The 72,089-nt window shown below is 38.2% G+C and overlaps 1 protein-coding gene and 1 long non-coding RNA gene across 2 annotated transcripts; one reads left to right on the top strand and one right to left on the bottom strand.

Moving 5' to 3' along the window:
* Positions 1–21,823: 21,823 nt before the first annotated feature.
* On the bottom strand, positions 21,824–49,910 carry C11H13orf42 (chromosome 11 C13orf42 homolog). The gene is given in 4 exon segments (XM_028526847.2): positions 21,824–21,998; positions 22,879–23,119; positions 25,127–25,274; positions 49,351–49,910. Coding segments are annotated over 4 exon segments (981 nt in total). The 5' UTR covers positions 49,768–49,910.
* LOC118497359 lies at positions 32,520–41,206 on the top strand. The gene is made up of 3 exons (XR_004899884.1): positions 32,520–32,530; positions 38,083–38,090; positions 41,053–41,206. It is a non-coding gene; the product is annotated as an uncharacterized LOC118497359 (long non-coding RNA).
* Positions 49,911–72,089: the final 22,179 nt, after the last annotated feature.

Here is a 72,089-nt window from a genome sequence, read left to right as displayed (position 1 = left end):
CCTTTTTTATAAAGGGGTCAAGTGTTTTATTATTTTTAGTATGTTTTTTATTGTTGTTCAAGTACAGTTGTCCCCATTTTCACCCCATCACACTCCCCACCCCCCATCCCTGCCTTTCACCATTGAACCTACCCCCTTTGGCTTTGTCCATGTTTCCTTTCCACAAGTTCCTTGACTATTCTTCCACTATTTTACCATATTACCCCTTTCTCTGCTCTTGTCATATATCAAAATCAAAACTTACACATCTTGAGCCTGAAATTTGTGAGACAATGTTTCTTACTTTATTGAAAATACCTTTTTAAAACTGAACTCCCTTGGTGTTTTCAGATATAAGCCAAGTACCCATAAGTACCTAGGCTAACAGTGCCTGTGTTGTGGAAAGTAGGGTGTCCTGCATGGAATGTACTGCCCTTAACTATGCAGAGACATTTAGGGGCTTTCTTTTCCTGTTGAATATATTTTTTTCAAAATATATTTAAATTGTCCAAAAATAGGTTGACTCCATTTTCCCAGCACCATTCCCCTATGTCCCATCACTCCCCACCTCCCACCCTGGATCCTACCCCCTATGGCTTTGTCCATGTGTCCTTTATATAAGTTTCAAGATGACCATTCTCTGTTTTCCCCCATTATCCCTCTCCCCCGACTCTGGTTACTGTCATTTTGTTATTTCTTTAAATAATTTTTTCAAAATATATTTTATTGATTATGCTGTTACAGTTGTAGCATTTTTCTCCACTTTATTCCCATCTGCCCTGCAATCCCCTCTTTTCACCATCCCCCCCTTAGTTTATGTTCATCAGTCATACATTTAAGTTATTTGGCTTCTACATTTCCTATACTATTCTTAACCTCCTCTTGTCTATTTTAACCTACCATTTATGCCTCTTATTCCCTGTAGCTTTTCCCCATTTTCTCCCCACTCCCTGTGCACTGATAACCTTCCATGTGATCTCAATTTTGATGATTCTGTTCCTGTTCTAGTTGTTTAGTTTGTTTGTGTTTTGGGTTTTTTTTTTTTAAGTTTAGTAGTTGATAGTTGTGAGTTTGTTGTCATTTTATTGTTCATAGTTTTGATCTTCTGTTTCTTAGATAAATCCCTTTAATATTTTATATAATAAGGACTTGGTAATGATGAACTCTTTAACTTGACCTTATCTGGGAAGCACTTTATCTGCCCTTCCATTCTAAATTGTAGCTTTGATGGATAGAATAATCTTGGATGTAGATCCTTGTCTTTCATGACTTTAAATTCTTCTTTCCAGCCTGTTCTTGCCTACAAGATTTCTTTTGAGAAATAAGCTGATGTCTTATGGGAACTCCTTCGTAGGCAATTGTCTCCTTTTTTCTTGCTGCTTTTAAGATTCTCTCCTTACCTTTAATGTTAGGTAATATAATTTCAATGTGCCTTGGTTTGTGCTTCCTTGGGTCCAACTTCTTTGGGACTCTCTGAGCTTTCTGGACTCCCTGGAAGCCTATTTCTGTTGCTAGATTGGGGAAGTTCTTTATTATATTTAAAATGTTTTCAATTTCTTGCTTTTACTCTTCTCCTTATGGCACCCCTATGATTTTGATATTGGAATGCTTAAAGTTGTCCTGGAGATACCTAAGCCTCTCCTCATTTTTTTTTTTTTTTAATTCTTTCTTCATTCTGTTCTGGTTGACTCTTTATTTCTTCCTTCTGGTCCAAACCTATGATTTGAGCCCCAGTTTTCTTTCCATCACTGTTGGTTCCCTGTATACTTCCCTTTATCTCACTTTTCATGGCCTTCACTTTTTCCTCTATTTTGTGACTATACTCAACCATTTCTGTGAGCATCCTGATTATCAGTGTTTTAAACTCTGCATCTGATAGGATGGCTATCTCTTCATTGCTTAGTTGTATTTTTTTTTCTGGAGTTTTGATCTGTTCTTTCATTTGGGCCATATTTTTTTTTTTTTGTTTTGACAAGCCTGTTATATAGTATGGGGTGGAGTCTTAGGCATTTGCCAGGGTGAGATAACCCAGGTTGCTTTGTTGTGGTGCTGTATGTGGGAGAGGGGTCAGAGAGGGAACCTCCCTCTGCTCTTGGCTGGCTTTCAGTCACTTCCTCCACTGTCTACAAGCAAATTGGGCCTTTCTGGTGCTGATTCCCAAGTGGGTGTTTTTGTGTACATTCTAGGATTCTGTGGTTCTTGTGAAAGAACAGTTCCTTGGTACTGGGAGATTCTCCTGCCACCTCAACACCCACAGATTGTTTCAGTCAGAGGTTTTGAGGCTTTATTTTCCTGCACTGAAACCCTGAGTTGCTCTGTCTGTCTCACTCCCAAGTTGTTCCTCCCAGTTTATCTACTCATAAATGTGGGACCACTAGTGCCACCAACCACTGTCATGCCTTATGGGCCAGCTGCCACCTCACCTGCCCCAGTCCTTCTGCTTCAGCCTTGCCAGGAGTGTTTTCCATCCTAGTTTTCCCACTCTGCCCTTCCTACCAGTCTGGATGAATGTTTCTTCTTTAACTGCTTGGTTGTTGGACTGCCATACAGTTCACTTCTCTGGCAGTTTGGTTATTTTTGGTTTTTATATTTGTTATTGTTTTTCTGGCTGCGCAAGGAGACAGAGTATATCCACCTATGCCTCCATCTTGGATGGAAGTTGTTCTTTATTTCAATGTCTCTGGTTATGTTTTGCTTGCTTCTTTGTTTGTTGATTAGGTTCCACTTACAGGTGAGATCATATGGCATTTGGTTTCACTGCCTGGCTTATTTCATTCACTTAGCATATGCTCTCCAGTTTCATCCATGTGGTCGTGAAGGGTAAGAGCTCCTTCTTTCTTTCTGCTGCATAGTATTCTGTTGTGAAAATGTACCATGCTTTTTTGATCCATTCATTTACTAATGGTCACTTAAGTTGCTACCAACACTTTGCTATGTCAATTGTACTGATATAAACATTGAGGCACATAGGTTCTTTTTAATTGGTGTTACAGAATTCTTAGGGTATAATCCCAGAAGTGTTATTGCCAGGTAAAAAGGCAATACCATTTTTACTTTTCTGAGGAAATTTCATACTGTTTTCCACAGTCACTGTACCAGTCTGCATTCCCACCAACAGTGTACTAAGGTTCCCTTTTCTCCACTACTTTGCCAGTACTTAGGCTTTGTTTATTTGGTTATGATGGCACCTTTGAATGGTGTGAAGTGGTTTCTCATTTTCTTTTTAATTTACATCTCTTTGATGCAAATTAGTGATGCTGAGTATCATTTCATATATCTCTGGGCCCTTGTATGTCCTCCTTGGAGAAGTGTCTGTTTATGTCCTTTGCCTATTTTATAATTCAGTTGTTTGTCTGATGAGAGTGGAGTTATGTAAGTTCTTTATATATTGTGGAGATCAAACTCTTGACTGAGATATCATTTGAAAATATGTTTTCCCATACAGTTGGTTCCCTTTCCATTTTGCTGATGTTTTCTTTAGACAGGCATTAGCTTTTATTTTAATGAAGTCTCATTTGTTTATTCTTTTCTTTATGTCACTTGCTCTAGGGGACATACAGGTGAAAATATTGCTGTGTGGGATATCTAAGGTTTCCCTCCCTATGTTCTCCTCTAAGGACTTTTATGTTGTCATGACTTATATTTAAATCTTTTATCAACCTTGATTTTATTTTTTTGTATGTTGTAAGTGGGTGATCAAGTTTCATTTTTTTTGTATGTAGCTGTCCAGATCTCCCAAGACCTTTTTTTAAAAAAGGCTATTTTTACTCTCTCTTATGCTTTTGCACTCTGTTGAATTTTAATGGACCATAGAAAATTGAGTTTATTTCTGGGCTCTCCATTCTGTTCCATTGGTCCATGTGTCTGTTCTCATAACAGGACAAGACTTTTGTTTACAGTGGCCTTGCAATATAGTTTGATATCAGGTATGGTGGTCCTTCCAACTTTATTCACCTTTCTCAAAATTGCTGCAGCTATTCAAGGTCATTTATGGTTCCATATAAATTTTTGAATTGTTTTTTTCTATATCTTGAAATATGCCATTGATGTTTAACAGGGATTGCATCAAGTGTATAAGTTGCTTTGAGTAGTACGGGCATTTTGGTGATGTTAATTCTTCCAATGTATGAACATGGTATATACGTCGATTTATTTGTGTCTTACTTAATTTCTTTCTTCAGTGTTGTTTAGTTTTATGAGTACAGGTCTTTTACCTCCTTGATTAGGTTAATTCTCAGGTACTTTATTTTTCTTGTTGCTACAGAAAATGGAATTTTCCCCCTGATTTCTGTTTCTGATATTTCATTGTTGGTGTACAAAAATGCCTTCAATTTCTGAATATTGACTACATCCCCCTCTTTTGCCAAATTTACTTATTAGGTCAAGTAGTTTCTGGGTGGAGTCTACAGGTTTTTTATGTACACTATCATGTCATTTGCAAACTGACAGTTTTACTTCCTCCTTTCCAGTTTGGTTGCATTTTATTTTATTTATTTATTTATTTATTTATTTTATTTTAAATTTTATTTTTGCGTATCTGATTACTGTGGCTAGGACTGCCAATCCTATTTTGAATTGAAGTGATAAAAGCAGATATCCTTGTCTTGTTCCTGATCTTACTGGGAAAGCTTTCAGTTTTTGCTGATTGAGTATGATGTTGGCTGTGGGTTTCTTTTATATGACCCTAGGTATGTTGAGTATAGTCCCTCTACTCCCATTTTGCTGAGAGTTTTTTTTTTTTATCATAAATGGGTGCTGTACCTTATCAAATGCTTTTTCCACATCTATTGATAGGATCATGTGATTTTTGCCTTCCTTTTTCTTATGTTTTGTATTACACTTATTGATTTGTGAATATTGAACCATCCTTGCATCTGTCAGATGAATCCCACTTGATCATAATGTATGATATTTTTAAGGTGTCGCAGGATGTGGTTTGTCAATATTTTCTTGAGGATTTTAGCATCTATGTTCATCAGCTATATTGGCCTGTAGTTTTCTTTCTTTGTTGTATCTTTATCTGGTTTTTGAATTAGTATGATGGTGGCATCACAAAAAGAGTTTGGGAGTCTTGCATCTTCTTGGATTTTTTGAAATAGTTGGAGAAGGATAGGGGCTACCTCTTCCTTAAATGTGTAAAATTCTCTGAATCCACACAGTCCAGGGCTTTGTGTGCTGCGAGTTTTTTGATTAGTGCTTTGATATCAGCAGGTGTTATTGGTCTGCTCAGGTTTTCTTCTTTGCCTTCATTCAGTTTTGGAAGATTATATTCTTCTAGAAATTTGTCCATTTCACCTAGATTTTCAAATTTTTTTGCATATATTCATTTGTTGTAATTTTTAACAGTCATTGATATATCTGTGGTATCAGTTGTAATCTCTCTTCTTTCATTTCAGATTGTGTTTATTTGGGTCCTGTCTCTTTTTTTCTTGATGAGCCTACTGAAAGACTTACCAATTTTATTTATCTTTTCAAAGAACCAGTTCATGAAATTATTGATCCTTAGAATTGTCCTTTTACTCTCTATGTTTTTTTTTTTTTTTTTAATTCTGCTCTGATATTATTTCCTTCCTTCAACTTGCTCTGGTCTTTTTTTGTGGTTGTTCCTCCAGTTCTTATAGATGTGGGGTTATGTTGTTCATTCAAAATGTTTCCATCATTTTTAGGTAGGCCTATATCACTATGAAACTTCCTCTCAGGGCTGCCTTTGCTGTGTCCCATAAGTTTTAATTGTTTGTGTTTCCATTTTCATTTGTATTCAAAAAGTTTTGATTTCTTCATTGATCTCATTCTTAACCCATTTGTTGTTTAATAACGTGCTATTTAATCTCCACAAATTTGAGTGTTTTTGTTTTTCCTTGAGATGGGTTTCTGTTTTCAGTCCCTTGTGGTGAGAGAAAATGCTTGATATGATTTCAATTGTCTTGAATTTGTTGAGGCTTTTTTTTTTTTCTATCATGTGGTCTATCTTTGAAAATATTCCATGTGCATTTGAAAAGAATGTGTATTTTGCTTCTTTGGGATGAAAGGTTCTACATGTATTAGTTATGTCTATTTGATCTAGAGGTTGTTCATACTGTGATATCCTTGTTGATATTTTGTTTGGAAGATTTATCCATTTTTTGATAGTGCAGTGTTGAAATCTCCTAGTATAAGTGTGTTTCTATCTACATCTTTTGTGAAGTTCTCCAAGATTTTCCCTATTATTTGTGTCTCCTATATTGAGTGCATATATATTTACAAAATTTATGTCTTCTTGATAAATCCTTCCCTTAAGTATTATGAAATGTCATTCTGTGTCTCCTTTCAAGGCTTTTTTTTTTGAAGTCTATTTTGTCTGATGTATTGCTATAACAGATTTTTTTTCCTGCACATTTGCTTGAAATATTTTTTCTAATCCTTCACTTTCAGTCATTGTAGATTTTTTCTGAGGTGGGTCTCTTGTATGCAACATATGTGCAGGTCATGTTTTCATTTCCATTTAGCTTCCCTGGAGCATTTGGTTCGAGCAATTTACCCATTAACATTTAATGTGATTATTGATAGGTATTATTTATTTTCCCCCTTTGTACCTGTGTTCCTCTCTCACTCTTTTCCTTCCTCTTCTTAGAGCTATTTCTTTAGAATATTTTGAAATGCTGGTTTGGTGGAGATGTATTCTTTCAGCCTTTTGTCTGGGAAACTCTTATTTGTCCATTCCATTTTAATTGAGACCCTTGCTGGGTAGAATAGTCTTGGTTGCAGGCCTTTGGTTTTCATTACTTGGAAAAATTTTTGCCATTCACTTCTGGCTTATATTGCTTCTGTTCAGAAATAAGTTGCTAGTCTTATCTGAGTTCACTTGTATGTTACTTATTTCTCCTTTACTGCTTCTAAGATTCTGTCTTTGTCTTTAAAATGTGTCATTTTAATTATGCTGCATCTTGGAGTAGGTCTCTTTGGGTCCAGTTTCATGGGGATTCTGTGCTTCCTGAACTTGCATGGTTTTTCGCCTCTCCAGGTTTGAGTAGTTTTCTATCATAAGTTTTTCAAATCATGTTACTATCCCTAGCTCCTTTTCTTCTCCTTCTAGTATTTCTATGATTCAAATGTTGTGTTTGTGTTGTCTTGTAGTTCCATTAAACTATCTTCATTTTTTTTTTAGTCTTTTTTCATGCAGCTTCTCTAACTGGGCGTTTCTTTCTTCCTTGTCTTCAAGCTCATTAATTTGGTCCTCTGCTTCATCTAGCCTGCTTGTAGTTCTTTCTAGTATATTTTTATATTTCAGATATTATATTCTTTATTTCTCCTGGGTTCTTTTTTTATATTTTATATTTTGTTTTTCATACTGTTGTAGTTCCCCCTCAGTTCCTTGTAGTTGTCTGTGAGTTCCTTGAGAATCCTTATCACCACTCTTTTGAATTTTGTATCTGATAGTTTGCTTGCCTCCATTTTACTTAGCTCTTTTACTGGAGAGTCTTGCATTATTTTCAATTTTGGGTCCTTTCGTTGTTTCCCTACTTTAGGTGACTCTTTTTGTTTGTTTCTTTGATTCCTGATGCTCTGCTTGCCAGATGTCTTCTTAGGGTGAACTTATGTGGAAGAGATCTGTGGTACTCATTGTTATGGTCTCTCTGATCTCTTTGTCTGGGTGCCCTTCCCAGACATTGCCCTTCCTTCCATTTGTGTGGGCTCTCTTGATATCCTTGGGCTTTACCTCTTGTTAGTAGCTCCTTTGTTGGTAGGTTTTACTCCCCAGAGAGTTTACTGGTTTGCCAGTAAATCCTGCCTTGTCTTGTATGTGATCAAGTCCAGAGTGAAGGCATAATAGAGTAAGACAGAAGGAGAGTATTCTATGGGATTTAAAGTAGGTAGTCCTTTAATCAAGTAGAGAGCAGATAGGAGGTTCTTTGAAGAAGTACAGCAATAATGATATTTCACCCAATTAGCCACCTTTTAAAATAGGTTAAAAAAGATAAGATTCTTATTAGAAGGGGCAAAAATGTGAGCTGACTTTGGAAAACAGAGAGCTCATGCAAAGTTAGATGATGAGATATTGTGAGAGTAAGGGATAGAAACTTGGCATAGTGTGTGAGAGAATAAAGTTAACCACAAGTGTAGTAAAGCTCAGAAAGATTGTGAAATGGATTTAGACCTGAAGAGTGCTGTGTGAGATTTGGAATAACAATAATATGATACAAAATATGTAATCTGCATAAAAAGAATAAAAAGTGTTAGTTTTTATTGGAATATGAGTGAACTGAAAGAAGAAATATTGAAATGCAGTATGAAATTGAAAATAAAGATAACCAATCAGCCCAGCTGGCATAGCTCAGTGGATTGAGTGCAGGCCTGTGAACTAAAGGGTCACCACCAGTTCTATTTCAAGTCGGGGCACATGCCTGGGTTACAGGCCAGGTCCCCAGAAAGGGTATTCGAGAAGCAACCATACACTGATGTTTCTATCCCTCTGTACCCCTCTATCTAAAAATAAATGAATTAAAAAAAGAAAACCAATCAGACAATGAAATCAAACAACCAACCAACCAATCAACAACCAACCAACCAAACAAACAACTCAATGGAAAGAACAGAAATAAAAAAAATAAAATGAAAATGAAAAATAAATAAATAAAATAACAAAAAAAAATACAAGTTCTGGTGGCTAGCAAAGTGGAATTTGTGTCACCTGTTGGTGTTAGCTTTAGACTTCTTTCTGAATTTGTCTTTGGTCTTCTCACAGCTCCAGGTCTTATTGTGTTACACTTGAAAAAAAAATGAACCTCCTGCTGACTTTAAATCTGGCAAGTGGGTATTGCTGGTTTTCCTGGATGCTGCAGACAGAGAGGGTCTGGGTTCCATTTTTTTCCTTTCCTGTGGTTTTGTGAGGATGGGAGCTTGGTGTGGGCTATAATTTTCACAGCTGTCCAGTTTCTAGCTCATACCCTCAGAGCATTGTGTAGCCCACACTGTCCACTGTGCATGTGCTCAAGCTGGTGCCTATGGCTCACCTCATTGTGCAACCCTTTGATTAATCTGTGAGGTGCACTGACTGGTAGCAAATTGTACCCCTCCTTCTCTATCTTTGTTGACCTGGACCTGAGCATATTCAAAGTCCCTTCAGGGAAGTTTAGTTCTCCTATTGAATTAGGTCTCTCTGGGTGCCACTACCTCTCTGAGGCCCTGCTACCTACTTTGATCAACCCTGAGGTGTTCTGAGTGGGAACTAATTGCACCCCCTTCCCTTTTCACTGTCCCAGCTGCTACACTTGTGTAGTTTTTGCACAGTGGCTGAAAGACATTTTTGAGCAAATTCCGCTTGTTTGTGGCAGGCCGTTCCTAACAAGCACCCATCTTTTCACTCAGACCAACTCTCTGACCAAGTCAGAGACTATTGGGCCACTGACATTCATAACCAAACTCTTCTCCCATCTCCAAGTGTCGCCTGGTCCCCCAATTTCTCTGATACTGTCCTAGTCAGTGACCACAGTTCCAACTGGGTTACACTGCTACCTATGTGTAGCATCTTTATCCCCCCAGAGACTTTAAGTGTCCAGGTCTCTCATGGTGGAGTCTATAAACTCACTGCCCTTGGAGGAGAGGGAGTTGCCAAGTCACAATCACTGACCCAGCTCTCCTTCAAAGCTGAGTAGCAGTCACAGTCTCTGACACAGGGCCTTGGGACCCTCTCATCAGCTTGCAAAATCTCCTTACCATCTGTTTTTAACTGCCCCCTGCAACCTTTGACTTCCAAACTTCATATCAGTTGGAATTCTGTTGGCTGTTCACTCTGTTCCTAGGCAGATTAGCTAGATGTCCCAGTTGGGTGCACAATCAAGTGGTTTCAGTTTCCAACTACCTTGCTGTCCATCTTCCTACCATGACTTCCTTTTTTAAAAAATAAGAGAATGTCAAGATGATCTCTTTTTAACTGAGAGAGCTTCAGGATGATGGCAGTTTCAGTGAATGTTGCACCCACATCATCCTTGACAGAGCTGGAATTGTAACTAAAATACAGAATAATCAACCTGAATAACCAAATGAAGAGTAGTTGAGTAGAATTTTATAACCAAAGATTTTTGGAGGAAGCCACCTTGAGACTAGGAGGGAGGGCAAATACACAAAAATGCAGTGGCTGAGATTTTAGAGGGATATCTAAGTTGCAGCCTCTACTCCAGGTTCCCCAGCCCAGAACACCAGAGCTAGGAGGAGGAACCAACATTATACGTGTCTCTGAAAATCAGTGGGAATTCTGTCTCCAGGGAGAAACAAAGTTCTGCTAGCAACACAGGAGTCCTCTTAAAAGGCAAGTGCAACAAAATCTGATTCTCAACTACTCACTATGGGCTTCAGTAGAGAAAGGCCAGAACAGACTGGAGTCATGTGAAAAGAGACTGGATTTTTGACTCTGGAGAGAGAGCTGAGGGCAAAGCCATTTGGGCCCCTGTGTTGAGTCACCCTCCTATACCACAGACATAATTTTCTTCAGAAGAGCATTCCCCTTCTTATGGCATCAGTCTAGGGAAATATAATAACCCCACCCTCTGGACTCCTTATTGCCACACCCTATGAAGCTCATGCTCTGCTTAGGTGTTAGCTACTTGTGCTGTGGTATAGATGTCCAGGAAGACATGGGTTGTCAGTAACTGAGTGGTATGGCTTTGGAGTTGGGACAATATCCCCAACTGTCTTGAGAACCTGGCTGGTACCTCAGCATCATGGTAGATCCTCTAGCCTCACCCAGGATTCCAGGTGGCCCTACCCTCTTAACTCCTGGTGGCCTCACACTGGCAAGCACTGGGTATAAGCTGGGACAGACTGAGTAGTATGGCTCTAGGGGCAGGGGCTACTCTTCCCACTTTCCTCCAAACCTAACTGACATGCCCCTCTCATGGGGATCCACTGGCTCCACTTTCCAATTTCTAATGGCCCCTCCTTGTTGAGCTATGATTCATGGCACAATCTTGGACAGACTGAATTGTGTCACTCAAGGATGAGGGTCATTTTTTCTTTGCATGCCTAAGCAGTGCAGAGTTTCCTCTTCACACAGTCAAATCTTCTTCTGCTTGGGCCTGATTAACTCTGCCAGCCTCACTCCGCTGACTCCATGAGAGCCCATTCCACCACAAAACTCTGTAGTAACCAGGTGGGAGGCAGATAGACTTTGTATATATTCTGAGACATTTGCTGAGTGGCCTCAGACCCAGCACTGGTGCTGAATTTGAACCTGTATCAATCTGGTGAACATCTGGTTTTCTGGTAACTCACAGAAAACCTATCTCATGCAACTGAGTACTGCTAGAGGCTCTTTCAGTTACTGAGACTATCAGGCAGCTTGCAGGTGGAGGCAAGCAGAGACAAATCTCAGGGTGACTTAGGACTTTTGTTGATCTTCCCCCAAGCTTAATATTGGTAAAAAAAAAAAAATGGGCCTTGATGTGTATCTTGGTCTTTCCTAGAAACACCCAAAGCCAGCAGAAGCAGTCACAAAGTGTGGATCTCATTGTAGCTCCAAACAGGTTGCCCAGGGCCAGTCACAGACAGCATCTGATATTGGCTTACACCAGAGACCATCCCAAGATGCCTTAAAACCAACACATCTAGTGGCCAGCTTCAGACAATGTCAGAGCAGGATCCAATTAGCTTCATGAAGGTCACACCCAAAGGGAGATCTTGACAGGCACCAGACCCTGTTGAGACAAATTCCACTTTATATGGTCAGCACCTGCACACTCGTACACTCACTGTAGGTGGGGTTGTTCTCCCTAGACAACCAGTGTGTGGATTGGCCTCACACACAAATGGGCCAATAACAATCAAGACTCAATTACAACAAAAGGCCCACATAACCCACACAAGGGGCATTCCTGTAGCACCCAGCTCAGATGATCAAGGAAACTGCACCACTGGGTCCCACAAGAAACCTACTACATAAGGCCACAGTACCAGAACTGGAAGTCATAGAAGACCTACTTAATACCTACAAAACAAATACAAAGAGGCAGCCAAAAGAGGAAGACAAAGAAACAGCCCCCCCCCCCCCCCCGCAAAGAACATAAAAAACTCAAGAAAAATAACTAAGTATAATGCAGGTCAACATTTTACCACATATAGAATTAAAAAAAACAGTTATAAGAATACTTAAGGAACTCAGTAAGAACTTCAACAGAGTTAGCAAACATTAAAAAATGACATAGAAAATACAGAAAAGAAACAGTTGAAAATGAAGAATACAGTATCCGAAATGAAGAACAAAGTTGAAGGAATAAACAGTAGGTTGAATGAAGCAGAGCACTGAATCAGTGATTGGAAGAAAAAGTTGCAGAAAATGCCCAAATCAGAGCAGGGGAAAAAAAGGAATTTAAAAAATAGGGATGATTTAACGGTCCTATGAGACAAAATGAAATGTAACACCATCTGCATCATAGGGGTACCAGAAAGAGAAGAGAGAGTGAGTAGAGGATCAAGAACCTATTAAAGAAATAATGGCTAAAAACTTTCTTAACCTGGTGAAACAAAAAGATACCCAAGTTAAAGACGTTCAGAGAGTACCAAAGAAGATGGACCCAAAGAGGCCCATCTGTTTATGGATGAGACATAGAATAATAAAGTCATAGTAGGGGATTCTAACATCCAATTGACATCAATGTATAGATCTTCCAGACAGAAAATCAATAAGGAAACAGCAGCCTTAAAGAGACCTGTATCAACACATCATAATTAAAATGGACAAAGTTAAAGACAAAGAAAAAAATCTCAAAATCTTTAGGAAAATGGCAGTTACTCACAAGGGAACTCCCATAAAACTGTCATGGATTTCTCAACAGAGATATTTCAGGCTATAAGGAATTGGCATGAAATATCCCATGTGATGAAAAGCGAGGACCTACAACCAAGACTACTTTACCCAACAAGGCTATCATTTAAAATGTAAGTAGAGATAATGTGTTTCCCAGACAAGAAAAAAAAATAAGGAAGATTTTTACCACCAAACCAGTATTACAAGAAATTTTAAAGAGTCTTTTTTAAGAAGAAGAAGAAAAAAAGAGGAACATAGTAATAGAGAAAAAATGGCAACAAATATGTACACCTCAATATTCACTTTAAATGTACAATGCTTGGATGCTTCAATCAAAAGACATAGGGTAGCTGAATGAATAAGAAAACAAGATCTAAATATATGCTGCCAACAAGAGACCTGCCTGACAATAAAAAATACATACAGACTAAAAGTAAAGGAATGGAAAAAGATATTTTAGGTAGAGGGAGATTTTAAAAAACCTGAGATGGCAATACTTATATTTCAAAGTAGACTTTTAAACAAAGGTCATGGTAAGAGACAAAGAAGGACACTATATAATGATGAAGGGAGCAATAATTTATGCACTCAACATGGAAACACCTAAATACATAAAGCCATTATTTGTGGACAAAAAGGATGAGATCTAGACTAATATATTCATAGTAGGGGATTTTAACATCCAGTTGACATCAATGTATACATCTCCCAGACAGAAAATCAATAAGGAAGCAGCAGCCTTAAAAGACACACCAAAAAACTATGGTACATTTACACAATGGAATTCTATGCAGCAGAAGGAAAGAAGGAGCTCCTACCTTTTGCAACAGCTTGGATGGAGCTGGAAAACATTATGCTAAGCAAAACAAGCCAGGTGGTGAAAGACAAATACCATATGATCTCGCCTTTAACAGGAACCTAAACAACAAAACAAAGAAATAAGCAAAATATAACCAAAGACACTAAAATAGAGGACAGGCTAACAGTAACCACAGGGGAGAGTAGAGGGAATTTCAGGGGACATTGGGAAGGGTTCATGGGAACAAACTTAAAGGACACATGATCAAAAACTAGGGGGAGAGTGGTAATGGGAGGGAAGTGGGGAGGGGTGGGAGGGGGGCTGGATTGGGAGTAAAAAGCAGAAAACTGTATTTGAACAATGATTAAAATGAAATTAAAAAAAAAGACACACCAGATCAAATGGATTTAATTGATATATCCAGAGTATTTCACCCCAAATTTGCAGAATACACATTCTTTTCTTTTTTTTTTTAAGATTTTATTCTCTTTTTTTAAATTTTATTTATTTATTTTTAGAGAGGGAAGGGAGGGAGATAGAGAGAGAGAGAGAGAGAAAAACATCAATGTGCGGTTGCTGCGGGTTATGGCCTGCAACCCAGGCATGTACCCTGGCTGGAAATTGAACCTGGGACACTTTGGTTTCCAGCCCGCGCTTAATCCACTGAACTACGCCAGCCAGGGCTAGAATATGCATTATTTTCAAGCACACATGGAACATTTGTTTAAATAGACCACATGTTAGGACACAAAACTAGTCTCAATTTTAAGGAAATAATCATATCAAGCATCTTCACTGACTATAATGGTATGTGACTACAAATCATTCACTCACACACACACACACACACACACACCCTGAAAAACAATAAGAGACATTGAAGCTAAAAAATATAACACTAAACAATGAATGGGCTAAAAAATATAATACTAAACAATGAGATTGAGGAAAAAATCAAAAGAAATAATCAAAAGATACCTTGAAACAAATGAAATGAGAACACAAAAATCCCAAACCTATGGGGCACAATAAGAGAGAAGCTCAGCATTACATGCCTACTTCAAGAAACAAGAAAAATCTCAAATAAACAATATAACTTTACACATAAAGGAACTAGAACTAGAAAAAGCAAGCAAAGCTCATAGTGAGTAGAAGAAAAGAAATGATAATGACTGGAGCAGAATTAAATGAAATAGAAATCTAATAAAAATATAAATGATCAATGAAGCCAGGGGCTGGGTCTATTAAAAGATAAACAAGATTCACAAACCTTTAACTAGACTCATCAAGGAAAAAAGATAGAGAGATCAGATAAATAAAACCAGAATTAAAAAGAAGTAACAACTGACACCAAGAAATAAATGGAATCATAAGAAAATGTTACAAACAACTATATGCCAACAAATTGGACAAACTAAACAAAATGTATACATTTCTAGAACCATACAATACTTCAAAACAGAACCACAAAGAATCAGAAAATATGAATAGATTGATTGCATCTATCAATCTATTACATCTGCTGAAGTTACAGCAGTAATCAAAAACCATCAAAATACAAAAGTGTGGAACTGGATAGCTCATGGGTAAATTTTACCAAATATTCAAAAAAGCAATAACACCTATCTTTCTCAAACTATTCCCAAAAATTCAGGATGAAAGGAGTCCAAATCTCATTTAATGAGGTCAGCCTTATCCTAATTCTAAAACCAGATAAGAACAAAGAAAAATTACAAAGAAAAATATAGGGTAATATTACTGGTGAACATAGTTGCTAAAATCCTCAACAAATTATTAAGAAACCAGATGCAGCAATACATTAAAAAAATCATGCACTATAATCAAGTGAGCTTTATTCTGGGGATGCAAGGTTGGTACAATATCCACAAATCAATTATGTGATGTGATACATCACATAAACAAAATTAAGTATATAAGTCACATGATTATATCAATAGATGAAGAAGTAGCATTTGATAAAATCCAGCACCCATTTATGATAGAAACTCTCAGCAAAGAGGGACTAGAGGAAACATACCTAACATAATAAAGGTCATGTATGACAAACACACAGCCAACATCATACTCAACAGGCAAAAACTAAAAGTATCTCCCTTAATATTAGGAACAAGACAAGGACATCTGCTTTCAGAACCCTTATTCAACATAGTACTAGAATTCCAAGCCATAGTAATCAGACAAGAAGAAGAAGTAAAAAACACTCAAACTGAAAAGAAGTAAGTAAAACTGTCATTATTTGCAGATGACATGATACTGTATGTAGAGAATTCCAAAAAATCCCCCCTACTAGAATGGATTAATGAATTCAATAAAGTAGCAAGATACAAAATAAATATCTAGAAATCAGTTGCATATTTATACAATAATAATAAACTTTCAAAAGGGCAAAATAAGAAAACAATCTCATTTACAATTACATTAAGAAAACACTGAGGGATATATCAATCAAGGATGTAAAAATCTGAACTTGGTAAATTATAAGACACTGAAAAAAGTAACTGAAGAACATACAAATAAGTGGAAGCATATACCATATTCATGGATATGAAAAATTAACATTAATATGTCCACACTATCCAAAGCAATCTGTAGATTCAATGCAATTCTATTAAGACACCAATATCATAATTCACAGAACTGGATCAAATACTCCAAAAATTTATATGAAACTAAAAAAGACCCTGAATATCCTTAACAAAATGTGAAAGAATAACAAAGCTGGAGGTATCACAACTCCCGATATCAAACTATACTATAAGGCCACTGTAATAAAAACAGTCTGATACTGGTACAAGAACAGACATATAGATCAATAGAATGGAGCAGAAAGCCCAGGAATAAACCCAAACCTGTATGAGCAATTCATATTTGACAAAGGTGGCAAGAGCATACTATGGAACAAAGACAGTTTCTTCAATAAATGGTATTAGGAAAACTGGACTGGTACATGCAAAAAAATGAAACTAGACCACCTATTTACACCATATACAAAAATTCCAAATGGATGAAAGACTTAAATGTAAGTCACAAAACCATAAAAATCCTAGAAGAAAACATAGGGAGTAAAATCTCAGATATTCGATGTAGAAATATTTGTTATGATATGTCTCCTAAGACACTGCAAACAAAGCAGAAAATAAAATGGGACTATATCAAATTAAAACTCTTTTGTACATCTAAGGAAATCATAAGCAAGATTATAGGGAACCAATCAGCATGGCAATGGCAAATGTAGCCCAGTATTGATCCAGAAAACTGATAAATGTGAGGCCGCACACAGGAACCAGGTGTGCAGATCTGCTTTCCCACAGGGAATCAGGCCTGCATTGTACCTAGGCTGCTATGAGATTTGCTTTTGCTGAAACTCCCTCACTCTGAGTTAAGACTGCAAATGTTTAATAAAGCAACTCCTTAAAATCTGTGCTAAGATGTCCCAAGGAAGAAATGTAACCAAATCAATCATTTTTATCATTCCCTTGCATTTGCAACTCTTTTTCTTTTTTTGTTATCTGTAAGAAATAATCACTTAACTAAATCTACAAATAATGAGGACCTTCTTTGATGTAATGTGACTGGGAAGCAATAAAAGCCTGTCCAAGCAAGGGTCAGGGTGCTCTCCCCTTGAGAGAGTGGCTGTGCTGTCCCTTTTTCTCCACAGGACTCGGTAGTCTGTGTGAATTTGTTTACCTCATTCACAACATACAGACTCCAGAGATCCAGGGTCTGCATCAAAGATGAATATGGAACCCATTGTATGGGAAAACACTTCCACCAATGATATATCTGACAAGAGTTTAATCTCCAAAGTATACAAAGAGCTAATACAACTCAACACAAGGAAAACAAACAACCCAATCAAGAAATGGGCAAAAGATCTGAATAGATACTTCTTCAAAGAGGACATACAGAAGGCCAATAGACATATGAAAAGATGCTCAACATCATTAATCATCAGAGAAATGCAAATTAAAATCTCAAAGAGATATCACCTTACACCTGTCAGAATGGCTATCATCGACAAATCAATAAACAACAAGTATTGGTGAGGATGTGGAGAAAATGGAACCCTATTACACTGTTGTTGAGAATGCAAATTAGTTCAGCCACTGTGGAAAACAGTATGGAGTATCTTTTAAAAAATAAAGATGTGCCCTGGCTGGCGTAGCTCAGTAGATTGAGTGCGGGCTGTGAACCAAAGCATCGCAGGTTTGATTCCCAGTCAGGGCACATGCCTAGGTTGCAGGCCACAGCCCCCAGCAACTGCACATTGATGTTTCTCTCTCTCTTTCTCCCTCCTTTCTTTCTCTAAAAATAAATAAATAAAATCTTTAAAAAAAATAAAAATGTAACTCCCTTTTGACCCAATGATTTCTCTTCAGGGAATATAACCCAAGGATCCTGAAACTCCAAAAAAAAAAAAAAAAAAATATATATATATATATATATATATATATATATACATAAATATATAAAATACATAAAAAATAAAAAATATATGTATATACCTCTATGTTTATAACAGCACTATTTACAATAGCCAATATTTGGAGATAGCCTAAGTGCCCATCAGTGGATGAGTGAATAAAAAAGCTTTGGCACATTTACACAATGGTATACAATACAGCAGCAAAAAAGGAGAAACTTTTACACTTTTCAACAGCATGGATGGACCTGGAGAAAATTATGCTAAGTGAATTAGCCAGTCAGTGAAAGAAAAATACCACATGACCTCACTTATATATACAAACTGATAAACACAATAAACTAATGAACAAGATAGTAACAGAAGCTTAAATACATACAACAGACTGACAGCTGCTGGAAGTGAGGAAAGGGGGTCAGTAAAAGATGGTGAAGGGATTGAACAAAAAACATTTATGTACAACCCAAGGAGACAGACAACAAAGTGGGGATTGTCTTGTGATGGGGAAAGTGTAGGGCTGGGTGAGGGAAGGGATAGGGGAACCACTGTAATAGTTTAAACAATAGTAAAAAACTAGTAAATGAACAAATAGCTATCTCAGAAATAAATTCATGCCCTTTTTAGTCAATTAATATTTGACTAAGTAGGCAAGAACTTATAATGGAGTAAAGATAGCCTATTCAAAATACTTTGTTGAAAAAATTGGATGTGTATAAACAAAAAAAAAATGAAATTATACTGACTTCTTACACCATACACAAGAATAAATTTAAAACGGATCAAAGAATTCAATGTAAGACTCGACTATAAAAATCCTAAAAGAACATACAGTAAAATCTCAGAAATTTCTCATAGCAATATATTTTTTGTTATGTCTCCTCAGGCAAGGTAAATGACAGAAAAAATAAACAAATGGGACTACATCAAATTAAAAAGCTTTGCCCAGCAAAGGAAACCATCAACAAAATAAAAAGACAACTCACTGACTGGGAGAATATATTCACTAATGATACATCTGATAAGGGGTTAATATCCAAAATTTATAAACAATTTATAAAACTCAACACACACACACAACCAAACAATCTGATTAAAAATGGGCCAAGGTCCTGAATAGACACTTCTGTAAAGGGGATATATAGATGGCCAATAGACATATGAAGATATGCCCAACATTAGTAATAATCAGAGAAATGCAGATTAAAACCACAATGAGATATCACCTCACACCTGTCAGAATGGCTATCATCAATAAATCAACAAACAACAAATGTTGGCAAACAACAAATGTGGAGAATAGGGAACCCTTCTGCCCTGTTGGTGGAAATGCAGATTGGTACAGTCACAGTGGAAAACAGTGTGGAGTTACCTCAAAAAACTAAAAATGAAACTGCATTATAACCCAGCAATTCTACTTCTGGGGATATCTCTGAAGAGATCCAAAATAGTAATTAAAAAAATAGATGTCACATTATTTACAATAACCAAGATCTGGAAGCAGGCCAAGTACCCATAATTAGATGAGGGGATAAAAATGCTGTGGTATGGTTACACAATGCAATACTACCCAGATGTAAAGGAGAATATCTTACTATTTGAGACAACATGGATGAATCTGGAGAATATTATGCTAAGTGAAATAAGCCAGTCAGAGAAAGACAAGTACCACATGATTTCACTTATATGAAAGTGTATCCAGAAGGTATCCAGCCATATCATATGATAAAATAGAGACATTTATTAAAGAACATACAAGATACAAGAAACATTGTACAAAGGACAATGATGCTTCAGTCCCCATCAAAGTAGGCACCTTGAGACCTTACACAGTCTCCCAATCACAATCGACTACCTTGTCATATTTTACCGAATCTCATTGATGGTCTGAAATCTCTTCCCTTCAAAGGCGATTTAGTTTGGGGAAAAGTCAGAAGTTGCAGGGGGGCCAAATCTGTGCTGTACAGGGGTTGAGACACCTGGTTGATTTGAGATTTTGCCAAAAAACTGCATGAGACATCATGCATGAGGGAGCACATTGTTGTGATAAAGCTGCCAATCAGCAGTTGCCCATAGCTGCGGCCTTCTGAATCATCCAAATAGTTTCTGCAGAGGAATGTTCAAGCTTAATGCAAAATTTGATTCAGATTCGTTGCTTTACTCGCTCAGCCATTTTCAATGCAATGGCCATGCAGTACACATTCTCACTCAATGACACCTACTGCCCCCACTGACTATTACAGTGAAGTCATCATTGTTCATGCATGTGCATTCCAGTCCACCCTCCTTGGCTGCCATGTTACACTGGTGTCACTCAAACTGTTCATATTATATTAACAATGGCTGGACTTTTTCCAGACAGACCTTGGTATGTTTAATCTAATGAATGAAATAAACAAAGAAAATAGAAATGGATTCATAAATAGAGAAAAAAGATTGACAGTTGTTAGAGAGAAAGTGGGTTGGGGGACTGGGTGAAAAAGGTGAAGGGATTAAGCCAAAACAAACCTTTATAGACACGGGCAACTGTATGGTGGTACCAGAGGAAAAGACCGGAGGTGGGAGGAGGAAGAGTGCAAAGGAAAGATAAATGGTGATAGAAAGAAACTTGACTTTAAATGGTGAACTCACAATACAATATACTGATGATGTGTTATGGAATTATATACCTGAGACCTATATAATTTTATTAGACAATATCAGCTCAATAAATTCAATAAATTAAAGAAACTGAAAAATCAGATGAAGATGGACAAAGTGCATTGTATTCTCCAAACCATAAGTTCTCAAACTTGGGCAGGCATAAGTATATGCAAAAAGTATGTGAGAAATGCTTAGGTTGTGGCTTCAGTTCTCTTTCAGGGTTCATATGAGAGGCAACCAATCAATGTTTCTCTCTCACATCAATGTTTCTCTCCCTAATCTCCCTTCCTCTCTCTCTAAAATATCAATAAACATATCCTCAGGTGAGTTAAAAAATGTAATTCTGATTTAGATAGTTGCTGATAACATAAAAATCTTTTCTAGTCCAAAAGAACTTAATGATTTTGATTGACTTTTTAATTAGGGAAAGGGAGAGACATGATCTGTCCATAACTTGGTTGCATGGGTATCTATAAGGATTGGGTGACAATTAGGAAAAAACACCACTTTATCTTTCTCCTTTCCCAGCCAAATGTCTATAGGAAGTGAAGCTCAGTTTGGGGTCTGAGGGGGCAATAGCATGGTCCCAAGAGAGTGCCTGACACATTCCTTGTCCAATTCCACTGCCAGGGCACTGACCTCATCTCTAGGCTAATCCAGCAGAAGTTTCCAGAACATTATGAAAAGTGTTAAGGTGAAAGGAGCTGTTTCTTGAACTGAATTCTGAACCAAAAAAGTCAGCCTCAGTATGTACAGACCTGTAGAGAGAGGAACTTTCTTATTGAAAACTTTGGCCCAGAAATTCCTGGGTGAGTTCATTTTCTGTACAAAGCATGATGCTGGCAGCCACCTGTACAGATGTATGGAGAGCTGGGAACAGGCAAGGGAAGGCCAGGAGTTGAGCCTGAATACTCCCAAAGTCTTCCATTCCTTCTGCTACCAGCGAGGTTGTTACTACCTACTAACCAGCCTGTATGGGGAAAGCTCAGCTCCCAAAGTATCAAAAAGCATGTTCTCTAGGAGGCTGTGGGTATTATTGGCACTAACTGAGCACCAGCAGTGTGCTCATGGACTTGACTTTGTTATGGTTTCCATTTTTAACTCTACCAATCACCCCATTCTGCACTGAAGGCAAATACCATCTCAGAGTCCCAGCCTGAGCCAAGCTGAATCGTTGAGGAAATCATGGCATTGTCCACTCCTGAAGTTTCTCTCAAAGCAGCCACTGCCCTTTGGGGTTTTCTGTCTCAAAGTAGTCTTCCCCTGGAAATGCCAGTGGTTCCAGTGCAAAGATCTCTGCATCCCATTCCATGTCTTCTCCAGAGAAGTTGAAGAGGATCTGCCTGGAGCTTCCTAGGCTGGAAGGAGGGAGACAGAAGAGAGAGTAAGTTCAGTTTGGCTCAGAGAAGGGGTGCTCTGATTTACCACTCCAGTGGAGACCAGTGCTGGGCTTTGTGGAGGACAAAGCGGTGTTATCATAGGGGCTGTGGATGGACCTCAGCTGGACCTCAAGCTGAGCTTGAAGGAGAAAAGAGGATGATGAAGGCTGGATCCTGGTTCATTGTTATGGGAGGTAAATGCTATTTAGAAAACTCCTGAATCCATCAGAATTGAATGGCCTTTGTATAAACAGGGAGGTTCTCCCAGTTATGGCCTGAGTTGGCCATAACAAGAGAGCACTTACTGTTCTGAATGAATAGGTTACAGGAATTTTGGGCTAGGGATAGTCACTAGTCTTGTGAGAGAAGGATATGGAGAGAGAAAGAGGCCAAAAAATGGTGGAAAGATGGCAAGAGGTGTCCAGCCAGCAAGTTCTTCACCTGAGCCTGGCCAATATCTTTTTAAGGCATGGGCATTTAATTGGTTTGATGTTGGTTCCCACATGGTGCTATGCACTCTAAAACCATGAACTCTCATTAAAAATTCATTATATACAATGTATCTGTGGCACTTAGGGGGGATAAGAAAAGAGGATGACACAAAGCATGAGGACTAAATGGGCCAGAAGGAAAGAGGGGGAAGATACAGAGTGGAAGCAATAGTTAGGAGTGGTGACAGCAGTGAACCAAGTTAGTGTCTATAATATGAAAAGTTTTTTTAAACTAAGACCTTCATCCTCCAAAATACACAAGAATAATTTTTGGTGTGTAGGATGGCAGCTCGTCACCTTAAAGAACATCCCAAGAGTCTGGAGGATTTGAGTATATCTTAGTTATACTATGTAGCCCAAGCACTTACTCATTTTTGCATACTTTGGGCTTAAACTTCAAGGTGTTGAATGCTCCTTCCACAGCCTTGGGTAAGTAAATGGGGTGCCTCTCAAGTCTCCTCTGAGTGCCAATGGTTCTGCACTCCATGCTTCTTTGAAACTGGCCATCTGTCATGTGTACACAGTGCACAGCCACATCCTCAGAGTGCTGGCGTGGCACCCGCAGGATCCAGTTGGAGTGTAAGCTATGCTCTTGGGAGCTGGTGGCCACTGAAAGAGAGAAGTAGGGCCCTCATAAAGGAGTGCTCATCATTGGGAGGAGAAGAATGCAATGGAGAGAATGAACAGAGCTGAGAACCTACAACAAATGCATATATATAGCAGCAAATTCCTAGAAAGGGCTGGAGAATCAAAGAGGCTGATTTGACTCTGAATTTATGGTGTAGGAATACAATTGAAAATTGTGTGTCAATTAAAAATAAAAACATATGTCTATATGTACTAACTGGAAAGATGCCTAAGGTGAAAATAGCAGATGACAAAACGGAAAAGAGATCCTAAAAAATAAAGCTTTATTTATTTTTAATTTTTTTTGCTATAAAGCTTTATTTTTTATTTTTAATTATTTTATTGTTCAAGTACAGTTGTCTGCATTTACACCCCACCACTCCCTCCACCCCAGCTATACCCACCTCCCTCCCCTGCTTCCATCCCCCTTGGTTTTGTCCATGTGTGACAGCATGGATGGAACTAGAGAGCATTATGCTAAGTGAAATAAGCCAGGTGGTGAGAGACAAATACCTGTTTTTGTTTTAAAAAAATAAATTGAGTTTGAGTATTTGTGTTTAAAACCTTTGTACAAGGACAAATGCCAAAATGTTAACAGTAATTACTTTCTCTGTGTGGTAGTATTACAGATCACATTCTTCTTTATGTTTTTGTGTGTCATTTGGTTCAATTGATTTATAGTGGATGTATGTTACTGTTGTTATCAGAGAAAAACCATAAAGTCATAAAAATTATAACTATGAAGATGACATGCATCCTCAGTGGTTTTGTTATCCTTTCACCAATGCCCTGGATTCCAAGGCTCTGCTCCTGGGGAAAGAGGTGCTCTTTGTCAGGGACTGAAGGGTCTTGGAGGGAGGGGAGGGGAAGGCAGCCTCCCTGCAGGGTACAATGAGCTTGTGGGAGCAGTAGCCTGTGAAATTCTGCAGAACCCAGTGAGATCTGAAATCTCACAAATTAAGGGCAGTCAAGGCCAGAACTACAACAAGAATATAATGATCAATAATATTTTGATCATTAGATAAAGCACTAAAAATTATTTAATATTGTTACCAAAAGTTGTTACCTCAGTAATCCCTGAATAAAATTGTTATTAATTATACCATGCAGGGGCAAGTCAAAGATTTAAAAAGCTGACATTTGAGTAATGGAATTTAGAAGTGGCTCAACTCATGAATATGTTGAATTTTTCACTCCACACCAGAGCCATGACATACCTAGATAAGGAAAAAACTATTACCCTCAACCCTCACCCCACTCCCTCTCCAGCTATCCATGCTGGGCCTAGGGAAGCACCCTGACCCTCTCCTGCCTTGCATATTCTTTCAGAGTAATGACTTATGAAACAGAGGGAGGGCTGAAGGAAGGGGTGCAGAGGGATGACAAAGTAGGTGAAGGATAAGCGCTATGTCCAACAGCTGGTACTGCCCTAGAACCAACCTAGCTCAGGCAGGGTCTGAAGATAAATTTTAAAATATAGTTTGTCCTATTTTCTCTTAAAAATTATAGTAAAATACAGATAACAAAATTTACTACCTTAATGATGTTTTAGTGTGTTGTTTAGTAGTATTGAGTATATTTGCTTTGTTAAATGATGGATTCCCAGAACATTCCATCTTGCAAAACTGGAACTATCTCTATACCCATTTAGCAACAATTCTCTATCTAATGCATTTGTTTAAACATTTTTCTGTTGTTTTGCCTCATGGAGTCTTACAAAAGTTTCACCCTTTCTCAGATGTGGCAATGGACTACAGGGAAGTTTTTGCCCAAATATGGCCTCATGTGTTAAAGGGGCATGCTGAAGCAGTAGCAACAGAGACAACTAACTAAGGAACCACCAATAGAAGAGCAAGCTCAGGGGTAGGCTCTGACTTGTAGGTGTGAGTTTCCCTGTTATCAGGAGATGGGATTCTTGATAGCCCATCATATAAATCTACTCCAGAGATGACAACCCACCCACCTTCTGCCCCCAGGAATGGCACTCACCATCAACGTCCACGTCCTCATTCATGGTGTCTGCTTCAGCCGCCCATGGCTGTTTCTCTGCGTCCAGCTCTGCAATGATGGAGTCAAAGAAGGCAATGGCCTCTGCCACGTCCGTGCTAAACTGTGAGTATTTCTTAGGGATTGATTTCTGTTACAAGTGAAAGGGAGGAAAGAGAGTTGCTTGAGTCACCTTCATAGCCATAACTGCCAAAAATAATTAAATGTTGCTGAAACTAAATGCATGTGAAGTTATAAATCTGCAGGGTTTAAAAGGTGATTTTGACAAGTGCTCTGTGGAAAGAAGGTAGATACTCCACATCTACATTACTGTAGGTCAATGGATTTCCTATTATCTCAAGGAGGAAGAGAGAAACAATGAAAAGACATGCTTCTCTCTTGGTTAGGAATGGTTATTGACCATTAGGCAAAATACTTAGTCTATCTTTGGCCTTCCTTTTTAGCTAATGATAAACATCTAATCTGGTAATTATACAGTTCCTTAGGTAGATGATGAGATGTTCACAGCAGGAAAGAGAGAACAAGATATGTTGGAAATACTCACTAAAATTTGTCAATGCCTAAAGTAGACAAGCTTGGGCTCAATTCATGGAAAAAATTGTAGAGAAACTAGTATAATTGTTTGAAAAGTATAAGAAATAAGATATATAGTGAATAAAAATCTACTGAGTGCTTAACCAGGTTCAGGGTTCTGTCCTGTTTCCTTCTTCAGGATTTTATTCTTCATCATCATCTTTACAACAGCCTACCAATGGTCACAAGTGACTGACATCATAGAAGTTCAAGAACCATGGGGGACTTTGATGAGAACTCACAACGAAAGGAACAGGATCAGTGCATGGGCTAATGAAAAGTTCTCTGAGGAATTTAGGAAATAGAGAACTCAAAAGGGACAATATGTGTTAACCTTGGCTATTTTGACAATGTGTAGAGTTGTATAGTTTTTAAATTTTACATTGACATTTTGAAAGTAGAATGTTATTAATAATAAATATGAATTAACTACAGACTAGCATATAGGGAAATGCATGTATAAGATTTTGGTGTGATGTATGCATTTTGTACTATTAGAAAGCACTTCTAAAGCAAGATTTTTTTTTCTTACAGAAAATATTAAAGAACCACAACACACATCTGAATCTTCTTTTTTAAAATGGAAAAGTATCCAAATGCCATCATTATCCCCTCTTCAAAGAGCCCACTAAACTGAAAGCAAGGAAGGGAGAAAAGTAGAAACCCCAATGATGAGAACAAGAGAGGTCATCAGTGAAAAACATTTCCAAGAGCTTACAGCAGTTAGAAAGCAATAGGAAAAGGGTAATTGATGTAACAGAGCAGAGGGACTGGCATCCCAGAGCTTCAATGGTGGAGAAAGCAGCAGAGGAAAGGGACATTTTGAACTTTGGGAACTGAAAATGCTCCAGATTTGACAACAGCAAATATATCAAGATTTGGGAGTGGAATGAAGGACTGATGAAGGACTAGTTGAAAGTCCATATGAGCACAGCATGCCAGGCCACCAGCATCTTCCCTGCAGTCAGATGACAACAGGGCTCATCAATATAGGCAAGTCAGTATTCTTTTACCCTCCTTGTGTTTTTTCTTGCTGATCCCTCTGCCTTTGATGTCTCATCTGGCTCACTCCTATTCATCTATGAAGACTTGGTTGATATGACCTAGCAATATCACTTCTGGATATCTATCCAAAAAAACCCAAATCACTAATTTGAAATAACATGTACACTCTAGGCTTCATTGAAGTATTACTTACAATAGCCAAGATATGAAAATAACCCAAGTGCTCAACAATAGGCAAGGGAATAAAAAATCTGTGGTACATATATACAATGGAATATAATTTGTTCACAAAAAGAATAAAATCTTAGCACGTGTGGCAGCATGGATGAACCTAGAGTGTATGATGCTAAATAAAATAAGTCAGTCAAATAAAGACAAATACGATGATTTTACTTATATGTAGAATCTAAAGAACAATATAAATGAACAAACAAAACAGAAACAGACTGATAGAGAACAGACTGATGACTGCCAGAGGGGAAGGTGGTTAGGGGACTCTGTAAAACAGGTGAAGAGATTAAGAAGTACAAAATAGCCATGCGGATATGAAGTACAGCATAGGGATTATAGTTAATAATATTGTAATAATTCTGTATGGTGTCAGTTGGATAATGGAAATATCAAGCGGGAACACTTTATAAAGTATATGATTATCTAACCACTGTACTGTAAACCTGAATCTAATAAAAATAATATTAAATGCGGCCCTGGCTGGTGTGGCTCAGTGGTTGAGTGCTGGCCTGAGAATCAAAGGGTCACCAGTTCAGTTCCCAGTCTAGAGCACATGCCTGGGTTGTGGGCCAGGTCCCTAGTAGGAGGTGTGTCAAAGGCAACCACACATTGATATTTCTCTCCCTCCCTTCTCTTCTCTAAAATAAATAAATAAATAAATAAACTCTTTTAAAAAAGAAAAATAATACTAAATGTAAAAAAAAAAGGAATTGGCCGACACAATTCTTTCTCCATGAAGACTACCCTCTCTTCATTCTACTATTACACGAATAATTTTTGAGATTTTATTATTGTGAAGTGGAAGAGAGAGAGAAAGAATGGAGAAAGTCACACAATCTAGACTGAGCCCCCCTCAAAGGATAAATATTATTTAAGAGGAATGCTAGGTCCATAAATTTTTGTATCTCAAAATCCATCTCAACATGGAGAGGATGTCTCTAAGTCTCCAGTAGCAACTACCATCATTGTTTGGCTTAATACAATGTGAGTCTAAGTCTTGCATGTGGGTATGAATTTTTTTTTTCATCTGGGTAACCTTATAATTGATGTAAGCTATTCGTTCCTCAATGTCTCCAGGAAGTAGACTTTGGCAATCAGCAAGAGCAGCCCAAAGCAGTTGCTTACATTTAGGAGGATTAAGAAGGGTCTTTGGTGTCTTTACTATCAAAGGCCTAGGGAAAAATTAGCACACTACCATTAGTGGAGTTAATATGAGCTCTTTACTGTGGCCTCTTATGAATCTCCTGAACCTCCTCAAGTATTATCCTCCAAGAATAATATTTACAAATTAAAAAAAAATAAACCACTAGCATATACATCACCATGTTAGCCACTTAACTCTCTGTCCATCAAAACTAGTGGACAAAGACCCTTTCAGTAGCAACTTGTTAATTATTACAAATATTTGAATGTATTATCAATTCCAAAACTTCAAGCTTTAGTATTCAAGACTCATATCTTCCTCCTATATCTTGCCCTTTCTACTCAACAGAGACTGCCTTCCTGGGAACATCCTGAGATGCTGACAAGCACCTTAGACAACACTGAAATGTTTCATTTTCTAGATCCCACATCTGAGGTCTCTGTTGAGTCAGTCAATGTTGGGAGCCAACCAACAGCTGACCCTTGACACAGTTGGGATGGATGAGACACATCTGCACAGCAGAGGAGATTGTGGCTGGATCTCCTGTCTATCTCTTCCTGTATACCTGTCCCTGCTAGCAATAGGTGGTGGGATTTTTGGACACCTGTGCTTTATAACAAAAAATCTGCATGATTCTTCTGATTCTGCATGAAATGACTTATTGACCACAGAATAGAAATCCCTAACAACCCTAATTCTGCCTACTTCCCCCACCTGGAAAGTTAAGGACAAAATTAAACTATGAACAGACCAGCTGCCAGAATGCTGGAGGAAGCTGTTGCTAGGAATGCTCCCTAAGGAGTCACCACTTAAAATCTCAAGATTTATTAGAGCCACTGCCCCTCCCATACCCTAGACAGGAATGTTTATTGATGGGACCAGGTGGGTAAAGAAGGAAGGAGTTTAAATTAAATATAATAATCACAATACATGGACACGAATACAAAACATGGCCCCCCCAAAGATGTATAAGTCAACAGACCTAGGCAAAAGACCATTTACCTAACTTAGACAATCTAACCTCAATAAACAATAGCTGACTTTTAAATCACCCCTTTCACCCTTTTTTAGGCCAATCTATAGAACCTTAGTAGACATTTAATTATTAATTAGCACTTAAAAGTTTGTGCCCGTATAGCTTTGTTGGCTAGCTGATTGATAACCCTCTTGGTCAAAATAACCTTTGTTTAACATGATTGATCTGTAAAACCTTCTGTACTTTTCAAAGTTATTTCTATGGTAACCATTTCTGTTTTAATAATTACACTATGCACCTGCTCCATAGAATATTGTATAACCTCCCCTATAAAAATAAAGATTGATTCTTCTCAGGGAGTCAGTCAGGCCTAAAAAGCCTGGCTGTCCTCTAGAACCCCACTTTGTGTCTGTTTCCTTCACCTAGCCATTCCTCCTTCAGGGACCCTGAGACCCGCTGAGGCTGGACCCTGGCAAGTCAATAAATTAGCATTAGAAAACTTGTCTCTGTTAAGAGCTTTTGGATCCTTGTATGGCTGGAGTGTGAGATATTGGGGCATTCTGGTGACATTATTTGTGGCTGATCCACACATACTGGTGTGAGCCAGTCTCATCATAAAATGAGGCTTTCCTTTACTCCCTTGCCCCAACTACCCTTACCAGTTCTCATCAAACCCTTCATGAAATGAGATAGGTGAATGAATAAATAATTGCTTTCCTTCTTACTTAGTCCTGGTTTTCTTCTCTGTAAATGAAAGCACCAGTCCTTGACCAAGTCTAAGAAGCCAGCCTGGGAGGCAGTGAGGAGATGCCTCTCCCTCAGCTTGGCATGATGATTCTTTGATGGTCCAACCCAATCCCAGCTAGGCATCAGAATCTGGGGTGCTCTTAAACAATATCTATACTTGGCCCTTTCCCAGACCAATTACTTCAGATAATCAACTGATTCTAATGCACAGCAGTTGAAAACCACCAGTCTGTAGAAACCCTGGCATGGAGGAGAGACCCATGGCTGAGATTTTTTTAGCTTTCCTTCAGCTGCCATGGGCTTTTCCCACCTCTACAAAGACATTCTCTTGGTCGACTCTCACAAAGAACACCAGCACAAGAGCTGCATCAACTGAGGCTCAAAGATAAGGACTCAGGCTAATATCACAGAAAATTCTGCTTTACAAAGAGATGGTGGTATAAAATGGATGCCATCAGTACTCATGAAAGAGATTCAAAATAGTCCTCCCTCTCTAAACTCAGATCTCCAGGTGTAAATTAGTTGCTTCCCTCCCAACCTTGATTTTTTTTCTAGCCCAGAATGGTCTAACATCTCCCTTGGAAAGTCTGAATGTAATGCAGCCTGCAATCCTGTTGCACTTGTTCAGACCTGAGTTTCACAGGGCTTGTGTTCCTTCATCAGCCCTACAGCATCCCTAAGGAGAAGGAACTTCCTCTGAAAACATCTGTATTACTTATCCAACTCTACTCCAGTTTGTGTTTCACATTCACTTTCAGTGGCCTTAGGGTTTTCATTTTCCAAGCTTCCCTGTCCCCAGTCGGGGGTCTCAGATTACTTTGACCAGATGGAAACCTTTAATTTTTTCAAACCAAACTTCATTGTACTTCTCATTTTAATTTGAGTCCCCCATCCTGCTGGTTTCACCTGTCTTCAGGGTATGTGGTCTTCTCCAATCTGCTAGTTTTTTTTTTTTTTTTTCTGGGCTCTGTGAGTATTTCTTTGCAAGAGATTTGGATTTGACAAAATAAACTTCCAGTTGTAAGCAGAAATATATATTTTTTCAGAGGTTAAGGTAAGGGGACATTCTGAACACACTCAAAGCCAAGAGGACAACCAGTAAACATCCAGCCTTCTTCTCATCTCTTACTTGTCAATCCTTTTTACTTTTTCAGAGGGCCAACTTACTCATTGCAGCAAACAGTTCTGGGCACCTCTCCTCTGTGCTCACATTCTGCCTTATGTGAATAATACACCACAGCACATGGTATTATGCTCTCATAGCTCCCAGCAGACCTTTTCTTTGAGATAGACTTGGCAAATGACTCTGACAAATAAGACTTTCAGTTGATACTCACTGCCAGTCTCTGCGTTCATGAGATAGGTTGCACAACATACATAATCCCAGTATACTTGGTTGTAATTCTACCTCTTTCTCTTCCAAGGAAACTCAATACACCAGTGTGGTACTAGCAGTGGTGCTGAGATTTGTAGCTTCAGACTATGGTATGGGCTGCATAAGGGCAGATGAATTATCTTTTTGTCTATGAATGTCAAACACCTATTTTGGAGGCTGGCATGGAGTAAGAACTATTTGTTGAATGAATGAATGTGTGCTGTACACATGCCATTACCTAATGTTTTTATTCTCTAACCAGTTTACATGTTGCCAATGTATACTTTTGGATTTTATCTGATAATTTTTGAGAACACTGTACCCCTGTCTTCATGGAGTACTGATAATACTTTCTTGAACTAATAATACCTGGAAATATGAATGTCAATATAATTGAGGTATAATTTCTAGTATCAAATATGGAGTTAGTTTGGATTGGACATATCATTTTCCCTTGGATCATTCAGTTGGGTGAAATTAAACACTTCAAATTTATCCACAAGCAATTTAATATTAAAAAGAGCTTTTAAAGATAAACCTTAAGAGCTTTGACTAATTCATCCACTTTGTCTGCTGCCATCCTTTTGATCCTCAAGTCCAAGTACAAATAGATATTTACCTTATCCTGTTTATATTAGAGCATCTAAGGAAATGCATACCCATAATCAAACAGAAGTTTTTTTTTAAATATAAGTTTCTGAAACAAGAATTATAGATAGGAAAAAGAACTTGGAAAAAGGTATAATCACTGAAATTTAAATACATACATACACATACTCACATACAAATAGATAAGCTAAATGGTAGATTAGCCAGAGCTGAAGAAAAAAAAAATTAACCACCAGTGGAGCAGAAAATGGAGATAAAAAAATCAGCTCAAAACATGTAAGAAAAAGGAAGAGGTTTGTCATAAACTCTAGTGTAACTAAACCTTGGTGTTACCTGTCATAACTAAATATTAGTCATTATGGAAGCATAGCTTGCACATCTGTCTTTGGTGTTAGAGGTTCTAGGCTCACAGGTTGACAGACTTAGTCTTTTTTTCCCAGCTTTATAATCTTAAGGTTATTATTACTATTATTATTATCATTGCCATAATTCTAATTTGCTAAGACCTGGTAGCTCCCCATCTTAAGTGTCATCTAATGGATCATTTCACTTTAACAAAACACTGAGTGAAAAATTATTTATCACATTTATCAAACTGTTAGAAGCAAAACTGATAGAATATAATTAATGTGTAATTAATGTCCTATAATTAATTTGAAACATAGTATAAAATCTTCACATCTAATAAATGAAACATCACAATCCAATGAGAGAAGAGATGGATTTGTCAATAAAGGTATTGGAAAATTTTGCTACTTGGAAAAATTCAATTTGAATACTTACTTCTCACTACATAACAAAATAAAATACTGATAGAAAAAAGAATAGCTTTTTAATGGAACTATTAAAATGGGCAAAATGGCAAATTCTAAGCATGAAAGTAATGGAAGAACTATCAAAGACAAAAATTGACATATCTGGTTAAAAATCAGTAGTATTTGTACATCAAATAATGTCAAATAAAATTCAAGATTCATAACTTAGTGAAAATATTTTAACATACATGGCAGACAATGTATTCATATCCTTAATATAGATATCACAGGAAATTCTACTTTAGAAAGGCTGGTGTAGCTCAGTAGAGCTGAGTGCTGGCTTGCAAACCAAAGGGTCACTGGTTTGATTCCCAGTCAGGGCACATGTCTGGGTTGTGGGCCAGGCCCCCACTAACTGGTGAGAAAGAGGCAACCACACATTGATGTTCCTCTCCCTCTCTTTCTCCCTTCCCCTCTCTTTAAAAATAAATAAATAAAATATTAAAAAATAATACTTCATATACATAAATGAAGCAAATAAAGGAATCTTTAATAAAGCCAAAAGAAAATTTATAAACATGTAAATGGCCAATCCACTAAATAAGAAACATACATAAATTTGATAAAATAAAAGGGTCATTCTTTGCTTAAGCAATAATAAAAGTACATAAAATACTTCAGTTTATTTGTTACATCAGTAAACTTTTTAAATTAATGAGAATACTTGGTGTTCATAAAGAGCAATAAAAAGGACTTTCTTATTTTTGACAAATGGATGAATCTTGAGAATATCATGCTAAGCAACATATATCAAATGGAAAACTGAAGAACAAAAACTTATAAACAGGGGGAAGGGAAGTGGAGGAAGTAAAAAAATGTAAAGGGGATCAAATATATATTAACAGAAGAAGATTTGACTTTGAGTGGTTAACAACAATACAGTATACAAATGATTTATACTTCTAGATGATGTACCCAGAATTGTATATTTGAAACCTATATAATTTTATCAACTAATGTCACCCCGATAAATGTAATTTTTAAAAATTAGCCCTGACTGGTGTAGCTCAGTGAATTGAGCGCAGGCCTGCAAACCAAAGTGTCGCAGGTTCGATTCCCAGTCAGGGCACATGCCTGGGTTGAGGGCCAGTTCCCTGTGGGAGATGCATGAAAGGCAGCCATACATTGATATTTCTCTCCTTCTCTCATTCCCTTCCCTTCTAAAGGTAAATAAATGAAAAAATTTAAAAAAATTAAAAAGAAGTGCTTTCTAAGTCATTATTGAGGAAAGTATAATTATAACATGGTTCTGAAAGAAGAATAAAGAGCTATGCTTCTGAAATATGAAGAAGAATCTTTAAAAATGTATGACCTTTAATTCTTGACCCATTAATCACATTTCTAAATATAGTAAGATGTATGTATTTATAATTTTAACAAAGTTCAAAGACTGTAGATTGTTACATTTTTGCCATTAAAACTTGAGCTTGCAAAAACTAGTTAATGAGATGGGAAAGAATTGACAATACACAATATTAACTGAAAAAAGATTTAAAAGGTACGTGGTATGAACCAAATTTAGTCAATTTAGACATTATATATATACACACACACACACACACACACATACATTAGTTTTGTCAAGTTAAGAAAATAAAATTATAGAATAACATTTAAATTCTAATTTCAAATAAATGATAGGTAATTTTCTAGTATAAATATGACAAAGTCTGTCCTGAAAAAGTCCAGCCATTGTTAATATGATGAGAGTGGTTTGTGCAACATCGATGTAACCTGGCAGCCAAGGGGAGTGGACTGGAATGTGCATGTGTGGACAATGACAATTTCACTGTGCTAGTCACTGGGGGTGGTAGATGCCATTGAGTGAGCATGTGTACTGTGTGGCTATTGCATTCAAAATGACTGAGCGAGTAAAGCAATGAATCCACATCAAATTTTGCCTTAAGCTTGAATATTCTTCTGTGGAAACTATTCAGATGATTCAGAAGGCCACAGCTATGGGCAACTGGTGACTGGAAGCTTCATCACAACAATATGCCCGCTCACATATCACATTTCATGCAGGCTTTTTTGGCAAAACATCAAATCACTGAGGTGACACATCTCTGCTACAGCCAAGACTTGGCGCCCTGTGATTTCTGTTTTTTCCCAAAACTAAAATCACCTGAAAAATGTTTACCTAAAAAAGTGTCCTTTTGATGTGAGCTCTAAGCCATCACACACTGGATGTTTTAATTATTAGAATCTGATTTCATATGAATATACTCAAACTGTATTCTCCTTTAGAAAAAAATGATAATTTTTGACTGACCAAAAACTACAAACCTATTAGTTTTCCAGATCCTCCACTAAATTTGGTAAGTTTACTTCTTAAATTACAGTTGGAGTTTATCAGATTATTGCTTTATTGAACATCTACTATGTGTCTGGAGCCTTGCCAGAGGTTGGAGATGAAAAAAAAAAAGACATGGTTCCCCCACTCAGTGAACTGATGGCCAGTCGCAGAAATAGCAAATGAACAGAAAATTTCGGTGCTATCTGCTAAGTACTGAGTACTAAGATGGGGGTCAGAGAGAGGGAGGAGAGAAATCCAATGTATTATTGTAGATTTTTGATATAAGAAATGGCTTCTTGAGGAAGTGATTTCTCTGCTGCCTAAAAAACACATTAGCCAGGTGGCCAGACTGTGATTGAGAGGAAAAAGGGAGGAGGAAGTATTACTTCCAGCACATGCCTGGAAGATAGATTGGAAAATATAACTACCCATCCAGCAGTTTGAGAGGGGCTACAGAAATTATATGCTCTGTTATCAATCATTATTACATTGTCTGTTATGGAGAGCTCTGCCAAGCATAATAGAATAACTTTACTGCCTCTCAGTTCTGCAAACCACATACAGGTTATGTGATGGTGACACCCCACCACCCCCATCTCGCAACTGATGGTCACAGAAAACTTGCATTTAAACATCACTATGTTTGTAGAAAGTCTACCCAACATATCTAAAAAATATTTCTCATCCATGTGAAACAAATTCAGAACCTGCTTCCCTTCCCATATGTGATTTATATATGGGTAAATTGGAATAATTTCATTTTTCATTTTTATTTTTATTGTTGTTCAAGTACAGTTGTCTCCATTTTCCTGTCATGACTTTCCCCTACCTCATACCCCTTCCTCATTCAATCCTTCCCACCTTTGGCTTTGTCCATGGGTCCTTTACACATGTTCCTTGATGACACTTCCCCTTCTTTCCCTCATTATTGCCCTTCTTCTCCCTTCTAGTTACTGCCAATAGATTCTTTATTTCAATGTCTCTAGTATATGTTGCTTGCTCATTTGTTTGTTGATTAGGTTTTACTTATAGGAGAAAACATATAGTATTTGTCTTTCATTGCTTGGTTTATTTCACTTAGCATAATGAAAAAGCTTATGCAAGGCTAAAGAAAACATCCACAAAATGAAAAGGGAACCAAACATATGGGAAAATATATTTGCCAATGATACCTCATATGAGCATTTGATATCCAAAGTATATAAAAGAACTCCCATGACTCCACTCCAGGAAGACAAACAACCCAAAGAAAAAAATGGGCAAAAGACCTGAACAGACACTTCTCCAAGGAGGACATACAGGAGGCCCAGACATATGAAAAGATGCTTAGCATCAGTAGCTATCACAGAGATGCAAATTAAAACCACAATGAGATACCACTTCATACTGCTCAGAATGACCATCATAAACAAATCAATAAACAACAAGTACTGGCGAGGTTGTGGAAAGAAGGAAACCCTACTGCACTGTTGGTGGGAATGGAGACTGGTGCACCCTCTGTAGAAAACAGTATAGAATTTCTTCCTAAAACTAAAAATGGAACTGCCTTTTGACCTTCCCACTGCTGGGATTATACCCTAAGAATCCAGAAACACCAATTCAAAAGAGCCATTGCATCTCAATGTTCACAGCAGTACCATTTACAATAGGCAAGTGCTGGATGCAACCTAAGTGCCCATCAGTAAATGAGTGGATCAGAAAAAAACAACTGTGGTACATTTACACAATGGAATACTACACAGCAGAAAGTAAGAAGGAGCCCTTTCCCTTTGCAACAGCATGGATATAATTGTAATCATTGGAATCATTTTAGATTACTAGAATTTATTTTTTAATCATTTATTTATTTAGATTTTTTATTTTTTCATTTTTAGAGGCAAGGGAGGGGGGAAAGAGAGGGATAAAAACATCAATATGTGGTTTCCTCTCACACACCCCCTGCTGGGGACCTGGCCCACAACCCAGGCATATGCCCTGACTGAGAATCCCTTGCTTTGCAAGTGGTCATTCAATCCACTGAGTCACACTAGTCAGGGAAGATGACTAGAATTTAGACCCTTCTGCCATAGAGGAGAAAGAATCTTCTATTAGTTGTTGACATGGTCTTACTTCATGAAACAGGATGAATGACCACTATAGAAAATTGATTCTGAAAGCTATTGTCAGAACAAAACTACTCTCAATCACTTTTGGCAGGCATTCTCCAGAATTCCATTGGCTTCTTTTAAATCATTCTTGTAGCAGGTGAATTTCTTTAGTTGGGACAGAGGATGGGGTGGGTGCAGGGAGAGGTATACAGTTTGTAGCTAGTTCATCCAGGCAGGCAAATCAGGAATCCAAGCTGCTCAGAACCAAATGATCAACAGGAGAATTAATAAAGTTTCTTCTGGCTGTGGTAAGTGACTGGTAAACCTGGCCTCAAAAAGTGTCCAGGCCTTTGAATGTAGGGTAGGATGTACTCCATGGAAGAAAGACATTACAAAAAGTGGAACTGAACTAACAAGAGCAGAAAAAGTAAGTTATGTTAAAGAAATATTCATCCAGATTGGTTGACAATATAAGGAGTGGAAGAAAACCTAGGAAAATGGTTGGAACCAGGTTATGGAAGGCTTTGAACACTTCGGAGTTGAGAGTTGGCAAACATGTACAATGGAGTCAGAAAGTTTTGAGCAGAATGTGACAGTTGGCTTGATTTAGTAGTGGCATACAGGAAGGTCTGATAGGAGGTAGGCAGGCAGAGACTGCAGACAAGGAAATCAAGTAAGAGACAATACAGTACAAGTATATCTTGTTTTATTGGGCTTCACTTCATTGAGCTTCACAGATGTTGCTTTTTTCTTCAATTAAAAAAAAAATTGAAGGCTGGACCCTCCACCAGCAAAAAGGTTAATGCTTGCTTTACCGTGATACTCATCTCATTGTGGTGGTCTGGATCCCAACCCTCAATATCTCTGCAGTATGCCTGTAATATAAAGTAGGGAGGGCCTGGAGATGAAGACATTCTTCATTTCCTTAGGTGCCTACTATGAACTAGGAACTGGTGATAAAATGAGGACTAGGTTGTCCTTGTCATTGAGGGACTTTTAGTCCAGTGAGGTGTTGATCTCTTAAAGGCTCCTAGAGAGGTTTCTATGCAAAATTTTGGGACCACTCTGACCCTTTCCCAGTTACTAAGGTTCCCTCATAACAATATAGAGTATTCCCCACCTTCTAAAACTACTTTCCCATTTTATGAGTCTGCTAAAGCAAAAGTATCCCAACCACTTGTATTTATAAGCAATTTATTTTTACTTAAAACAAGATAAGACAGGAACACAACACCAGACAAGGCAAAGAAGAAGGTGGCTTGTGCTTTAAAGAGATAACTGAAGATGATGTGGAGAAAGAATTGGAGGTTAGCTTAGGGCAAGAAAATCAGTTAAGAGGTTATTTTAATAATCCACCTGCTTGATTCTGAGGACCTGAACCAGGAGCTCTGGCACAACTGTGGGTAAGGGACACTTGTTTAGAACTGAATCTTGAACATAGGGACTCAAAAACACAAAAGAAACTCTGCTTACCTTGTCAGACTTAGAGGTAATGTGCCTACTTTGTTATTTGGAGCATAGTTCAGTAGCTTTCACATAGATTCTGTGAGCTCACTCATAAAATCTTGTTTTTGCTATAGTTAGCCCAAATTGGTTCCTAGGACTTACAACCAAAAATCCCTGACTGGCCCTGTATGTGATGTTTGAGTCATCTGTGGATAACTAGGTGGAGACTGGTAGATGGAAATATGAAACTAGGATAGTGGTTTTTAAAGTGATGCATCAGCATCAACTGAGAACTCCTTAGAAATGTAAAATCTCAGGCTTCACCCCAGATTTACTGAATATGAAACTTGAGAAGTGGGGCCCTAGCAACCTGAATATTAATAAGCCCTCTGAGTAATTCTAACGCATGCCATAGTTTGAAAACCAACTGAACTAGAGCTTAGAAGGGAGATCGGGAGTGGAGATAAAGATGTGTGAGTCAAATGTATGATAGTTGGTGTTAGGAGAATGAATAAACTCCCAGAAGAGCAGAAGAGAGAAGGTGAGCCTCTTAAAAAGACAAAACAGAGAAATTGAGGTGAGTGCAGTATAGTGGGCGGGGGGGGGGGGATTAAACTGAAGTGCCAGGTGATTCTACAGTATCAAGTGATGTACAGAGGCCAAGATGGATGAGGACGGAGCTAAAGACAAACGATTGACCATTGGGAGGTTTGGGATGTCATTTAGGAGATAAGTGGTTTAGATAACAAGAATAGGTAGCAGAGAGCAGAGGCCAAAAAACAAGGCCATCTTCTGCAGCTGGTTGGAAGTGCAAGAGAGGAAGTTGGGGTAGAAAGGCCAAGAAGAGGTTTTTCAGGTGTTTTATTTAGTTTTAAAACAACTTTCAGATATTTTATTTAGTTTTTGGTGCATAACAAACACTCTGAAACACAGTGGCTTAAAAGAGTAATTATTATCATTAACATGTCTGAGAGTTGACTGATGTCAGCTGGCCTTGCTCGTGCATCTGCAAACCTACTAGGCTGGGCTCTGTTTTATTTACCTATCATCCTCCTCCCAGGGCTATATGGCTTGTGTGGGCATACCTTTGTCACAGAGATAGAAAAACAGTTTTAAGAAGACAAACAGAACTAGACTCCAGACAGACACACTGGCACTTCTGCCTCATTCTGTTGGTCAGAGCAGTTTATATGGCCAAGCCCAGATTCAAGGGATAGGGAAATAGAATTCACCTCCTTAGAGAAATGTCAAAAGGCATGGGTTCATGGAAGGGTGAAGAATTGGGACCATTAAATCATAGTAAGGATGACCTGATGGTTGAAAGTAAAAGGGAAGGAATGTGTAGAATGAAGAAGAAAATGAGGTAAAGAGAAAGATCATTACTGTAGGTCAGAGAGGTAACCTTTGAAAAGAAAGGACACTTCTGAAAGTGGAGAGAAGGGAATTTGACTGAATTAGATTTAGCAGATTAAAATACAAGATGCCCAGTAAAATTGGAATTTTGGGTAAACAGTGAATAAGTTTTTAGTATTAAGTATGCTCTGTACAATATTTGGTGGGCTCCCAGTATATAGTTTGCTATCTATTATTTTAAATGTCATTTAAATATTTCTGTAATGCAGTAATTTGGGACATGCTTATATTAAAATATGATTCCTTACTTATTTAAAATACACATTTAGTTGGGCATCCTGTATTTTATCTGGCAATCCTACTTTGGGTGGACTTTAGATAAAACCATGGTAAGATAGTTAACAAAGGGATAGATGGGAGCATTTGGGAGTTTAATCCTGGAAGAAGTTTAGAGCAGCTGTTGTGGATGCTGCAGCGTGTTGTGAAAGGATTGCTGAGCAGTAGTGAAGGCCCACTTAACAGGCAGAATGAGTTTTCTTGGATTAAATCAGCAGTCATGTTTCACTGCTGGGAAGCAGTAGTAGTAACAGATTGCTGGTGCAGGCGACCACCTCATTTGATTTCAGCAGGAGAAGCCTGGGCAGGAGTCTGGGGCATAATTGAAATGACTAGGGGTCCAGAGTGTACTGGAAAGCAGATAAAACCAGAAGGTGAATTGGGAGGCAGAAGGTGAATTGGGAGGCAGAAGGTGAATGATGAATCAGAGAGGTAGAAGTTCACAGAGAAGAAATAGAATTTATAGTATTGAAAGAACTGTTCTGTGTGATTATGGAATTAAAAATCCAACTTTACATTACAAAACTGGAGCTAAATTAAAAGCAAGCCCTCTGGAGACAAGGTACCTGGTTTTAAGAGAAATAAACCGGATGAAGTACCTAGAATAGAATGTCTGGTCCACAGTAAGCCCTCAAATGTTTGCTCTGTTTTATAATTTTAAATACCACATACATGTATCTGTAATCAGTAAAGGTGAGTGCTTTAGAGAATATTATTTTACAGACAAGTGGCAAGCATACATTGTGTTTTCCACCTTGGCCAACAAATGCTATGGTTGGTAAGTACATACACATCTACCTGTTGAAGTCAGAGCTAATGCAACCATTACTATTTAAGGTTGTTTTCTTTACTGTTACTACAAGAAAATAATTATCATGCTCAAGTCATCATATCTGTCTCTTCATTTCCCTCTAGGTGACCATGCTTTGAGATTTTCACCATTTGAGTAATTCCTCTGGGCTCTGCCACCCAGCAAGTTGATGAGGACAGGATTTCTCCTGGGGGATCGTGGTTCTGGGAATGTGAGCAGTTCTTGTTTTCACGAGATCTGCACCCTGACCTGGCCTGCCATCAGGGGCTACTGTATTGGTGGTCGTGTTGTTTTTAGTTGTTTTTTTCCCTTCTTACACAGTTATTTGTATATAAAGATTTTCTAAAAGTGAATTTTCACTAGACCAGCTCTTGTTCTATGGCCAACCTCCCTGGGGATCATCTCTTACGTAGCCTGGTTCTCTTGGTAGGATGCTACCTGTTTACCAGTTCACCTGCCTTTCTATGTGGAACTATCCTGATTAAGGACCCCAAATGTCAATGAGTATTTGTTCTCAGTCAGAGCATAATTTGAAACATTTCCTCTTCACCTTTCATAAATACCCCAAGTGATCAGCCGCACAAAGGCAGTTCTTACACATGCTACAACATGGATGAACCTTGAAAATTTTATGCTAAGTGAAAAAAGCCAATCATGTAAGGACAAATATAGTATGGTTCCATTTATATGAGGTTCCTAGAACAGGCAAATTCATAGATCCAAAAAGAAGAATAGAAGTTACCAGGGATGAGGCAAAAGAAGTGGGGAGTTATTGTTTAATAGATACAAATTTTCTGTTTGGGCTAATGAAAAAGTTCTGGAAATAGTAGTGAGTTACACTAGATTGTGCATGTACTTAATGCCACTGAAGCGTATACTTTAAAATGATTTAAAAATGTTTTAAGTGTTCTTAAAGATTATTTTATATTTAAGTTTTAAGTGTCCTTAAGATTATTTTAAGTGTCCTTAAGGTTATATTTAAAAAAATTAAAACTTGTCAAACCTTTACTGAAAATATTCTCTTAATTTCTAAATGAAGTATTTTTAGAGCTTCCATGACCTCTTAAGAAACTTATTTTCTAGTGTACTACTAATATATTACATAAAGTTCTAAATACATATATATTTGCATAAAGTTCTAAAATATATTAATTAGGGTCTAATAGTTTTTTGAGTGAATTACTTTTGGATTACATAAGTGGTAATTTGGAAAAGTTCACAAAAGGCTAGTATGAAGAACTGGTTATTAGCTGCCAATTAACAATTTGAAAAGACATACTTTTCTTTAAAAATTTACATAAAATTATTCAAAGAAAAACACTTTTTAAAAAGTGTTTCTTTTTTAAAAAATTTCTTTTTAAAAAAACTCTTGTTCAAGTAAAGTTGTCTCCATTTTCACCCCACCACATCCCCCACTCCCACCCCTCCACCTCCCACCTTCTAACCTATCCATTTTAGCTTTGTCTATGTGTCCTTTATACATGTTCCTTGATCGCCCTTCCCCTTTTATACTCTATTATTCCTCTCCCCCCTCCTCTCTAGTTACTGTTAGTTTGTTCTTAATTTCAATGTCTCTGGTTGTATTTTACTTGCTTGTTGTTTTGTTGATTAGGTTCCAATTATAGGTAAGATCATATGCTATTGCTCTTTCACTGCCTGGCTTATTTCACTTAGCATAATGCTTTCCAGTTCTACCTATGCTGTTGTGAAGGGAAGAAGCTCTTTCTTTCTTTCCACTGTGTAGTACTCCATTGTGTAAAGGTACCATAGTTTTTTGATCCATTCATTTAGCAATCTGCACTTAGGTTGCTTCCAACATTTGGAAAGTATCACTTTCCTTAAGCAATGGTTATGGTTCTTTGTCTCAGATCAAATTGTGCTGCTGTGATCATTGAGGTGTTCAGGTTCTTTTGAATTGGTGTTTCAGGATACTTAGAGTATAATCCCAATAGTGGTATTGCTGGGTCAAAAGGTAGTTCCATTTTTAGTTTTCTGATGAAGTGCCACGTTGTTTTCCTCACAGGGTGTACCAGTCTGCATTCTCACCAACAGTGCACTAGGGTTTCCTTTCCTCCACAACCTCTCCAACATTTGTTTGTTGGCTTATTTATGATGGTTATTCTCACTGGTGTGAAGTGGTATCTCATTGCAGTTTTAATCTGCATCTCTCTGATGGCTAGTGATGCTTAGCATCTTTTCATATGTCTCTGGGACCTCTGTATGTCCTCCTTGGAGAAGTGTTTGCTGAGGTCCTTTGCTCATTTTTTTTTAATTGGGTTGTTTTCCTTCCTAGAGTGGAGTTATGTGAGTTTTTTATATATTTCGGAGATCAAACCCTTGTTGAAGGTATCATTTGCAAATAAGTTTTCCCATGTGGTTGGTTCTCTTTTTATTTTAATACCATTTTCTTTAGCCGTGCAGAAGCTCTTTATTTTGATGAGACCCCATTTGTTTATTCTTTCCTTTATGTATGTACCTAGCCCTAGGGGACACATTGGTGAAAATACTACTGCATGGAATATCTGAGATTTTCCTGCCTATGTTCTCCTATAGGACTTTCATGCTGTCATAACTTATATTTAAGTCTTTCCTCCACTTTGAATTTATTTTTGTGTATGTTGTAACTTGATGATCAAGTTTCATTTTTTGCATTTGGGTGTCCAGATTTCCCAATACTTAATTTCTTAAGAATTCATAAACTGTGGTGAACTTAATTACCCATAATCTGGAGACACCAAACAGTATTCATTCGAGGAACTATGAAGTGCTATCTTTAAAGTGGTGAACTTTATATTATATTTACTTTACTGCAACAACAAAAATAAGCTAAGATGGGTGAAAATATCTGAAATTAGATAGTGATGATGGTTGCATAATTCTGAATATACTAAAGTCCACTCAATTATACACTTCAAAGGGTAAGTTTTATCACATGTGAATTAAACATGTTATTTAAAAGAGTAAAGAAAGCCCAGCTGAGAGAAGTGATGTTCATGAGGAGGAATGAAAAGAGAACAGTGAGATAGCCCACAACGCCTCCCAGTAGTGTGAAGAAATTACTATGGAAAGAAGAAGATGATGGAAAAACACACTGAGGCCAAGGCCAGTCAAGTCCCAGTTACATCTTTTTGAGATGCTAGGATGGAGTGAGGAGGAATTGCAGGAAGTATTTCTTTTTACTTTTTATAGGCTTTTTACTCTCAAAGGATGAGCTACATATTCAGAGGATTTTGACAAAGATCTTGGAAGAGCGTAAGGTCTATCTATGCCTCTGACATCTGAATTCACTCATAGAAGCTACTACATGCCATTCCTTAGGCCCTCACTAAGACCCAGTGTAATGCTGCATCCTGGTTGTCACAGCAGGAATTCTAAGATAATGCCACCAGAAACCTGTGTTCTGGTGCACTGCCTTGCTCTCCCAGAAGAATGATCACCCATGAGGACAACAACTTTAACTTGCTTATCATTATCTAGAATAGTCCCTGACACATAGTATATACTCAATAAATATGTTAGTGAACAAAGAATGAATTAATGATGTATTGTTATTAAAATATTATTAAGGAAATTACCAGCCACATAATGCATGGTTCCCTGTGTCAAGTTTCATAATATAAATTTTAAATTTTAAAACTGGGGAAAATATTACTTTCCTTAAGCAATGGTTATGATTCTTTGTATCAGATCAAAATGTTGAAACAAGCCCAGCTCTATTTTTATTATAGCTTCCAGAAAGTGCAGAGCCAAATCTAAACTCATCTATAGCAGCTGAATTAGTGGCATGACCTGCATATTCTTTTAATTTTCTGTTGATGGTTTTTCTCTTGTTTTCCAACATCTGTTGCTACCTTATTCTGCTAGTGTATGATTCACTCAGATATTCTGTAGAATGAATTGGGAAGTATAAAAAATATTTCTGTTGAAATGATTTGAGGACACAATACCCACTCATTATCAAGTTTCTATTGCAGCAGTGCTCACACCATTCATTACCTAGCTTTCTTCCTAATGCAAAAGTAGGTAGTAGAAACTCAATATTTAAATTCTAAGGATACCAAGAGTAAAAGTGGAATCTGAGTTAGCCATGTGAAGAGAAAGTGTCAAGACATAGAGAATTTTTACTCAAGAACTGTGGAGAGGAGAGAGTCTTCCAGTCATGCTTCTGGTTCAGGTTTGTTTTGGACAAGGAGAGCCCAAGCCACACAACCTCATGTGGGAGCTTAACCCAAGCACAGAATCCATGCAGGGTAGGATGAATCTCCCTGGCCCAGATATGCAGGATAGAGCAGCCTGAGTTGCACACTACCACATCTGATATATTATACAAGCTCAGAATATATTTTCCAATTGAAAGGTACCATGAACAAGAGTATGAGTTCTGGTGTGATAGAGACTGATTCTCTCTTCATCAGGTGCATAGCCTTACATACATCACTTAATACTTTTGAGCCCCAGCTTTTTTTTAATCTCTAGTGTGGGGTTAATACTCAATACATTGGTCTGGAAAATGATTAGAAGTCAGGAATAACTATTGATTGTTCCTAGTTGTGCCTGGGCTGCAGCTCAGGGGCGGGAGGAGATAAGTGTGAAAGAGACCCACCATTCCTTTCTGATGGAAGAAACACCCCAGGTGCTCAGGGCAAGGGAGTCAGGTTACTTTTCCCTATAGGTTCAGAAACTATATGTTCTAGGACAGGATCATTTCAAATATACCATCTTTCTTCCACATGAATTTTTTACTGTGTCAGAAATTATAACATTTGGTCATCCAAACAATGAGTCCCAAATTATAGCTCATGTCCAACACTGACAAATAAAAACCTCTTCAAATATGAAATTTTTGTTTGTTTTGATTTTAAAATGTTACAAAAAGCTTGTTTTTATTTGTTTTTATAATAACCCATTATTCTGATGGAGGAGCAAATTGTCACAGGGCTTGGCCAGGACCCACCATACAGGGCCCAGGGGTCTTCTCACATCCAACCCAGGCTCACTTCACTTCCTCTTTCCATGATCCCATGTAGGTGCTCTTCCAGGTTATCAGCATCTCTGGAATGCTAGGGTAACATACCATTTGTCACCCTAGTGCATCATGCCTTAGTACATATTAACGTTTCATTTGGACCTATTCTAATGCCTTACTTGAGGGTATGAGAAACTATGGGTCTTGAACTAGTAGTGGTTTATGAGATCAATTTAGTGTGTCATGACCAAACATGGAGACAACTGTATTTGAACAACAATATAAATACATACATACATACATACATACATATATAAATTTAAGGCCTTAAAGCTGTAAGGTATAACAACTAAAACAAAAAACAGAATATTTTTTGAAAAATATTAGAGTACCAAAGAGAGAACTTCTGTTTTGGTTATATATTTCTGTAAACTGGGTTAATATATAAAATCTATTTCTTGCTGAGAGTTTTAACCAAAAGTTTATTTTTAATTTGTTTTAACTTACTTTTTATTGAATTATTGGGATGACATTGGTTAATAAAATTATATAGTTTTCAGGTATACAATTATACAATATATCATCTGTATGCTGTATTGTGTGTTTACCACCCTAAATCTTCCTCCATTACACTTTATCCCCCATTTGCCCTCTTCCACCCTTCACCACTTTTAAACAGTTTCAAAGTCATCATCTTTTCCACCAAAAAGAAACAGGGAAACTTGGGTTCTGTAGCTGGTACTTGTGGGGAGGGAGAGAGGGCTTGCCACAGTGTCCAGAACTACAGGGAACATTGTTCACTCTCTACATGAAGGCCAGCTCTCCCATGCTCTACAGCATAAAAAACAGCAGACTTTTACATTTATAAAGCATTCATAAGTGACCATAGTCATTGTTATGCTTTGGGGATCAGAAAATGATAAAGATACTGTTTCAGCTCCATCAAACTCACCAAGCTCACTGCAGTCCACCAAGGGAGATGCACATGCTAACAACCACAATAGGATGTGACAAATGGTAGAATAAAGATGTGTTTAGACTAATGTTTGAGAAGAACCAAAGCTGATTCTACAGAGGGGTGTATTCATTTCCTAGAGCTGCTATTTCAAAATACCACAAACTTGGCAGCTTAGACCAACAGAAATTTATTCTGTCACAGTTCTCAAGGTCAGAAGTCAGATCAAAGATCAGAGTGTCAGCAGGACCATACTGCCTTTGACAGTACTAGGGAAGGATGTTCCAGGCCCCTCTCCAGCTTATGGTAGTTCCTTGGCTTGTGGCAGCATAAATACAATCTTCACATGGCATTTTCCCTTGTGAATGTGCGTGGGTCCTAGTGTCCCCTTTTATAAGGCCACCAGTGATGTTGGATTAGGGGCAAACACTTATAATTTGCAATCATCCTAACTCTCTAAATACATCTCTAATCACCCTTTTTCCAAATAAGGATACCTTCTGAGGTAGTGGATGTTAGAACTTAAACATTTGATTTTGGGGAGACACAATTCAGCATATAAGAGTAGTCAAGAAAAAAAAATATTGTTAGCACTAAACATCATTTTCTACCAATGCAGAAAGGTGATAACATTCCAGAAGGAAGGAACTCTCCTGTTTCCCTGCCCCTTCTGTGCTCAGACAGTCAGGCAGGCACAAGTCACCTTGCCAGCCTGTCCTTTTGAAGATATAGAGCCTGTGCCCAATGTTTCTCAGGCTACATTCAGCATACAGCTCTTTCTTTTGAAGTGATGAAGGAGAGATTCTTGTCTAAAGGCTGTACCTTACATTTCACTGTCAGTAAACACTGGACTACCTAGTATGTACCAGGTCCTACCACAGGCAGGATCTTGCTTTCTTCTCACAAGGTAGATTCTTATTTCCATTTATATGATACAAAAATAAAAGACCAGAGAAGTAAACTTAATTTGACAAAGGCACAAAGTTTTTGTTTATAAATAAAGAGTTAAAATGTGGATCTTGTTCTGACTGACTTTGAAGTCCTTTGGAAACTCTTTCCCAGTTATACAATGGTGAGAAGAAACTCTTACACTGCATTGTGTCTGTAACCCTCCTCACAGCCATTCCTACTCAGCCAGACTCCATTTTTTTTTTTTTTCAAGAAAATGTAGTGCTTAGAGGGAATCTAACCAGAGCCTGGAACCCAGGAAACTCAAGCTGGAAGGGAGTCCAGAAGCCACTGCTGCCTCCTCATTATCAGAAGTGGACCCAAAAGAGGGGTGACTGACTCACAAATCTACAGTTAGGTACCAGGGTCAGTACTGGTACCTAAGAGTAGGACCCTTTGTATAGGCCCCAACATGACACACTTTTGGAGGTAAATTGATTACTTAAACTGCCCTCACTTGGGAGGGAATGACAAGAATTGAAATGAGTTGGATGAGGCCAAGCCCTGGAGATTTGATAATAGGTCAGTCAGTCATTCAAAGTTAATTGGGCTTGCATGGCCCGAGGAACCCTCTGGGAAGACAGCCAGAATGTGAGAGAGACAGCCCTTCTTTGAACACTTTAGAGTCCTGTCATCAGGAAAATGGTTGATGGAAATATATTAAAAAAAAAACCTAACCTCAGGCATTAAAAATATTGAGTAAATATAGAAATGAGTAAATGACTGAATTAGGGGTGCTGTCTGAATCAGGTCACTGGGCCTCGGCTTGCGATTCTGTGATACAGAGGGAGCCATTCCCCACTTCTTTTCCGATATCATTAAAATGCTCAAAGAAAGGTACTGTACACAAACACTGCAATGGGTAAAAATGATCAGATAAATTCAAGTTATTTACTTCGCTAATTTCCTGTTAAGTCTCTCTTGGCTTGAAGCTTCCAATGCCAGCAAATCTGTTGTGCAATCTCTTTCAAGGTATAAACTCTCTGTGGCTGTGCCTAAGTCTCCAAAATGTCAGGGTTCAGGGTCCTGATGGAGCAAAACCTCCAGTTATTTGATTCACATGGGGCTAAGCAGCCAGATATTTGAAAACATCTTGTTCACATGAAGATTTCACTTTTACTGGGATTTTTAGATGTGATTGCAATTATAAAAAATAACAGCAATAATTTGTTGAGAAATGATTTTGCTGTCACCCAAACATCAAACAAGCATGATTGCATCCATGAAATGGGCATTAAATTGAAATAGATGCACCGTACAACAACAGTGCTGCCTGATACTGTAGCCCTCCCTCTCCCCCCAGGCTTCTCTGGGATCATGAACCTGGCTTTTCATTGCTTCAACCTAGAAAATCAGCATGGGACTAATCACTCTTCCCAGGCTGAAAGATGGCAATGGAGAGTGAGGACAACTGAGCCATTGCTTAGAACGTGCACATTAACTAAGCTGTTCAGGGATGAGCTAGGTTTCAATGAGGCATCAAAGGCTCTTGGAACAACTCCCATCTCAATTGTGCTTCTCCGTGGAACTTACCTTTATTTCTTTGGTGGTGGACTGGCCTCGGGCCTTTTTTTCTCCCTTGGATGATTTGGAAGAGGTGATGGAGAAACCCTGGGTGGGCTTGGGCTTCAGGTCATTGAGGCTGCTCAGGTACTTTTTCCGCAGGGCCAGAAGCTCCTGTAGGTATTGCAGGCAGTCCTGAGTGCGTGAAAACATCCATACCCGGTCTCCCTCCTGCTGCAGGTAGTACAGGCTTGTGTCCATGCTGCTGGTGCTTTTGTATTTATTTAAGGACTCACTGAATTTCTCCCCGTAGTCCCCCACCACATACATGGAGCTGCTGTGGATCAGCTGCACTGTGGGGCCGGCTCCACTGTAGTAGGAACCCTCAGCCACCTCTGCTTTCCTTTGCTGGCTGGAGTTAAAGATGGAGTGGAGCTTTCTGAACATGGTGCTCGATTTCTCTCTGAGAGTACCTTCCAGCTGCCTGCACTGTGCCACTTGATCTAGCTGGGGGTGGAGGAGCCAACATGCAGGCTGCAGAGGCCATCTGCCTTCCAGGAGGGCGCTGATCTCTGGAATCCCAATAGCAAGTGTGGGCTCAGTCAGGCAAAAACAAGGACATCTCTTATATGTGGGGAGGGGTACATTTATACCCAATAACCAAGATGCCATAGACTACCTGAGGAGAAGAGACAGTGAGTGTCCTGTCAACTTAAAAGCAAACACCCTGGCTAGTTCTAAGCACCATTTGGTGCAAATACCTTCTGTGCTATTCTTTTAAAGGCCCTGGCTGGATGGGGAAAGCAAGACAATTCTTTTCCCACTCAACTATTTCCTTTCCTTTTCATTTTCCATTTCTGGATGTGATTTTGGCTTGATCTGATCTTGCTGTGAAATTTTACCTTTCCAATTCTGCTGAGCTAGCCCTGATCCTGAACTCCTGTATCCAAATGAAATCCTACTTTGCAAGGACACAGCCAAACACACTCAGCCAAAAACTGTGTTACTTGAGGTAGAATCCAGTCGCTGTAGCTGGGCCTGTATGCACAAAGCCAGGGCCATTGGCAGTTGGCTCACAGATACTGGTTAAACTGGGTTTTGAGCAGGCATCTGAGCGCCCTGCAGACGCCTCACTGTAAAGTAACAAGACCTCACAGCTGTCACCAGATAGCAGCCCATTGTGGAAATGGAAGGATTCAGGTAACCAGACCGCAACTTTCTTCATAAAAGCATCAGTGAGCTGAGTGCTGCCACGTGTATGGGGGCAGACCTCTTCTTTTCAGTTGGAGTACATTTTCATTTAAATAGACTAGTTGTGATTAGACACAAACTATTTTTTCCTTTTCAAGAGCACCATTTGAATACATTAGAATCTCAGGGATGTTCTCTATAATATTTTCTACAAGGTCTATTTCTTTGCTCAGAAAGGTGAAGCCTGCATATCTCTCACATAGGCATTTTCTTAAGTTGTGGTGGATGTTAGAGGAGATATGAGCCACCAGAAAGTGTTTTTGAAATGTTATTGGATGTATATATTAACATAATTTATTTTTGTTCTTTTTTTAGAGAGTCCACGGTTTTATCAGAAATTCAGAGGTCTATAATTATAAAATTAAATTAAAAAATGTTTATATACCATTCCAGAGCACTAACCTTACTTTTAAAATATAAAATAAAAATGACATTTTTAATACATCTGCATTGAGCACATTCTTTGCATGGGGGATTCTCTTAGTCACTGTGGCGAGATGGCTGCAAATATGCAGAAGCATTTACACTCTACATTTGCAGAGTGCTTTAGGGGTGATGAACTTCCCCACATAAATTAATTTATTGAAACATTATGGCTTTCTTGGAAGAGAAGCATCATTTTCATTGTCATCATTATCAATCCTGAATTCACTGATGAAGAAGGTAGCTCTGGAGAGGTTAGGAGATTTGCATAAGGTCTAAATCGGAGTGAGAAATTAGTTCTCAGACCAATGTGCCAGCTTCCAGAGAAACTGGTCCCACTGCCAACTTGATGTCTTGGACATATAAAGCCATGTGCTCTGAAGTCTCCTGGAGGTCCTCTATCCAGCCAATTTCTTTGTCTCCACATGAGCACAATATTTAAGCACCCAGAATTCTAAGCTTACTGAATTTCTTCCTAGAGGAATCCAGGAACTGTGACCACAGAGCCTTTCTCTGTAGCTTTGCCAGTGGACTTATAATGATACTTACTCTACATAGATTTAGAAAAAGTTCAAATAGATAAAAAAATTAAAATCTAACATACCATATGCAGAATGTCACAAGAACTTCTCAATGAATCTCTTGATCTCAAAGAGAATAAAACTATTTCTTGTGTATTTTCCACTCTACCCTTACCTCCCTGTTGGAGCCTTCCAGAGAGCCAGACTTTTGAAGACAATTTTAATGACAACACTTGCAGAGCATTTCATAAACACTAAGCCAGCCCATTGCCTCTTTCAACTGCTGTACCAGCCTAGCCCAGAGCTCCTACTGAGGGAGCTGAAGATAAAAAATACTTTCTCCCTGTAAAATTACTAGTCATCTCTGCTCAAGAAAATTTATTCCTACTGGCAACTGCCTTTATACCTTATTTAGATTTTTGCATGGCTTCTCTACAAGGAACACATGGGAAGTCAACTTGTGGTCTTAAAAAGTTGGGTCTTTCAAGGACACTACAAATGCTCATCACTTCCCAAAATGGTCACCCAGGCTCACCTCTTTCCTTATCTCGTGGAGAATGTTGGGTAAGCACCTAGATGGGGAAAGGAGAAGGGCTTTCATCCTCACTGCCACCTCCAGCCCAGCTCTCCAACACTATCCTTACTGTGTACTGAAAGAAAGCTGGTTATGGAGATCTTCTCACTTACACAGACCAGACCTCTGGTTTGTGTAGATTAAGAGCCTTGAGGCTTGAGTACGACCCCAGAGAATCAACATAACAAATATTGCTTTATTACAGAATTTCTCAAATTTAAAGGGCAGACTCCATGGCACAGACAGAGCAGCCCAGGGAATTTGCTCTGTAGTGATGCCAGGCACTGACAGCTATGAGCAGTAGGGTTGGAGCAGGCTGATCACACTTCTGTCTGCTCTTAGGTGAGCCTGGTCTGTTTTGCTGGAGCTGCAGTGATGCTCAGGGTCTGGTGGGCAGGGCAGAGTGACATGTCACCTATCAGCTTAGGAAAGTTGTTTAAACTCTGAATTTTTGTGTTCTCCTCTTCAAAAGTATTAGCTATTTTCATAGAATTGTGATGATTAAATGAGGTAATAGTGTTTACCATGTCAGATTAGCTTAATCAAAATACCAGTTATTATTTTATGATAATATAAAATATTATTACTACTACTTCTATTTTGTAGCTCCCAGCATATGGTTGCCAAAATATTGTCCCAAGCAAATGTTTTGCATCCAAGCATCTCATCTTTCAATATTTGTAGGTAGTTTACAAATGACCATTTTAGCCCACTGCCCTGCATGATTCTGAGTTTCCCTGAAATACTGGTTGTCCTGAATAGCTGACCTGCTGAGAAGGTACATGGCCAGGCATTTCAATTCCTTCCAGCATGAAATCAAGTGAGAATGTAATTATTTCTCTCCCTCTCAATGGCACATTGACTATTATTGTGGTACAACCTGGGGTAGTCTCAGAAGGACACCCATCTCAAGGTAGTTCTGCCTTCAGACCCACTAGGCCACACCTGTACTAACCGTAAATAATCTAGAGTCAAAGAAAACAATCTGTGCAGTCATCTGCATCTAGAAATCCTGTTGGCTGTGTTCCTGACAGGAAAACAATTCTGAGTCATCATTTCCAAGAAGGCAGGTAAGATGGAGAAGGGGCATGACGGAGGAAGGAATATAGAGAAAGAAGGGAGAAAAGAGAAAAGGGAGAGATCAAATTTTCTGTGTTGAATATTTAATGAAGAATAAGATTACAGAATTCGACAACGTGTATTTCATGTCATGTTGGTCCATTTGCACAGCATATTGGAGCATTTTGCTTTCTGGTTGTGCTATGAATTGTGAGGAAAAGAATTTCTCTTATAGACCAGTTTCCCTGGCTCAAGCACAGTGTCTTATGTCTTTGTACCTTTGTTTAATAAAGCACAGCCTCCCTGGGGCAGAGTAACTCACATACCATGGGCTTTGCCATCCATATCTAGAGACTGAAAATGGAATAAGAGATGGTTTAGCCCCCACCTTCTTATTTTAACACCCTTGGAAATCCACCCACCCACATGCACAAATGTACCTGTAAGAAAATATCAGATCATCTGAGGTTTATTAGACTAAATTGTCCTGGTGCCTGAGTATACAGAACCCTGATGGCTTCATTTGTATCCTTCTTTAGAAGGCACATGCCCAGTTTAAGAACTGCTGCTGATTGGAAGGAAGAATGAACACTTCTGTGGGTGGGAAAGAGTAACCTCACTGGGCCAAGACTGGAGATCGGTAATGAGAGACTGGGTTGGAGAGAGTTGGAGGGGAAGCAAAGGTGGCATCAGGCAATTAGTTAAAGGAAGCTTAGAGGACAGATAAACACTTTGGATTTGATTGAACTGAATATTTTTTGTAAGAGCTCTGGGAGCCAATTAAGCATATTTATGCAATTTATAAAAAATGTCCCCTCAAGGCAAAGGACAGGTAAGGAGTCTACATTGACTGCCTTGGCAGGTGCTCTGGTACTGTGCACAACCCTTATAACTATATATGACAACCCTGACTTGTTAATAATTTAGAGCAGAGGATAGTGTGGCAAATAGGATAAGAAGAAAATTCTACTCAGAAAACTTAAAAAGGAGCTCTGTAAGATTTAATGAAAATTAGTGCTTTATCTATTATTATGTACAAGCCATCTCAAGATTTAATGGTTAAAAACAACAGTCACTTTTTTGCTCAAAATTCTACAAGTTAACTGGGGTTGTGTTGGACATGTAAGTGACACTCCTGTGCCTGCATTGAACTGATGTGTAGGCAAAGCCATCCCAGCTGGGGAGCAGGGGCAGCAGGACTCCCCCTCTCCAACATGGTCCTTCTGCTGGAGTAGCCAGAATTCTCACATGGCTCTTTAGGGCTTCCAACAGTGCAAAGATGGAAACTGCCAGCCTTGAGGCTTAAGTTGAGAATGAGACACCTAGTCTTCTGGCCCACTTTATTCACTTAGTCAAATTACAAGACCAGAATAAGGGGAGGGAACTACATAGGGTATAAATACTAGAAGACATGGCTTACTGAGGCCACCAGTGTAAAGGGACCACAGTCTGTTAAAAAGATATGGAGGCCATCAAGGTGGAGTATTGAGGACCTCACTGAGGGCAGCCAGTGAATAAATTTTTCTTTTTAAGGGTGATCTCCAAATTATTTACATTTGACTTGGAATATATTATATACCCCATGAGTTATCTTTCTAAGTATATTCAGTTAAAATTAATGGCAAAATAGAGTGCATCACCCCCAAAGAGTGTTATAAATCACTATAAGAATAGGTCTTGTTTTTGCCAAAATATAAAAGGAATGTGGATAATTAAAAGTGAATTATATAATACTTAGAAAGATCATTTTAGGAACACAATCTTATTCTGAATTATTTTCATAATGACATACTACAGCATGTATCAGGATTCTCAGAAAAAAAGATAGTCTTGACATACAATATTATACTAGTTTCAGGTGTACAACATAGTGATTTGACATTTATATACCTTTTTAAGAGATCACCATGAGAAGTCTAGTATCCATCTGCCACCATACAAAGTTACTGTGATATTGATTATAGTCCCTGTGTTGCACATTATATCCTTATGACTCATTTGTGTTATGTTGAGAACCACCCTGCCTGGTTTCAGGAGCTGTAACTCCCCATGGCTAAGGCTGAGTGAGAAACCTCCAGACCAGAAGCCACTAAAGAGATAAGCTTATCTCCCTCGAAGGAACACTGCTTCTGCTCCTTGCCTGGCCCCCATTGCTTGGTTTGTTAGCCAATGACGGGTAAGATCCCTCATGGGAGGGGCCATCTAAGACAGGCACAATCACATGGGAAGGCCTTTAGGGAAAGACTTGGGGGGCTGTGGAAAAAGGGGGTGATCGACTCTTGCCCCTCAACTTTGACAAAACCTGAGTCCTCATTCTGCCTGCAAGGAGTCTCCAAATCTCTCAGCTGCCTTGTCTCCTTTGCCTGACTCAAGCCTGTAACAATGACAAGGGGTGGTGCAGCCTGCTCTGGAAATAGCGGGCTTCCCGGGGTAATTAGGCCTGAGGAAGGATATGTAAAATACTGTGAAACCTGCTTTGTGGAGGATGCCCTTAATTAAGTTATAAATGCCAGGGCAGGAAATGAGTTTAGTCTCTTAAGTTTTGTAGCTTTTTAGGTGATAGACCCTGACTCAGGGTGAGCCCTTTTAGTTCTTTCAACATTATCTGTTCATTTGATCCTAACTGCCAGACAATGATTAATAAGCTGTATCTGTAATCCTACCCCCAAAACCTAATAAAAGCCCGTTGAGGCAGGGTCACAGCGCGTTCTCCTCTTGAGAGTTGCCAAGCCACTCCGAGTCACCCTCCCCTTGAGAGGGTAGCTGTGCCATCCCTTTTCCTCCATAGGACTCGGTAGTCCATGTGAATTTCTCTCACCTCTTGTCCATCCACAGCACTGTGGATACTGCCGGCCAGTATCTGCATCAGTGTTATAACTATAAGTTTGTACCTTTTAATCTCCTTCACCTGTTTTATCCACATTCTCACTGCTCAATCCTTTGGCAACCATCTGTTCTCTGTATCTATGAGTCCATTTTGTTTGTTCACTTGTTTAGTTTGTTAAATATCACATATAAATGAAATGTTACAGTATTTGCATTTCTTTGGCTTATTTCACTTATTATAATACCCTCTAGATCATGGGTCCCTAACCTTCTTCCTCTCCACTTGTGAATGCTGTCCCATTACTGGCTGAGCTCTGCCTCCTCTTTCCCCACCCAACCCCATCCATGGAAAAATTGTCTTCCATGAAACCAGTCTCTGGTGCCAAAAAGATTGGGGACTGCTGCTCTAGAATCATCCATGTCATCACGAATGGCTAGATTGTTCATTCTTTTTCATTGATGAATTATATATATAATCTTCATTATTCCATTCATCTTCTGGGTAGCTTCCATATCATGGTTTTTGTAATTAATGCTACAGTGAGCATAAGAATGCATATGCCTTTTCAAATTAGGGTTTTTGTTTTCTTCAAATAAATGCCCAGAACTGGAATAGTAAACTGTATGGTAGTTTTATTTCAGTATTTGTAGAATCTCCATACTGTTTTCCATAGTGTCTTTGCCCATTTACAATCCCACCAACAGTGCACAAGGGTACACTTTTCTCCATCTCCTTGCCAACACTTGCTGTTTCTTGTCTTTTTGATGATAGCCTTTATGACATTGTGGTTTTTACTTGCATTTCCCTAATGATTACTGATGTTAATCACCTTTCCATGTGTCTATTTGCTACCTGTATGTTTTCTCTAGGGAAGTGTTTATTCGTATTTTCTGTCTTTTTTAAATTGGATTATTTGGTTTTTTGAGGTGGAGGTGTAGGAGTTTTTTATAGAGTTCTTTATATGTATAATTATTTTATTTATTTATTTTTAGTGAGAGTGGATGGGAAGAAGATGGAGATGGAGAGGAATGATGCTTGGGAAAAATACAGATTCATAGCTTCTCACATGCCCTCAACAAGGGACTTGGCCCACAAACCAGGCATGTATCTTGACCAGGAATCAAACCAAACACTTTCACTTTGGTTTGATTCCAAACCAAACAAACCATGCTGACCTGGGCAGTTACTTATAGAATTTTGATATTAATCCATTATAAACTATAACACTTTCAAATGTATTCTCCCATTCAGAATATTGCCTTTTCATTTTGTTTGTGGTTTCCTTCATTGTGCAAAAGCTTCCTAGGATTACTGTAGTCCCATTTGTTTATTTTTCTATTTTATCATCCTTGACTGAGAAGACATGCAAAAATATATTTCTTGGATCTATTCAAAGAGTTTACTGCATATGTTTTCTCCTAGAAGTTTTATAGAATGTGGTTTTAAATTATTTGGATTTTTTATTATTATATTTCTGAATTTATTTTTTATTGTTGTTCAAATACAGTTGTCTCCTTTTTGCTGAAACCATTTTCTCCCCTGCCACACAGCCACCTCCAACTCTCAATTCTTCCCCTCTTTAGCTTTGTCCACAGAACCTTTATACATGCTCTTTGACGACCCTTCCCCTGTTTTACCCCATTATCCTTCTTCCTCTTCCCATCTGATTACTGTCAGTTTGATTTTATTTCAAAGTCTCTGGTTATACTTTACTTGCTTGTTTGTTGATTAGGTTCCATTTATAGATGAGATCATATGCTATTTGTCTTTCAATGCCTGGCTTATTTCACTTAGTGTAATGCTCTCCAATTCCATCCATGCTATCACAAAAGGTAGGAGCTCCTTCTTTCTTTCTGCTGCATTGAATTCCATTGTGTAAATGTACCATAGTTTTCTGACCCATTCATTTACTGATGGGCACCTAGGTTACTTTGAGCACTTGACTATTGTAAATTGTGCTGCTATGAACATTGGGATGCATAGGTTCTTTTGGATTGGTGTTTCAGGATTCCTAGATATAATCTTAGCTGTGGAATCCCTGGATCAAAAGGCAGATCCATTTTTAGTTTTCTGAGAAAATTCCATACTGTTTTCCATAGTGGTTGTACGAGCCCGCAATCCCAACAGTGCACTAGGGTACCGTTTTCTCTACATCCTCTCCAACACTTGTTGTTTGTTGAAAAGGTTATGATGGCCATTCTCAGAAGTGTGAAGTACTATCTCATTGTGGTTTTGATTTGCATCTCTCTGATGGCCAGTGATGCTGAACATCATTTCATATGTCTCTGGGCTATCTGTATGTCCTTTTCAGAGAAGTGTCTGTTCAGGTCATTGCTATTTATTATTTATTTATTTATTTATTTAATCGCTGCTCAAGTATAGTTGTCTCTTTCCCACCACCACCACCACCACTCTTTCCCCACCCCAGCCATCCCCTCCTCACCCCTTGATTCCATCCTACTTTGGTTGTGTCCATGTGTCCTTTACGGCTGTTCCTGAAAACCCTTCCTTCCTTTCCCCCCATTATCCCCTCCAACCTCCCCTCTAGTTACTGTCAGTTCTTTATTTCAATGTCTCTGGATATCTTTTGCTTGCTTGTTTGTTTTGTTTATTAGGTTCCTCTTACAGGTGAGATCATATGATATTTGTCCTTCACTTCCTGGCTTATTTCACTTAGCATAATGCTCTCTGGTTCTATCCATGCTCTTGCAAAGGGTAGGAGTTCCTTCTTTCTTTCTGCTGCATAGTATTATATTGTGTAAATGTATCATTTTTTTTGATCCATTCATTTACTGATGGGCACTTAGGTTGCTTCCAGCACTTGGCTATTATAAATTGTGCTGTTATGAACATTGGGGTGATAGGTTCTTTTGGATTAGTGTTTCAGGGTTTCAGGGTTCTTAGAACATAATTCTTGTGTGGAATTTCTGGGTAAAAAGGCAGTTACAATTTTAATTTTGTGAGGAAATTCAATACTGTTTTCCACAGTGGCTGCACCAGTCTGTATTCCCACCAACAGTGCACCAGGGTTCCTTTTTCTCCAAATCCTCTCCAAAACTTGTTTGTTGATTTGTTTATGATGGCCATTTTTACCAGTGTAAAGTGGTGTATGATTGTGGTTTTACTTTGTATCTCCCTGATGGCTAGCAATGCTGAGCATTTTTTCAGATGTCTCTGGACCCTTCATATGTTGTCCTTGGAGAAGTGTCTGTTGAAGTCCTTTGCCAATTTTTTAATTGGGTTGTTTGTCTTTCTAGAGTGCAGTCATGTGAGTTATTTATTTATTTTGTAGATCAAGTCCTTGTCCAAGGTGTCATTGGAAAATATGTTTTCCCATACAGTTGGTTCTCTTTTAATTTTAATGATGTTTTCTTTAGCCATGCAGAAGCTTTTTATTTTGATGAGATCCATTTGCTTATTCTTTCCTTTATGTCCATTCCTCTAAGGGACATATCAGTGAAAATATTGTTGTATGGAATATCTGAGATTTTCCTGCCTATGTTCTCCTATAGAACTTTTATGCTGTTACAACTTATATTTAAGCATTTTACCCACCTTGAATTTACTTTTGTGAATGGTGTAACTTGGTGATCAAGTTTCATTTTTTTGCATTTGACTTTCCAGATCTCACAACACTATTTGTTGAAGAGGCTATTTTTACTCATTTTTATGCTTCTGCCCCCTTTGTCAAATATTAATTGACCATAGAGCCTTTGATTTATTATTGGGATTCTGTTCCATTGGTCTGTGTGTCTGTTCTTACTGATGTAAGAACAGTAACAGGCTGTTTTAATTACAGTGGCCTTGTAATGCATTTTGATATCAGGTATTGTAAACACTCCTACTTTGTTCTTTTTTCTCAAAATGGCTGTAGCTATTCATAGTTGTTTATGGTTCCACATAAATTTTTGAAATGTTTGCTCTATATCTTTGGAATCTGTCCTTGGTACTTTAATAGGGATTCATTAAATCTATAAATTGCTTTAGGTAGTATGGACATTTTGATGATGTTAATTCTTCCAATCCATTAACATGGTACATGCTTCCATTTATTTGTGTCTTCCATAATTTCTTTCTTCAATATTGTGTACTTTTCTGAGTACAGGTATTTTTCTTCCTTGCTTAGGTTTATTCCTAGATCCTTTATTTTTCTTGTTGCTTTATCAAATGAAAATGTCCCCCTGATTTCTGTTTCTGATATTTCATTGTTGGTGTAGAAAAAATGCCTTTGATTTTTAATATTGTCTTTGTATCCTGTAGTTTTGCCAAATTCACTTATTAGGTCCAGTAGTTTTCTGATGGAGTTCTATGTACACTATCTTGTCATCTGCAAATAGTGACAGTTTTACTTCTTCCTTTCTAATTTGAATGATTTTTATTTCTTTTTCTTGTCTGGTTGCAGTGGCTAGGACTTCCAACACTAGTAGAAGTAGTGAAAGCAGACATCCCTGTCTTGTTCCTGATCTTCATGGGAAAAGTTTAAACTTTTTCAGGTTTAATATGATGTTGGCTGTAGGTTTCTTGTGTATGGCCTTTGTTATGTTGAGATATGCTCCTTCTACTCACACTTTTTTTTTTTAGTATTTTTATCATAAATGTGTAATCTACTTTATCAAATGCCCTTTCCATATTTATTGATATTATCATTTATTTTTTGCCTTTCCTTTGTTTATGTGATATATTACATTTATTGATTTGCAAATATTGTAACCTATTTGCATCCCTAGTATGAATCCCACTTCATCATGATGTATGGCCTGTTCAATGTATTAGTGGATGTGGTTTGCCAATATTTTACTGAGGATTTTAGTGTCTATGTTCATCACAGATATTGGTCTATAGTTTTCTTTCTTTGTTGTGCCTTTAGCTGATTTTGGGATTAGGATGATGCTGGCCTCATAAAAATATTTGAGAGTCTTTCCTCTTCTTGCACCTTTGAAATAGTCTGAGAAGTATATGGGTTAGCTCTTCCTTAAATGTTTTATAAAATTCTCCTATGAAACCATCTGGTCCAGGGCTGTTGTGTGTTGTGACTTTTGTGAACACTGCTTTAATGTCATTAGCTGTTATCAGTCTGTTCAGGCTATCTTTGATTCTTGATTAATTTCAGATTATATTTTCCTATATATCTGTCCATTTCACCAAGTTATAAATTTATTGGCATAGTGCTGTTCATAGTAATTTCTTACAATCCTTTTTGTTTCTGTGGTATCAGTGCTAATTTCTCCTCTTTCATTTCTGGTTTTACTTATATGGATCCTCTCTGCCCCCTTTTTTTGATGTGTCTTGTAAAAGACATATTTATTTTGTTTATTTTTTCAAAGAATCAGTTCTTAGATTTATTAATCCTTTGAATTATTCTTTTAGTCTATGCTATTTAATTGTGGTCTGATCTTTGTTATTTCCTTCCTTCTGCTCAGTTGGGCTTTGCTTTTGTTCCTCCAGTTCTTGTGGATGTAATGTTAGGTTGTATATTTGAAATCTTTCTATCTTTTTTAGGTATGCCTGTATTGCAATGAACTTCCATCTCAAGACTGCCTTCGGTATCTTCCATAGCTTTTAGACTGTTGTGGGTTCATTTTCATTGTTTCTAAGAACCTTTTGATTTCTTTCTTGATTTCATTATTAACCCATGTGTTGTTTAATAGCATGCTATTCAGTATCAATGAAGTTGAGTGGTTTTTGAGTTTTCTTCTTGATGATGGCTTCTAATTTCAGGCCCTCTTGGTCCACAAAAATGCTTGATATAATTTCATTTTTTCTTGAATTTGTTGAGGCTTGTTTTGTGTCTTATCATGCAGTCTTTCAATATGTTCCATGTGCATTTAGAAGAAAGTGTATTTTGTTCTTTAAGATTATATAGTCAGTTAAGTCCATTTGATCTAGGGTGTTGTTCAGTGATGCTATAGCCTTGCTGATATTTTGTTTGGTGGATCTATTTTTGACAGTGGGGTATTAAAATCACCTTCTATAATTGTATTTCTGTCATTATCTTTCTTGAAGTCCTCCAAGATTCTCATTATATATTTAGGTGCTCTTGTGTTGGGTGCATGTGGCAGACTCTAGCCTGCAGAGTCCATGTGTTGTGATTAAAAATGAAAACAAATGCACAGGCTACAGCAATCCTGTGGAGTAAAAGGGACGGTATGGTACTCTCTTAAGATGAGAGTCCTATGGCCACTTCTCTCAAGTGGAGAGTACCTTGGCCACTCTTTCAAGGGGAGAGTGCTTCAACCCTTGCCTGGACAGGCTTTTATCATTTTTCTTGGGTCTTACATCAAAGAAGGATTTATTATCTATTACACAGAATATTGTTGTCTACATTTTAGGTACAATTAAGGAAATAAAAATAACAAATGCAGAAGGGAAAGACAGCAAGCTGGACAGCAAGCTGCTCCATCCTTGGAAAAATCCACATGGGCTTTGGAAATTACCTTGAAGATAGACAAACATCTACTGTTTTAGACTAGGGTGAGGGAGTGTTAGCAAGAGCAAACCATAACAGTCTGTATGAATTTTCTAGGCCTGATTCTCATGGGAAAACCTGGTCTGAGGGTCTGGCTCCTGCCCACCACCTCGCTTCTGTAGGTTTTCCATACAGAGCTGAGTCACATTTGCCAGACCAAAACAAACCGGCTCCCTACAGGTACATATATATTTGCAACATTTGTGTCTTTTTGATGGATTCTTTCCTTGAATTTATGAAGTGTCCCTCTGTGTCTCTTTTTATGGCCTTTGTTTTGAAATCTATTTTTGTGATATAAATATTCCTATGGAAGTTGTTCTCCTGTCCCTTTGTTTGGAGTTTTTTTCAACACTTTGCTTTCCATCTGTGTACATCTTTTGTTCTGAGGTGGATGTCTTGTAGGCAGCGTTGTGTGGGTCATGTTTTCTTACCCATTCATCCACCCTATGTCTTTTGATTGGAACATTTAATTCATTTACTGTTAAGTTAATTATTGATAGGAACTAATTCATTATCATTTTCCCCCTTTGCATACTAGTTCCTCTGTTTCTCACTTTTTTCCTTCATTTTCTTAAAGGAGTCCTTTTAGTATGTCTCCCAATGCTGGTTTGGTGGAAGTGTATCTTGTAGCATTCCTTTCTGGAAAACTCCCTATTCACCCTTCATTTTAACTAATAGCCTTGCTGGTTACAGTAGTCTAGGTTGCAGGCCTTTGTTTTTCATTACATGGAATATTTTCTGCCAATCCCTTTTGGCTTGGAGTGTTTCTGTTGAGAAATCAGCTGCTAGCTGTATTAGAGCTCCCTTGCATGTTACTTTCTGTTTCTCCTTTGGTACCTTTAAGGTTCTGCCTTTGTGTTTCAAATTTGACATTTTAATTGTGATGTGTCTTGAAGTAGGCCTCTTTGGGTTTCATCTGTGCTTCCTGAACTTGCATAACTTTCTCCTCTCTAGGTTCAGGAGGTTTTCTGTCATCATGTTTTCAAACAGGGTTTCTCTCCATTTTTGTTTTCTTCTCCTTCTGGTATTTCTATGATTTGAATGCTGTTGTGTTTCAGGTTGTCCTTCAGTTCCCTTACACTATCTTCATATGCTTTTATTCTTTTTTTGTGCTGGCCCTCTACCTCAGTATTTCTTTCTACCCTGTCTTCTAGCTCACTAATTTGGTCCTATGCTTCATCCCAGATGCTTGTAATTCCTTCAAGTGTATTTTTCTTATTTTAGGAATTTTATTAATTTCTTCTGGTTCTTCTTTATAGTTTCTATTTTCTTTTTCATGCCATTGTAGTGTTCATTGAGTTCTTTGAGCATCTTTATAACTAGTCTTTTGAACTATATTTCAGATAGTTTGCTTGACTTCATTTCCTTTTGCTCTTTTACTGAGAATTCTTCCATTTCTTTGGATTGCATGTTCTTTCTTTGTCTCATTTTAGGTGACTCTTTTTTTGTTGTTCCTGCAATTCTGTACTCTCTGGTTTACCAGTTGTCTTTGTTGGGTAATTTTTTCTAGTATGGGTTCTGAGGGGCTCAATGATGCAGTTTCTTTGATCTCCTTATCTGGATGCTCTAGGGTTGCCCTTTCTTCCATGTGTGTGGGCTCTCTTGTTGTACTTGTGCTTTACCTGTTGGTGGCTTCTTTGTTGGTAGGTTCTTCCTTCCAGCAGGCTTACTGGTAATCTCAATTCCTACCTTGTCTTGTATGGTATTGTACAGGAATTGTTTAACAACAGTATTACAGATAACCAAACCTATGCAACAAAAAGAATTCCCTTGGCACATCAGCAATTTCAATTGCTATTGAACTAAGATTATAAAGATGAAAAGAGATTGCAATTATTATGAGGTATATCAAAGGGAACATAAGATGCCCAAAGGAGGGGAAAATGTTATTGTTTGGTAGATTGCAGAGAATTAGTAGAGTTAAATAGGTGAAGCGGTTAAGAAGGGATAGGACAAAATTTATAATGTAAATAAAATACAAAAGGGCAATGGGAACAATGGGGTATGAAAAGGGTTGTGTATACTATGAGATTTGAAGTAAAGTTGAAAAGTACTGGACCAACAGGAGCAAAGTTACAGAAAAACTACAGTGAGGTCTATAGAAACAACAGATGAAAGAAGGGTAACAAAGGTGGAACAAGAATATGAATATTTTAGAAGAGTGAAAGTAAATATGAGATGTCTACAGTAAAGAAAAGTGATTTTGAGAGGATGGGGAAGCTACCCAATAAGAGTAAAAAATAAAACTCAGGTTGAGAGAAGTTAAAAGAGAGAGAGAGAAAAAAACAATGAAATAATATTCTTCGTTCAACTGATGAGGGGCAGGGTGAAAGGTGAAATGAAGTAAGACAGCAAGAGAGTATTGTATGGGATTTAAAGTATAAACAAATAGTGAAGAAATAGGATTTCCTTTGAAGTAGTACAGCAATAACTATGTTAGTGCACCCAACTAGCAACTGTTTATAAAAGGTAGAAAGGTGATAGGACTCTTATTAGAGGGGAAAAAGAATGTGAGCTGACTTAAGAAAGAAGAGTGCTTATGCAAGAATGGATGGAAGAGAAATAATAAGAATAAGTGACTTTATGCACCCAGGTCTCTTGACATCGGTCTGAGACTTCCATACCTTGGGAGGGGAGGGAGCAGGTAGGCTGTTATCACTGACCTGGCTCTCCTCCAATATACCTGCAGCAGCAGCCATCTCTAGCAGACTTTCCCATTGGCCTATAAAACCTTCTTACAGCCCCTTTTAAAGCATCCTCTGCACATTTTGGATTTCAAACTTCATATCAGCCATGATTCTGTTGGTTGTTCACTTTGTTTTTCAGATCAGCTAAGTGTTCCAGTTGGGTGCACAAGCAAGTGGGCTCAGCTTCCACCTACATAGCTGCCATCTTTGACTTTCCCTCCTTTCTACTTGATAAGTCTGGATAAAGGTTTATCAATTTTGTTTAACATTTTAAGCAAGCTCTTGGATTCATTGATATTTTGTATAATATTTTTAGACACTATTTCATTTATTTTTCCTCTGATCTTTATTACTACCTTCCTTCTGTTCACTTTGGGTTTTATTTGTTTTTCTTTTTCAAGTTTCTTTAAGTGTAAAGTTAGATTGTTTATTTGAGTTTTGTCATGAGGTTTTTAAAATTTATTTATTTATTTATTTATTTATTTATTTATAGATATGCCTGTAATGCTATGAGTTTCCCCCTTAGGGTTGCTTTCCTAGTGTTCCATATATTTTGGATTATGTTCTCATTTTATTTTTTAAGGTATCTTTTGATTAATTCCCTGACTTCCTTGCTTACTTATTCATTGTTTACTAACATGTTATTTAACTTGCATGTCTTTGTGTGTGCTTTTTTCAGTGAATTTCTTATGACTGACTTCAGGTTTCATAATATTATGGTCAGAGAAGATGTTGGATATGATTTCAATCTTCATAAATTTATTGAGACTTGTTTTGTTCCCTAACATATGATCTATCTTAGAAAACATTCCATGTGCACTTGAAAAGTATATGTATTCTGCTACTTTGGAGTGAAGTGCTCTGAAGATATCGATTAAATCCATTTGATCTAGTGTGTTGTTCAAAACTGCTATCTCCTTGTTGATTTACTACCTGGAAGATCTATCCATAGAAGTCAAAGGTGTGTTAAAATTTCCTGCTATGACTGTATTTCTGTTTATCTCTGTCTTTATGTCCATCAAGATTTGCTTTAAATATTTAGGTGCTCCTATGTTGGGTGAGTAAATGTTTACTTGGGTTTTATCCTCTTGTATTGTTCCCTATTCCCTTTATCATGACATAGGGTCCTTATTTTCCTTTACTATAGCCTTGATTTTAAAGATTATTTTGTAGGTATAAGTATTGTTACTCCATCTTTTTTCCTTGCTCTTTGCATGAAATATCTTTTTCCAACCCTTTACTATTAGTCTGTGTGTATCATTCGATCTGAGGTTAGTCTCTTGAAGGTAGCATACATATGAGTCTGGTTTTCTCATCAATTCCATTACACTTTGTCTTTTGTTTGGAGCATTTAAGGCATTTACATTTAAGGTAATTATTGATAGATATGTTTTTGGTGCCATTTCATTTTTAGATTCTTCTCCTTCTCCTTCTCCTTCCCCTTCCTCCTCCCCTTCTTTTTCTTCCTCTTCTTCTTCTCCTTTAACATTCTTTTTTTATTTTTATTTTTAAATTTTATTTTAATCATTGTTCAAGTACAATTGTTTTGTCCTTTACTCCCTCCCAAGCCCACCCACCCATCCCTCCCACCTCCCTCCCATTTCCACCCCCCCTAGTTTTTGTCCATGTGTCCTTTATACTTGTTCCTGTATACTATTCCCCTTTTCCCCTGAAATTCCCCTGAAATTCCCTCCCTTCTCTCCTCTGGTCACTGTCAACCTGTTCTCTGTTTCAGTGTCTTAGGTTATATTTTGCTTGTTTGTTTGTTTGTTTTGTTGATTAGGTTTCCATTAAAGGTAAGGTCATATGGTGTTTGTCTTTCACTGCCTGGCTTGTTTCACTTAGCATAATGCTCTCCAATTCCATCCATGCTGTCAGAAAAGGTAGGAGCTCCTTCTTTCTTTCTGCTGCATAGAATTCCATTGTGTAAATGTACCATAGTTTTTTGATCCATTCATTTACTGATGGGCACCTAAATTGCTTCCAACACTTTGCTATTGTAAATTGTGCTGCTATGAACTTTGGGGTGCATAGGTTTCTTTTTGGATTGGTGTTTCAGGATTCTTAGGATATAATCCTAGCAATGGAATTGCTGGGTCAAAAGGCAGATCCATTTTTACTACCCTTTAACATTCTTATGCTATACTGGTTTGGTGTTAACAAACTCCTTCATGTTTTCCTTGTCTGGGAATCTCTTTATTTCTCCTTCAATTTTGAGTGATATCATTACTGGGTACACTAGCTATGGTTGTGGATCCTTGCTTTTAATCACCTTGAATATGCCATGCCAGTCCCCTCTGGCCTGAAATATTTCTGTTGAGAAATTATATGACAATCTAATTGGTGCTCTCTTGTATGTGATTACATGCTTTTCTCTTACAGCTTTTAGGATTCTCTCCTTGTCCTTAAGCATTGGCATTTTGATTATGATGTGTCACACCATAGGCCTCTTTGGATCCAAATTGTTTAGGACTCTCCGAGCTTCCTGGATTAACTTGTACATTTTTTTTTTACTTCATCAGATTAGGAAAGGTTTCAGTCACTATTTTTTTTCAAATAGGTTCTTGATCCCTTGCTCACTTTCTTCTCTTTCTGGTATTCCTATGAGGTGGATGTTGTTGCGCTTCATGTTTTCCAAAATGTTTCTTAAGCTGTCATTTTAACATTCTTTTTTTATTTGCTGCTCTTCCTGGTTGTTTTTCTACCTTGTCTTCCAAATAACTGATCCAATCCTCTGCTTCGTCTAACCTACTGTTTATTCCTTCCAGTGTATTACTTATTTCAGATATTGCATTCTTTATTTCTGACTGGTACATTTTTATGGTTTCTATTTTTTTCATGTTGTTGAGTAATCTTGTAATCAGTACTTTAAACTCTCTACCTGATGGATTGTTCCCTCCATTTCACCTAGTTCTTTTAGAGAATAGTTTTGTTCTTCATTTGATATTGTTTCTTCTTCCCATTTCAACTGTTCCTTTTTATTTGTTTCTATGTATTAAGTAAATATTCAAGACTCTGTGTCATGCTTAAGTCATGCCCTGCCTGTGACTGACCCTGGGCAGCCTGTTTGAAGTTATTAGTGATTCAAGTTTTGTAGCTCCCTCTGCTGGGCCTAAGTGTATACAGAAAGAACCAGGCTGTGTGCAAGGGATGGATTTTACCAGCACCAGACCCAGGATTTGGTTAGCTGAAGCCTCAGATCTCCCAGTGATACACCTCTTTCCACAGGCTTTCTGTAGGGTTAAAAAGTGAAAGTCTCCCAGATATACTCCTCAGAAGCAGGGCTCAAGCACCAAAAGGTGAGACAGAGTAATTCCTCTGGGAGAGGCTATTGTTTCCTTTGGAGCTGAGACCACTTGGAGGGGATTTCTCTTCCTGAGAAAGGTGGCTTCTTCAGTATGAGGAATAACTCAGCACATGGATCCTGATGGCTATTCCTTCAACTCTCTCCCCAGAGGCACCAGCCCCAGACTCTCTTCAAGTGGCTCTATCCCATTCTTCCCTTTCTCTACTGCAGCACAGAGTAAGTGGCTGCCAACAGAATTTTATGTGTTGGACCTTTAAGAGGTTCTCTGTGTCTCCAGACATCTCTCTTGGCAGACAGAAACCCCATTGCTTTTTACAGCAATGTTATTTGGTTTTCTTTCTTTTTCTGGTGCTGTAAGCTGGGAGACCAGATTGGAGTTCAGACTCTACACTTCTCAGATGGAACCCGCTGGTTGCTAAAATGTCCCTGCAGGACTTTAGCTGCCACCTATGAGAGCTCAGCCAAACCCCTTATGCTTCCACCAACTTCTTACCAGCCATGTTGTGGTGATGTGACTTCTTCCGTCTGTCTGTGGTTATAGGGTTTCTCTCTAGCTAGTGTTCAGTTGGTTATTCAGTATGATTTTTCTATAATTTAGGTGTAATTCTAGTTTGGTCCTAGAGTAGCTTCCACTTACTCCTCCATGATCTTTGGTCTCTACCCTTGGATTTTGTTTGTTTTTCTTTTTCTAGTTCCTTTACATGTAATATTAGATTATTTGAGGTTTATTTTGTTTCTAGTGGTAGCTCTGTATTGCTATGAACTTACCCCATAAAATGGTTTTGACTGCACCCCATTGATTTTGTAACATTATTTCCATTTTTATTTGTCTCAAGGTAATTTTTATTTCCTTATTGACCAGTTGGTCAAATAGATATATACTGAATATTCCATCCAAAAAGTACAATTATGGTTGAAAAAAATAGTTGATATGATTTGATTGGTGACCTAACATTTGTTTTATCATGGAGAATGTTCATGTGCCCTTGAAAAAATGTGTATTGTACTTTTTAGATGAAATATTCAGTATTTACCTATTACATCCATTAGCATAATATATCACTAACAGCCAATATTTCCTTGTTGATTTTGTCTGGGTGGTCTATCCATTGATGTCAGTAGGGTGTTTAAGCCCCCTACTACTATTATATTACTGTCAATATCTCCACTTATGTCTCTTAGTATTTGCTGTATGTATTTCGGTGTTCTACTGATGGGTGCTCTTGCTGGATTAATACCTTTATTACTATGTCATTCCTTTGTCCTCTGTTGCTGTCTTTGTTTTAAAGTCTATTTTGTGCCTGGGCTGGTGCTCCTATTGCCTCTCTGAGGAGGGGAAATGCCAGAAAAAGTTGGGACCTGTTTTCGATGATTGGCAATGAGTTTCCCTGGTCTAGAAAGCTAAAGGGACACTGAAGACTGATAATGGTTGACTTCCTTGTATTTGGCCTGTACCATTTTATGCAGTGGCTTTTCACTTCAGTGCCCTCTCACTCTCCCACTCACTCTCATCTGAAGACTGGGAAAAATGCTAAGAAAAATATAAATAGTAATAACAGAGTTCCAGCCAAGATAAAGGCATAGGTAGATACACTTTTTCTCCTTTCACAACCAAAAGAAGGATAACAACAAATTTCAAACAAACAAACAAACAAAAATACAACCAGAAGTACCAGAAAATAAAACTCCATGGAAGCCCAACACAAAGGAGTTAAAGAAGAAACATTCATCCGGACGAGTTAGGAGAGGTGGAGAGGACTCGTTGCAAGACATCAGCTGGAAGACTAGAGCAGGCAATGGGGTGGCTGGCGGCATGGGTAAGGTAGCAGCTGGCAGACCTGGTGATTCCACATTTGCATGCAAATAAACCAGGAGGAAAAACTGGGGAGCAAGACAGACTGTGCAACCCAGGATTCCAGTATAGGGAAATAAAGCCTCAGGACCTCTGGCTGTAAAGACCTATGGGGGTGAAGGTGCAGAACAAACTCCCAGCCTCACAGGAGAGTTCCCTGAAGAGACCCACAGAGTCCTAAAAGGTACATAAAACGACCCACTATAGGAGACCGTTATGCATGAAATGGGCCCAGCTCCCACTCAGAGGTGCACAGGACCCACACCCATGGATAGGTTCTCCTGTGGGGAATCAGGCCTGCACTGTACCTAGACTGCTATGAGACTAGCTTTTGCTAAAACTCTCTCACCCTGAATTGAGGCAGCAAACATTTACTGCAAAGTAACTTCCTAAAATCCATGCTAAACCTTTCAAGGATGAGTGTAACTGGTTCAACCACTTTCCCCTTTTCATTTGCAAATATCCTTCTTCTGTGATGTGATTAGTGGCATCCTCTCCTTTGTTTTCTGTAAAAGGTAACCACCTAAAGTGAACCTGTGCATAGTAAATGAGGACCTTCATGTAATGTGCCCTGAGAAACAATAAAAGCTAATCAAGGCAAAGGCTGAGGCCGAGGCTTTCTCTTCTCTTGAAAGAGAAGCCACTGGCCCTTTTTCTCCACAGGATTTGGTAGTCCATGAGAATTTCTTTTGTCTCAGCTACAATGCCTATGAGCCAGGGTCCACGACAGTTGGTGCCCAGAAACAGGGACCCAGAGGCTACGAGACGTCATTGTGGACAACACACCAACTTGTTTGGAGAGCATGCATTAGCTCAGGTAAGGACCAATGACAACGAGTGCTTTTGGGTTAGGTCATAGAGTGTGTTGGATTTCAGAGGAAAAGGATTTTCTTCCTAGGTCCCCTCTCTTGCTACCACTTTGCAACTGTACCTTTTTTAATAAGTTAGGAGCCTTGCTCTCTCTCCCAAGTATTTGCTGCAACCTTGTGGGCATGGGTCAAGCAGTTAAAAGCCACAAGGATGCTCACCACTAGAAGTCACCTATGACAGGATTAGCTGGTACATGGACTTGATTAGAACACTAGGTTTCCTGTCAGCCACAAGTAAAAGTCCATGCAATGGGAGGCACACTGTAAAACATTCACAAGCCCATCCCCATAACACAACCCCCAACTAGGTCTAGGCTTGGGAGAAAGAGCAAACATTTTTCCTTTAATTGGCTTTTAAAACATCAATTAGTTACAGGGCAATTTACAAGAATCTCAGCAAATTTTTTTCTTGTAAGCTGCCTCTTGTGGTCCTTTCAATTTTGCCTTTTCCTTCCATCTACCTGCATAAGGAAAAGTGGATAGTGAATGAGTGTTTCGATTTTGACTGCACTCCAAAGATCGCTTTCCAGAAGAATTTAGTGTTAGTCACAGGCTTTGTATGAGAGCTTTTGACATTCATCAAGCTCTGAAGACAAAATGCAGTTCCTTGGCCCGAGAAATTGGGTGTTCCCACATGAATCCAAGCCTTTCAAGGGTGTCTGAGATCAATTCTCGAGATGTGCAGGGGCCTTATAGGGACCTCCAACACTGCTTAATATAACTTCTGGCTCATCCAGGAAGCACCATATAAAGGTTGGTCACCTAGCACTACAAGCCCCACCTTGCAGTCCTAAATGCTTGGGGGAGAACTCGAAACCCATAAGTGAGGTGTGGGTATTCAGAAAGTCCAGTACCACTCTCCCTGACTGTATTTCACCAATAGCACATTTTGACCCACCACACTATATCCCTCAATAGCTAACTAGTTAGGGG

The sequence above is a fragment of the Phyllostomus discolor genome, chromosome 11 (genome assembly GCF_004126475.2).
Source record: "Phyllostomus discolor isolate MPI-MPIP mPhyDis1 chromosome 11, mPhyDis1.pri.v3, whole genome shotgun sequence".
Classification (NCBI taxonomy): Eukaryota; Metazoa; Chordata; class Mammalia; order Chiroptera; family Phyllostomidae; genus Phyllostomus; species Phyllostomus discolor.
Note: the sequence above shows the minus strand (reverse complement) of the source record. Positions and strands in the feature narration are given on the sequence as shown.